This window comes from Neovison vison, chromosome 5, assembly GCF_020171115.1.
Source record: "Neovison vison isolate M4711 chromosome 5, ASM_NN_V1, whole genome shotgun sequence".
In the NCBI taxonomy this organism is placed as follows: Eukaryota; Metazoa; Chordata; class Mammalia; order Carnivora; family Mustelidae; genus Neogale; species Neogale vison.
Window position 1 is genome coordinate 82,922,883 of NC_058095.1, and position 72,089 is coordinate 82,994,971.

At 39.7% G+C, this 72,089-nt stretch overlaps 2 protein-coding genes across 7 annotated transcripts; both read right to left on the minus strand.

Moving 5' to 3' along the window:
* Positions 1-3,177: 3,177 nt before the first annotated feature.
* GJB2 (gap junction protein beta 2) lies at positions 3,178-9,021 on the minus strand. The gene is made up of 2 exons (XM_044249387.1): positions 8,839-9,021; positions 3,178-5,317 (listed from the first exon to the last, which is right to left on the minus strand). The coding sequence occupies exon 2, from the start codon at positions 5,293-5,295 to the stop codon at positions 4,615-4,617; it is 681 nt and encodes a 226-aa protein (XP_044105322.1). The 5' UTR covers positions 5,296-5,317; positions 8,839-9,021; the 3' UTR covers positions 3,178-4,614.
* Positions 9,022-37,835: 28,814 nt separating this feature from the next.
* GJB6 (gap junction protein beta 6) lies at positions 37,836-45,994 on the minus strand. 6 transcript variants are annotated; one of them, XM_044250641.1, is made up of 3 exons: positions 45,947-45,994; positions 43,310-43,459; positions 37,836-39,361 (listed from the first exon to the last, which is right to left on the minus strand). In XM_044250641.1, exon 3 carries the CDS (start codon positions 39,347-39,349, stop codon positions 38,564-38,566), a length of 786 nt encoding a protein of 261 aa, XP_044106576.1. In that variant the 5' UTR covers positions 39,350-39,361; positions 43,310-43,459; positions 45,947-45,994; the 3' UTR covers positions 37,836-38,563. The 6 variants fall into 6 exon arrangements, with proteins under 6 accessions (XP_044106576.1, XP_044106577.1, XP_044106578.1 ...); XM_044250642.1 differs by lacking the exon at positions 45,947-45,994 and adding an exon at positions 45,799-45,842; XM_044250643.1 differs by lacking the exon at positions 45,947-45,994 and adding an exon at positions 45,518-45,607.
* Positions 45,995-72,089: the final 26,095 nt, after the last annotated feature.

Consider the following 72,089-nt stretch of genomic DNA (forward strand, 5'->3'; position numbering starts at 1 on the left):
ACCCTGAGATCATGACCTGAGCCGAAGGCAGACGCTTTACCAGCTGAACTACCCAGGTGCCCCTGTTTTTTTCTTTCTTATTTACTGGTAACTAGTAGGTTGGTACACAGTAGTTGCTTAATATTGATGAACGAATGTATGACCAACAGGGAAATGTGGAGCTGGAAAAGAAAGTTGGGGTTGAACTGGGATCTGTTCTCAGCTATTTAAGGTTATTAAGTGGAAAATAGACTTACTTTGGGTCCACCAGAGGGCAGAACAGATGCTGGTGAACTGGTGTTATAAACAGGCAGATTTGAGCACAATGAGGAATTATTCTGATGAGCTCCAGCCCCAGGCGGTCTGTACTATCTGCAACCCGCCCCCACTCCCTGCCCCCACCTTATTTGGCCTCATCTCTTGCCATTCTGTCTCTGACTCTGGTGTCCAGGCCTTTCTCTCTCCCTGGATGACTCTTCCCTGAGATACCAGTTTGACTTGCTTCTCCATTTATTCTAGGCTCTTAGCAGAGAGGCATTCCCTGACCACCCTGTACTGAATAGCGATTCTCATTGCCTCTGGCCCTTCCTATTTCCGTTATGCACTTTTGTTTTTCTCTGTTGCACTTATCTGCAGCATATATAATCAACAGGGATTTGTTTGTAGACTGCCTCCTTCAACATGATGGCAGAGGTTTTCTTTTGTTTGCCGTCCCCGGGGCCCAGTAGTTCCTGGCACTCATTTGGTACTCTGTAAATATTGGCTGAGTAAATGAATAATTCAAGATGCACAGGAATGGAATGGAGTGCCTCAAGACTTCAGGACTCCTTCTTAACCCTATCAACACGGGGGAAGATGGGGAGTCTCTATGGTTTCCGCAACTAGCTTCCGGAATTAAGTGCATTGGGAGAGTTCGAGTAGTTCAACCCACCACACCCTTTGTGTGATAGGACTGTCTGCTATAGGCCTTTGAGTAGGATGTTACCTCCCAGAGGGGCGCTGTCCCTGTCCATTCAAAAGAATGAAAGACTGTTTTTGCCAGGGCAGCTGACAAAATGAGATCATATGCATAAAACATTTGGTTATAGAGACTCTAACTAGATGAATGGAAACCTTATGGCCCTGTGGACTTTTCTCTCAGTAGAGCAGCATTGCTGTTATCACCCTTTTTGTGCTATGACATTCGCACCCAGACCCTCCTCTCTCTTCTCCCTCTCTATTGTGCTTAGTTCAGGCTTTGTGTAAATATGCATTTTTTTCCAGTGGCCAGTTTATCAAGGTTTGCTGGAGTCCTTTCTATCTAAAATACCACCAATCATCTTCCCAGCTTGGGATCTATCTTATGGAAAAGAGATGGCAGTATTTTACCTAGTATTTTATGACATAGCAAGCTTTTAAATCTACTATCGTATTTGGTTGCCAGTAAACTTGGGAAGTATTCAGTAAGCCCATTTTTAGATGAGAAACCTGAGGTCCAGAGAAAATAAGTGAGCTCCAGCCTACTCCCCATAAACCCTTTTCAGCATGTTGCCTGTTGCTGTCTATTTGACCGCTGAGGTCAGTGGTAGCAGTGCTGGGCAGCTCAGGCCAGACCGCCCTGGAGAACAGTGACTTTGTCCTCCGAAGTTGGCCCTGATTCACTCATACTAATTGTAATTCACCTTTGACAGTTGTATATTTACAGAAGAGTTGAGACCACCAGTACCAGTTTACTGCAGGTAGAAGTAGCAGCTGGACTACACCTGGGGCTGCATAAGCTGCCAAGGTCACATACCTTGATGTTCTGCAGGTGCCGGGGCCCTCCTGGAGGCTGGCTTGTATGAGGCCAGTGAGGCTGTGGCCTTGATGTAGCTAACCAGACACAAGATCCTTTGGCAGAATCTTTAAAACCCCAACCAATCAACCAACAAGCAAAGTTTTCTCTTACCTAGCACAGATGATGAATTTGAGATGTATATTGAGGATTAAATTCAAGTTCAGAGTTCAAGCTCTAATTTTCAGGCATGTGGCCAGACTGCTCTATAAGTTCTTAAAAGTGGTCAGCAGTAATCTGTAATTACTTTGACCCAGTCTTTTAAAACCTTGAGAGTAATAATCTTCATAGCTTTCAAGAGTGAACATATCTATTTAAAAAATCATGTGCTGTTTTAACAGGCTGCATGCTGAGCACTGTGGAAGATGGCCAGGGACATTTTTTATCCCCTTTCTATTACTAGGATGAAAGTTGACTGTTTTTTGTCTGCCTTTTTTTTTTTTTTTAAAGATTTATTTATTTTAAAGAGAGAGAAAGAGAGATAGTGGTGGGGGGAGCATAGAGGGAAAAGGGAGAGGGAGAGAATCTCAAGCAGACCTCGCTGCTGAGCACAGAGCCAGATGCGGGGCTCCATCCCATGACCCAAGACTGTGACCTGAGCCAAAATCAAGAGTTGGCTGCCCAACTGACTGAGCCACCTAGGCACCCCTGTTTTTTTTGTCCTCTTAAATCCATTAAAAAAGTATATGGTATGTGGTTCTCCATAAAAATATTCTTAAGGATTAATGTGTAAAACACTTTGAGGTCCTTGGGCTGAAGTTTCCTTCTACTGAAAGGATGGAACCATTGTTGACTGACGGGGGAGAACACTTGAGGGCCAGGCAGGCCTTTCAGCAGGCACTCACACACACACAGGGACAGGCTGATCTGTTGGGCCTATTTCCCATAGAAGAGGGCACTAAGGAAGAAAAAGCAGTTTCGCAAGATGAGCTTTGATTAATATAAATATACAGAAATAAAATCCCTTAGAAAAGACACCTTATAGAATTTTTCTCATGCCTCAGCCATACTTTACCATAAATCACATTTTTAAGCATCAGCTTTCATGATTCTTCTAGGAGCAAAACGGGTCACATAAACCCATCTTGGCATTCTCCAGTTTACAAAGCCAGTCCACACATCAAACTGCACGTGTTTGTCAGAAACCTGTTTGAGGGCAGCATGTGGATGGGCAAAAATAATCTCTCCTTCTCCCTCCCCTGTCAAGCTTTCTATTAACAGAGGCTTTTCTGTAAGTGGGTAGAAGAATCTCAGAACGGTGGACAGATACCCTGGTAACTTAACCATTTGGGGTTACAAAATAGAAAATATTAACATACAAAACAGGCTATAGATAACACTAAAATTTGCTCTTCTATTAAAAACTGTAATTGATTTTAAATAGCTATTATGAATTAATTATATTTTAATATTTTAAGTGACATTTGAGATATTACAAAATTATTTTAGTTACAAGCATGTAATTAAAGCTATTTATTATTACAAAATGTTTTTACAATGCTATTCTTGGCAACAGGAAAATGTTTACCCTCATTAAAATATGTCGAGTACCATTTTTTGGAAACCATGTCAAGCACAATGATAATTTTAGGGTTCAACTTGTCCTATAGAACTGCTAAATATTTTTCTAAACTCTAGTTTCTATTTAAAAACAAAGGTCTATCAGTTCTATTTTCACTTAAGAAAGCTGGATGCTGAAATGGGAAGCAAACTTTTGAAGTAGATGAAACTCGTTTTTAGTCATCAGAATTTAGAGTCTAGTCTTTTCATCTGTTCTTTAAAATATAGTAACTACTCCTCTGGAGCTCCATTTTGTTCTGCACCATTAAATTGTACAGTGGCAATAAAATATTCCCAAGCAACCTCTTTAAATCAGTGTTCCTACCATTTACCACAGTAATGGAAAAGGCAAACACTGTAAAGGAAAGAAGGTGTTTTGTGCCAGACTGTAGTTGGGGTGGTTGGTAGTCCTTCTAGTCCACATTTCTCATGCAGAATTACACCTAAATTTTGGAAACGAGGCCTTTTGCTGTTATAAGCCATCAGTAAGTACTTCTAGGTGGTTTCACGTGTGAGAGGCTGAAATGCTTCCATGTGCTACATATCACAATAGAGCAAACAACTTCTCAGGCACTGCAAATTTTTCAAAACTGAAAGGCCATATTTTAAATTCAGTGATAGTGTCTAGTTGCACACATATCATAATCTGAGCCTTTGAAATATGAGGAACATCTAATGGCTTCAGAACATCTTGCAGATCAAAAGAACATACCCATTTTAAAGTTTTCACTTAAAAAAAAAAAAAAAGCATGAAAGAGTTTGAAGCATTAGATAACCCTGCCCATTGTTAGAGACTAAAACTTCCCAAGCGAATAAAAGAATCAAGGATCTCTATGTTCACCTTTAATTCAGGGAATGTGGCAAAGGGAGCCCTAAGGGAAGAAACCCAAACTTCTCAGCATCCTCTTTAGACCTCAGAGTTTCTCTCCTTTCCTCAAAGAAAGAGAAACAGATGCTGATGTCCTTTATTGAAAATTTGAAAGTACCTACACCCACAACCCCTTCCAGCATGGGGTTTTACTAGAACTAATTGTAGTACAAATCAGTATAGGCATAGAATTATGCCTTTGTTTTCAAGCTTCAGGACAGTAAAGCTCTGCTGGAGGCATCTGGAGTTTCACTGAGATCTAGAGCAGTTTCAAATGGTTGCGTTTAAGATAAGAATCTTGATCTTGGGAAATGCTGGTGACCGTGCCTGGACAGCAAAGCACCTGTGCCTCATCCTTTTCTCCCTATCTTTTATCCACTGGCTGGGTAATGTGTTAAACTGGTTTTTTTGACTTTCCGGAACAATATCTAATTAGTAAATAACACAATTCAGTGACATTTAACAGTATGCAAATTCCAGACACTGCAATCATAAAAACCGTGAAGACAGTCTTTTCTGTGGGCCTGGAAACAAAGCAGTCCACTGTATTGGGACAAGGCCACGCGTTGCATTTCACCAAACGCTGCATGGAGAACCCGTCATACATGATATAGAAGACATACATGAAGACTGCTTCAAAGATGACCCGGAAGAAGATGCTGCTAGTGTAGGTCCACCACAGTGACCCTTCGATGCGGACCTTCTGGGTTTTGATCTCTTCAATGTCTTTAAATTCACTCTTTATCTCTCCCTTAATGAACTTCCTTTTCTTCTCATGTCTCCGGTAGGCAACGTGCATGGCCACCAAGAGAGCTGGTGTGGACACGAAGATCAGCTGAAGGGCCCAGAGTCGGATGTGAGAGATGGGGAAATAGTGATCATAGCACACATTTTTGCACCCAGGTTGGAGAGTGTTGCAGATAAAATCGGCTTGCTCATCTCCCCACACTTCCTTTGCGGCTACTACCAAGATCATAATGCGAAAAATGAAGAGGACTGTGAGCCAGATCTTCCCAATACTGGTGGAGTGTTTATTGACACCCCCCAGAATAGTCTGTAGTGTGCTCCAATCCATCTTCTCCTCCGGGTGGTCTGCACTGGAAAAGACAAAGTGAACACAATATAGGAGTGACTAGTCAGGACAGAATTTGGGAGACTTCTCTGGGTCCCAGGTAAGGCATCAGTCTTAAATCTCTTCTTGAGCAAACACCAACTCTTACACAACCTCACCAAAAAAGGTCAAAACAAAACCAGCCTAGTTTGCTGTAGGATTAGATGTGTAGTTCTGAAATCACCTGAAACATGTTTGTATGCGTTCTCTAATAAAGAGTAGCTTATTCACCTGAATAATTCACCAGATGTTTAGCACATAATAAAGATTTGGGAGTTGGGGGAGGAGCACCACAAGCAAAAGTATTCACTAACTTAAAGGTACTAATTAGTGCTGACCCAACTCTCTGCAGACTCTGCTTGAGTTACTCAGCACTCCATCAGCACTTAGCTGTTCCATCTGCCTGCTAGTCCCAAGTTTTGGATGGTACCATGGGGACTGATACTAGCTGAGGCCAGCCTTTCCTTAAAGGCCAGTGGGACATCTTCCTGCAGAGTTCTTCCCTCTCTCACTCCTTCCTTTCCTCCCTCACTCCCTCCTTTCCTCCCTCCCACTCTCCCTTCTTTCCTCTCTCTCTTTTTTCTTTTTAGATTTTATTTATTTATCTGAGAGAGAGAGCACAAATAGGCAGAGGGAGAGAAGGAAGCAGGCTCTCCAGGGAGCTCGATAGGGAGCTCAATCCCTGGACCCTGGGATCATGATCTGAGCCAAAGGCAGATGATTAACCAACTGAGCCACCCAGGAGCCTTTGTGCTACTTTTCTTAAAAATATTTCAGTTTACTTTCATGGACTTGGGGTGCAGTAGTGAAATGACTGATACCAACGGTAAAGTTTATATTTAAGGCACTCCCAAGTTAAAATTTCACAAAAGGCTTCACTTCCTTTTTCTACATAGAAAGGAACAGGTTAGAACCAGTCTACCTATGGAGCAAAGTTACTCTGCATGGATTTTGGCAAACTTTTTTATGGATTGGTGGTCCTCACTGCTGTGCTGGGACTGACTGCTTGGTCAGTACTGAGGGATATCTGTTTGGTAATTGTTGTAATCGTATATTTTTATTGTGGGTTTTGATTTTAATTCAGAAGTGTTTCTAAAGAGGCACATTAAGAAAAATGACAGAATATTTAACTCAGTGATTTCCCCCCCATCACTGGCCCTACAGGGTGAGTCACTGTATTGAAGTGCAGAACCAAAGCCAGCGGGGGTAATGTATTACTCATTGAAAAGGGATTTGGAGAAGCCTGTGGATCAATGTTTCATGAGACAGAGGCTTTCTCTTCAGCCCAGAATAGGAGGTGTCTTCGTTTATTCATAGTTACACCCCGTCTGTCTCAATCAACCCCTCTTGTAAACAGGATTCCACCTCTCTACAATTCTGGTGAGTGATCTGTTTTCCACACCTTCTAAGCTGATAGTAAATCCTCCTTCTTCTCTTATGTTAAATACTCTCCTCATTATGAGCAAGTTAGGTCCTGTTTCCTGATGGACTTCCTAAGCAGGCATGGAATGAATACCTTTCATCACTGTGCCTCATCTTGGTCTCAGTTGTGGGGCATCAAGGTCTGGCCGAAGCCATCCAAAGTGACCTTGCCCAGAGGAGGCAGGAGAGAGGTGGAGAAGAGTCACAGCCAGGAAAACTATGTACAACTGAAATGTGCTCGAGAAACATTAGCCCTATTCAGCTCCACAACAGACACATCAACTGGAAGAAACCCGGGTTTAGTCCCCAGTTCAGCCCTGACTCTTCAGACACATACTGTCTGGGAGATCCTTAGGTGAACAAAAATTCACCTTTTAGCCAAACAATTTTATGAAATTTAGACAGTCCAGTTCCTCTCTGGCACTTACCAACTGGAAAGCAGAACATTCACTGAACTAAACTGTCCATGGTTTAAGTTAATACATCTGGCTAAAAACCTACGGGTGAGGCTTATGGCTTTGCCTCTTCCAGAGTACCAAAGATCACACATTCTTCTGTAAACCAGTCCAATCATCATCAGCTGAGAAAAATTCAGTTAGAAGCACACCCTGTATTATTATTGTTTTTTAAAGTTCTTGGTTGAGTTGCAACTACCTGTTTTAAAGGTCCTTTTAGGAAGAGGAGCAAATTAAAACTTGTTCCCCAAATGAGGTAGAGGTTAGAGCTCAAGATGGAATTTTCTCAATATTCAGATCATCCAGGGAGCTGCTCTCTTGCGTTTCTTGACCTGGCAGATGGGTCATGGGCAGGCTCCTATCTGGCCCACACCACCCTGTAATTGTTTGGAGTTCTGCCAGCAGGGAGTTGAGGAGCTGGTTCTGTTCTTCAGGGAAGGCACTGGGTGAATCACCGGGTTGCAGAAAAGGCAAAAGGAATTCTTTACCCCTTAACTTTTCAATCCCTACTTTCTGGATGGTTGACCTCCCCACAGAGCGCCCCACCCCCTCACAGGTGTCTGTAATCGCGCCTGACTGAGCATGCTAGTTTTGAAAGAGACTCAAAGGGCTAATGGGGACATGGCTATCACCAAACATTTCAAGACAGAGTCACAAGTAAATGGTCACGGTCATACGGGTCCGGCTGTCAGAAAACTGAAAGACACACACCATTTAGGCTTATTTCCCCCCTTCACTGAGGGAACACTGAAAGGTCAAAGCAGCCATCCTAAAGAGTACGTTTCTCAGCTGCACACTACCTCATTTGTAAACAACTGTCCTAAAGCTTTCCTTCCAGCTGGAAAAGCCATCTGGAGATAAACATTCTTGATTGTTTAGGAGAAAGAGAAGCAACCGAACTCTTAACTCAGATTAGGCTGCGGTCCGGGTCTCTGGGCTCACAGGGGCAGGGAGTTCTAGGTAATCTCTGCCGGACCTCGACCTGAGTGATTTTCTTTGCAAAGGCAGTGTGAGAAGGTAAAGGTCAGTTTCCTCCTGTGAAGGCTTCCTGCTTAACAAATGAAATTGATTTTTCTTCATGAACTAAGCCTGCAGCCAATTAAAAACTTCTAGTGGCTGCAGTTAGAGCAACCCGGCGGCGGTGCGAGAATTTCCTCGGAGGAATAGTATCGACAATCAATTACGCTGAGGTCAAACTGTCTACGACTGGCTGGCCTCCCCTCCCCCCGCTCGCGCGCCGAACCCGATCACTGCCTCTGGGGTTCTGTTACCACGTCCCCTTCCCCGGCGCGCCGCTGCAAATCCGGCTTGAACAGCCCGATTCAAATTTCAGAGCTCGGCTGAAGGAACTTCCTTTCCCGATGTTCGCACTCGCGCCCTGCCCTCCGCCCCGGGTCCGCTGTCGCGACTGCCCGGGACAAGGACGATGCAGGGGCCTCAGTGCACGCCGGGTCCAGCTGAGGGGATCCGGGTTTCCCAGCCGCGTCCAGGTCCCCCAGATGGCCGTCCCGGGGTCCCTCCCGGCGCCGGGTCCGCTAGCCCAGGCCGTCCCGGGGTCCCTCCCGAAGCGGGGGCCCCAGCCTAGGCCGTCCGGGGCGCTGAGGGTTGGGCGCCGGCGTTGCGGCCTCACCTGTGCGGGAGGGAGCGCTCCGCGAAATCGCGGGTGGCTACTGTGCGCTCCCGCGGAGTCTGGGCTGGCGCTGGCGGGGGCTGCCTAGGCGCTTGCTGTGCGCTGTGGCGCCGCCGACTGGCTGAGAGTCCGGGAGAGCGGAGCGCGCCGGGCGCGTCAGGTCTTCCACACCTGCCAGTCCTGCGACGCCTTTTAACTGCACGCCACACTCCGCCTCTTCCCTGAAGCTATTTAGAAAGTTACGGAGGGGGCGGCTCCTCGCTGTCCGGCCGCCCCCAGTGCTGCGGGCGGGGCGGGCAGGGCCTCCCCGGTAGCCAGAACTTCCCTGGGACCCGGTTCCCTCGATCGCCCCCCCCCCCCCAAGGTACTGGAGATCCTGGGCTCCGCAGTGCCCCAAGCACACCGGAGCGCCTGGAATCCCTTGGGTCCCCAAGCGCCACGGGCCCCGTCGCCACCCTAGCCCTTCTGCGCGGGGTCAGAGCTGGGGGAAGCTGAGCCTAGTGACCTGAACAGGATGCAAAACCCCAGGCCTCGGCTCCCTGAGTTCTGGGGATGGGTGGGGTTAAAGGATAGTTGTTGCCGTTATTGTTATTTCTACTTGGACTAGTTTGTATGTATGTATGTGTGTGTGTGTGTGTGTGTGTGTATGTGTATATATATATATATATATATATATATATAATTTTTTTTTTTTTTTTTAATTAGAAAAACAGACGTTCCCAACGATTTGAAGATTTTACTTCAGGCCGTGGAGGCTCCAGTTCCTTGTGAGGCTCTCCGGTGCACCAGGGTGGCGCAGGGTCTGTTTCCTCCTTGGAATTTGAGTTCAGAGAGGGCGAGCAGGTGGGGCCATCGAGACTGGTCAAGTTCCTGCTTCTTTCTTTCCTGCAAAGGCAAACTCAGCCAACGCCACCTTAAATTCCTTTTCTGAATCGACCATTTTCAAACAAGGGCTGTGGTTGGAGGTGGTGGGGGAGACAAATTTTGCTCTTGCCAAGGCTGGCATGAGGCTTTTCCGAGGGCCCTGGATGTGGGTGTCCAGCCATCTGCACTGCGGCAAAGGGTGCGGCACCTGGGCTCTGTCCGCTTCTTTCTCCCTTCCACAGGTGGGATATCACAAGGCGGTTACTCAATTTGGGGTGGGAGAGACCCAGATTATTCAGAAAGAAAGAAAGTATGAATGAAGTCTACAGCCCCCCCCACCTCCCCGCCCCGTGCACACACACCATGAAAGGGGACCACGAATAGGCTTTTTGGATAAGATCCCGGGCTGTTCAGTTCTTTTGGAAGCTTGATCTCGGCTTATGAGGTCTCACTGTCCACCTTCCTTTGGGTATTTTGACAGGCGGGGATACTCACCACTATACTAACGAGGAACTTTGGGTATTTTGATATCTGGAGATGCAGTAGATGGAGAATTAAAGCTGCCATAGCAGGCCCGTCCACGATGGGAAAGGAGTGTCAAGCCTCAGTGGCTATTACCTGCTCAGGTAACTTGGTTCATGATTCCTGCAAAGAGCAGCCAGTGTGGAAGTGCAGGCATGCTTGCTCTCATGCTCATCTTTCCTTAGGTGAGTTTTGTGTGAAGCAAAGATGATGATTCATCCTGACAGAGAAGATCTAGCCTCAGAAATGGATTTCCCATGATTGCCACCATTAGCGTGAAAGCATTGACTTTTCCTTATAAAATTGGCGTGCCATTGCTATGGGCCAGTTTAGGCCATTCTTGTATGGGCTAACATGAATTTTTTCCCGCAGTTACCACCCCACCTTCCAGCGCTTAAGTCTTAGTCTATGAGGGAGTGTCTGTTCATGAAAAGACAAAGCCCCAAGAGCTGACAAAAGCCCTTACATGGTCCATCTGAGAGATGTGCTGAATCGGCTTTTTAGAAATTACAAGGCAAAGATGGGTGGAGTAGAGAAACCTCCTGGGTTTGAGCACACATCAGAGTTGAGATAGGAGGTATCTTGGGACTGTGGGGAGCTGGCGGGTAGGCCCTCCCTTCATTTTTTTTCCCCCAGGGCAGCAGGGGCAGTGCCGTCTAGAACTCTGGGCTGGAATGAAGGAAGGGTCTAGAACCACCGTAAGCTTGCTGGTAAAGACAGTTTGGAGATTGAAAGTTGACTCACTTTCTTACATTGAAAAATTTCACCTTAGGTTTTAGTGTCGGTCTCCTGATTACAGGTTGTTGTTCAACTTCCTTTTCCGTGTTTTCCCAGACTTAGTCTCCCTATTTGCATAATTAGTGTGTGGCTAATTGTATATCAGAGCTACTGCTATCTGGGGCTATATAGCTAGACTTCCTATAGCTCTTAAGTTGTAACCTGAATTTGTTCTGTTTTGTGTGATTTGTGTTGTTTTTCTTTATGTTGGTGTTTTCTTCCTTACCAGACTTGGGTTCCTCTAAGACACAAAATCTTAAATATATGTTTTTGTGTCCTCCAGAGTTCAGGAGGAAAAGAAGAAGACATAAGATGGAAAAAGAATCTCAATTTTGGGTATTTGAATTCATTTCCACATGAGCTTAGATATATATACAATTAGCAAATCAAAGCACAAATTAGTATTTTTGTAAATCCTATAATCGTTTTGTGAATAGCATAATCTATTGCTGACTTTTTTCTTTTTGGTAAAAAGCATCATTTTGTTAAAGGGTTGCCCTGTTTTCACATATCTTCATCTTTGAACATACCAGTCCTTAGAGAAAGCTCTGCCCTCTTCCCAGCACCACAGCACATGGCAGAGGATCAGGGTGAGTCTGCTGACTCTATGAGGGAGGCTTGATTGGCCTACCTTTGTCTTATTAATTTATAGGCACTGAACAATATAGGGAATATTTTTTTACTTGGCCTTATGGAAAAAACACTGGTGTCTCCTGAATTGATCTTGAATGATGCAATTCCCAGGAAAAATTGGTCTTGAATGAAACAATTCCCAGGAATAATTGAACTCAAATGAAGCAATTCCCAGGAAGAAGCAGGCACTTATCGAGTAGCTATTGGTAGTTAACTGATGAAGAGCTGTGATAGTCACACCTTGTCACTTTGGAGTGTCAAAGATACATATGATGAATATTTTTATGTACATGCTTAGGAGCAAGGAGGCAAATCCCAGGTGTTTATAACTGAGTTGAGCTTTTTTGGCAGGTATTTAAAGTGATGCAGTTGTCAGGTTATAAGGTCAAATGCTAGTATTTAAAGCTATTTGGTATTTTAATTTGACATCTGTTTTAAATAAACCAGAAAGAAAAAAGTTGCTCCTCTGTAAGAAATCAGTGTGAGAAAAATGTCATTTCTTTACTTATTTTAATGGATGATTACTTGCCAGCTGCCCCTTGGATTCCCTCTGGGAATGATGATCTGAATCTACATAGAAATGTCTCAGTAAAGTTTCTGACTCACAAATCATATGTAAGATAGAGCAGAAAATATTTCAGGACAAGAAGAGTCTTGTGAAAGAATGGAGCCCCTGTCCTAACCCTTGACAGTTTTAGAGCAAGTTAGAATCATTGGATGTTTCTTAACTGTTAGTTATTAGAAACATTAGCTACTGGTCTAAACTTACTTTCTTGACTTTACTGTTGAAATATTAATCATATTAATAATTGACAAAAAATCCAGAAAGTTCAGCCTTCCTCAAAATTGCAGTTGGAAACTGAAGATATAATGAACCCTTGGCATATCGGGGTAATAACAACTCACATATGATAATATAATTTAAAAGAAGGAGTGGTCCCAGTGTGAGCCTTTTGAATTTTTGTGAATAATTATTACAGGAGAATACTGTTTCATTATGATTTCTCTTTGCATCATTGACTCATGCCCTCATTATGTACTCTGAAAATAGGTAATGTCAAATCACTTAGGGAAAAAATCAGTTGTTTACATCCAAAGAGTTAAAAAAAGAGGAAAGATCTCAGACTTCAATAATTTAATTGTTTTTCTCTTCACTTTCAAATTAAAGGTATCTCATAAAAATTCCAGCTTTTGAGTTGTGACTAAAACTGTTATAAACCCTTCCATTTTCCTCATTCTGTTCTTATATTCACACATAAAATATTTGGGAGAAAATTCATGTTGTTGGATGTGTCTCAGTGGCAAGGCAGTGGTTTTACTGGATGAGCATATACTCTTATTTGCAAAAATATCAGTGTAGCTTTTTAATGATTATTTAAGCAGACAGTGGAGCAATCACAAAGACACTTCCAAAGTTATTCATATCAAAAGCACATGCTGGTCAGAAATGAATTGAAAGCTATAACTCCCTAAGCAAAGAGGTAGAGAAAATTTACATATAGTGAATATAAAATTTATACTCTATAAACTATGGTGACTTGTCAAAATGAAAATTCTGCATCATTCCAAAGAAATAGAAGAGATTTCTACATTTTAGTTTGCATTACAACAACATTGTGTTATATATAATTTTAAAGAGCTTTTGGAACATTTAGGGTACAGTAAACACTCATGAGTTTCTTTAGTAAAAAAAAAAAATACAGACGTAAGTTTGACAAGGGACTATAGAGAGATTCCCTGCTTATATTGTATTTGATAGGCCACAGCAACTTTCTGTGAAATGCTAGTGTAGAATGTTATGAATTTAAGTTTGTCACTCTCAAAGTCGCTCATTGCATCGTCAGTTTTGCTCCTGAGGTCCCATCATATGGATATTCTCTGACTTGGAAAGCCATCTTCTGGAATTGGAGATGAAGTCTTTGTGTCTTAGAATTCAAAGCTGGATTTGCATGTTAGCTATTAACCTAAACTTCTTACACTGTTTCAGAGCCATTTCTACTTTGGGCAAAGAAGAACATATTGGTATGGACAGTTCTCTGATTTAATCTCATGCTTAAAAAAAATTCTGTCAGGAAAAAGAAAAGGCATTTGCAATACCCAGAGGGCACAGTAGATGGCACTGGGAAGACTTGCCGGGAAGTTTTTTTAAAATGCAAATACTTGGAAGATAGTGGGAGAAAAATGGATAATCTTTTTTTCCAGTTTAGTGTTATTTGTCCTGGGAAAGAAATTTCTTTCCTCCCTCTCCCCCCAAAATTAAATGAAATAGAACAGAATAGAAAATATCAGAATGAATTGCTCTTAGTAAGGGTTAAGTAACATTCTATGCAATGTTTTACAAAATATTTTCCTGTGTTTTGATACTCACATTGTCATGTGTGTACTGGACTCAATGTAAAATGTACTTCTTGTTGTAGATCCCTGTCACTAGTTGGACATTTGCTGTTCTATTCCCTCTCCAGGCAACAAAGAAATCACTGTGGCCTAGGTGAAGTGGTATTGGTACCTAGAGGAGCGATATCTAAGCCCTAAGAGCAGCCTCCTAGCTCTGTGGTGCCTTATTTGAGCTCATAGCCCAGTGGTCTCAGAAACTCCAAGCTGAGAATTACTGGTGGTTGGGTTGCTTGAGAACTTTAGTTCAAGCTGGTAAATGACCTCCTTCCATTAGACTTGTTTTTCTAGTGCTCTCCTCCCTATCTGAGTATGCTGTGTTAAGGACTCTTTCTAATCTGAGTGTGTATATATGTGTGTGTGTGTGTGTGTGTGTTTTTCCAATTTATTTATTTTCAGAAAAACAGTATTCATTATTTTTTCACCACACCCAGTGCTCCATGCAAGCCGTGCCCTCTATAATACCCACCACCTGGTACCCCAACCTCCCACCCCCCCCACTTCAAACCCCTCAGATTGTTTTTCAGAGTCCATAGTCTCTCATGGTTCACCACCCCTTCCAATTTACCCAAAAGCACATACCCTCCCCAATGTCCATAACCCTACCCCCCTTCTCCCAACCCCCCTCTCCCCAGCAACCCACAGTTTGTTTTGTGAGATTAAGAGTCACTTATGGTTTGTCTCCTCCCTATCCCATCTTGTTTCATGGATTCTTCTCCTACCCACTTAAGCCCCCATGTTGCATCACTACTTCCTCATATCAGGGAGATCATATGATGTTTGTCTTTCTCCGCTTGACTTATTTCGCTAAGCATGATACGCTCTAGTTCCATCCATGTTGTCGCAAATGGCAAGATTTCATTTCTTTTGATGGCTGCATAGTATTCCATTGTGTATATATACCGTGTGTGTGTGTTTTAATGTCCAGTATGCTCAAAAGTCATGGATCAGTCAAAAAAAAAGATTTATTTATTTTAGAGAGAAAGAGAGAGAAGGGAACCAGTTTCCCTGTTTAGTGGGGAGCCTCATCTCACGACCCTAAGATCATGACCTGAGCTGAAACCAAGAGTCCGATGCTTAACCGACTGAGCCACCCAGGTGCCCCATGGGATTAGTCTTTTTAATGGATTATGTATTTAAAGAACCAGATGGAGAAAAAGTACTACTGAACTATTGTGCTCTGGGAAAGAGGAGGCAATAAACATTATGTCTTTTATGATTTCTTTACTGTCTTTGAAATAAATCAGTGATGGTGAAGAATTTAGAGTACTAGGCTCCTCTATTTAGCGATATGTAGGCTCCTGTGTATACTCTGTATCATTAGCAGAGATGGTATTCGTCGATTTGGAGGTTCTTGATATCATCATCTCAATCACCATGTGATGGGAAACATTCATTTTTTTCTTCTAGGCTATATGATATTGCATACTAGGTTATTAGGTGGATAGGCCTTGGAAAGACAGTTGCTGCTTATAATCCGCCAAAGGAAAAAAATAGGCCGTTGCAAATGTAACATATTTGAATGACTAATTTAGAGTGTGTAATTGACATACAAAAACACATAAACATAAATGAAAGACTCTCTGGGAATAAGCCAATACAAAGGTCATTGTGTTAATCATTTATCCACAACTTGATATCCTGAAGTAAGCAAAATGTTTTATGTTTATTTTATTGCACAACTCTTTGAGGAGAGTATTTTAAATCTCATTCTACAGATGTGAAAACTGAGTCTTAAGAATCAAGACATTCAAAATACAATGAGGTAAACATTTTTACTCATTTCTTTTGTGTCTTTTCAGAATTTATATATATGAAGATGAAATGAATGTATATGTGACTTAAATCTATATGAATATAGATGGCTTTTCTTCCCTCTTTTATATAAAAGGTAGAGCATTGTATACCCTATTTTACACTTTGATTTTTTCACTTAATATACCATGGGAATATTATTATACAAATAAAGAGTTTCCTCATGCTTTCACATAGCTTCATACTGTTCCTTATATGATTACATAATAATTTAATAAAAAATCATTTAATAATAGCCATCTGAATTGTTTCCAATCTTTTGCTATTACAAACAGCATTATGGCTTCTGCTTCTAATTAAAATATAGCATACATAATACCATTAATCCTATGGTAGAAATAACAAAAAACCTGCTAAAATGAAAGTCTTTGGCAATTGTGGAAGAACAGCTGGGCAGATCAAACGTTATTGAACTGAGTTATAGGAAGTGATGGTGAGCAGAGAGCTGCAGCTGCTTTCATATCTGGAGGAAAGCTCTTGGTTTATGGTGAAGCAGGTCTCTCATAGAAGAAAATACTTTATAGACTTAAGGTAAAACAATCAAGACACTAATAACAGTATGGGTTTTCAGATAGACCGGAATTTAGAAGTGCCTCAAATGCAAACATAAATGACTTGGCTTAACAATCAACTTCCCCCATCCCCACCCCCTACACCAGTGTTACAGTAAAATGTCAGTGTAGGCAAGGCTGAAAAACAGAGAGTTACACAATTTCAGTGTTTGAATTTCAAAATGAGCCAAGGCTATATCACACCTGTGTCTCAACCTCCTCCTAGTTCAAACAATGACAAAATAGAAGAGACTAGCACTCCTCAGCGGATGTGTAGGAAACTGAGGTTGGACTGAATGGCAAAGTGAAATGTCCTTGTTTCCATCGGATATCAGAGGTACACTCAATGTAATTAACACTACAGCTCAGTCCCAGATCATTTTGATTCTTGATGTGATCTGAATGATCAAATCCTCATTCTGGTCATCTGTCAGAGAAAAAGACTTGCACTCAACTGGAAATACGAAAACAAAACACTCTGGAAATTCTTTTATATGAAAAATCAACATTGAAATATTACAAGGCATGTGAAGAAACAGGATAATGAGATCTATAATCAGGAGAAAAAAAAAAACAACAGTCAATAGAAGCAGACTCACAAGTAGGTTGAATGTTAAAGCATTGGGAAAAATATATAAAAAGCAGACCCAAATTGTAGGGAAGCTAGAGTGACTATACCATGCAGCGTACCCCTCAAAACAAGGAGATTACCAGAATTAAAGAGGCAAATTAAATGGCGAAGGGATCATTTCATCAAGAAGACATCAATCCCGGGGCACCTGGGTGTCTTAATTGTTAAGCATCTATCTTCTGCTCAGGTCATGATCCCAGGGTCTCCGGATTAAGCCCCGCATTTGGCTCCCTGTTCTGCAATAAGCCTGCTTCTCCTTCTCCCACTCCCCCTGCTTGTGCTCCCTCTCTCATTTGTGTCTCTTTCTGTCAAATAAATAATAATAACAAACAAAAAAGATATCGATCCTAAATGTATGCACTAAATAACAGAGCTCTAAAATACATAAGGCAAAACTGAAAGCACCATAGAGAGAAATGATCAAATCCATATTAATAGAATGACTGAGCAATTGATAGGACATTATACAAAAACCAACAAGGATATGGAAGATCAAAACAATACAATCAACCAACTTACTGCATTTACCTTTATAGAACACTAAGTCCAGCAATTGCACAATATACATTTTTTTAAAGTGCACATGAATGTTTGCTGAGAAAAAAAATACTGAACTATGAAACATGTCTCAATAAATTTTGAAGAATAGAAATCACACAGAGTATATTTTCTGATCTTCGCAGAATTAGTTACCTATCTACCATCTCTATATCTCTATATCTATCTACCTACTTAGCTACCTACCTACCTACCTATACATATTTGACTTACTATACCAAATATTTGGAAACTAAACAATACATAAATGGATAAAAGGAGGAATAATAAGAGACCTTTCAAATAAAATGAATGAAAATGAAAAACATCAACATTTGTAGGATGCACCTGGAGCAGTGCTAAGAGATAAATTTTTACTTTAAGAGTGTATATTAGAAAAAGAAGAAAAGTTTAAAATTGATTATTTACATTTCTACCTTAAGAAGCTTGAAAAAAAGAAAAAAATGAAACAATGTTAGAAGAGGAAGGAAAAAATAAGAAATCAATGATTAGAAAACAAATAATACAGGGACACCTCAGTAGCTCAGTCAGTTGGGCATCCACCTTCAGCTCAGGTTGTGGTCTCAGGGTCCTGGGATTGAGGGTAGAGTCGAACTCTTGGCTCAGTGGAGAGTCTGTCTCTTTCTTTCCCTCTGTGCTCTCTCTCACTCTCAAGCAAATAAATAAGATCATTTAAAAAAAGAAAACAAATAGAGAAAATCAAACAAAGTTAAAGTTTAGTTTTTTGAAACTATTAACAAAATAGATAAACTCCTTATCTTTATTAGTTTGGGCTGCCATAACGAAATAGCATAGACTGAGTAGCTTAAAAAACAAATCTCTTTTTCTCACAGTTTTGAAACTATGGAGGCTGAAAGTCCAAGATCAGGGTGCCAGCATAGTTGGGTTTTAGATTCATAAAAGTTACATTAAACATGCTATGTGAATTGCCTGATGGAGGATTTTTCTCAGCGATCAATTCCCAAGACATTTATTTTTAGAAAATGTGTTGTATCCGCTCTAATTCTTTGTCCTTTATGTTTTTCTTGTGAATTACTGGTCCAAAATACAAATTAAGGTGTCACAGAAGGGTGGGTGTATGAAGTCAGGGGAAAGAAGTACATGGTGGAGTAGCAGGAATTTTCTTGAAACCTAGGTTAGAACTCAGTACCGATCCCTTCCTCTAGATGTTTTCTAAAACCTTGTAACAAGTAGAAAAATTGGTAGTTTTGAGTTTTAGTTCATGTATCATAGAAATATTAGGAAATAACAAAATAGAAAAAAGGAAAGAAGAAGAGATAGGATGTATTTGATAGATATCTCTTCAGTATTTAGGGAAGACTTTTTAAGAAATTATGTATTTTGAGTTAAAGAGATTTGATAACTGAGGCAAAAGCTTTTTCCAGGTGATTTGGACTTCTGGCAACATGTCAGTAGGACCTATTCTAGAATATTCCTCTTCCCCCTTCAGACGTAATAATTCTCAGCAAAATGTTATTTAAAAATTGTGATAAATAACTAAGTGAAAGAAATGAAGACATAGAGGTTCCCAGGTGCCAGAAATGAAGAGAGGGTTCAAGATCAGCACTGTGAGTAGTAAGTGAACCTGTGGTGGAAGATAAGAAGATAAATCTGAATGCAGAATTTAGAACCTCAGACTGATGTTAATTCATCTGGAGAGCATTTATTTTTGCTTCTGAAAAGCAGTTATGGTAGGTACAACCATCAATCCAATCAAAGACTGAATTGATTCAAACTTGGCTTTAGTCACAGTGAGTTGTCTGATTTCAGGTTGCTATTACTCCTAGTAAGCCCTTTGGAGGTTCAGACTGAAAGGGTGGAATATTTACTAGAAACTGTCCTCTGGTGGGCCCCCAAATTCAAATTTCATTCTCTCACCCCATGCAATTGCCAGAAATTCTGTTCAGTCTTTGAACTTTGATTTTGCACTCTCTCTCTCTCTCTTTTTTTGCAAATTGGCAAATGCCTTGTGGATAAAATGGTTCATTTCTCAGCTCATCTTTTCTGGCCAGGATCGTGGCCCTTTAAGTCTTTGCTACTCTGGTAGCTCTCTGAGGTTTTTACACATGTTTTCTCACATGATTCAACTTCTCTATGTGTTCTCAGCAGTAAGGTTTGTCTTGGATAAACTAACCCACCATTACTAGAGCCAGAAATAACTTGCTTATTTGAAACTATATAATAGATAATGTTAAAAAATCTGGATCACACTTAAAAAATTTTTTTTTATAAATATCATTTGATAAAATTTTAGAAATTTTTATTACTTCAAATGATCTGTTATGCTAAACTTATTTGTGATAGTCACTAAAGAGTATAGGTTTTCTTTTTTAAAAATTATTTTTATTAACACATAATGTATAATTTGCCCAGGGGTACAGGTCTATGAATTACCGGGCTTACGCATTTCATAGCACTTACCATAGCATATACATTCCCCAATGTCCACAATCCAACCACTCCACAAATCCTACCCGCCACAAATCATAAGGTTTAAAAGAAATAATTGCTATTTTGATAAAATATAAGATTGTATATTCTATTTTTAGTGATAAAAGTCTTTTGAGCATTATTTTTATCCAGTGGTTATGTTACTAACAATAAAAAGTCATTGCTGTTGTCAAACTATGCAGGTCACTTTCAGTCTTGTATTGTGCACCTTCCTCCCACAAGGTCTTTGCCCTGGGATGTATAGTGTGTGAGATAGCGTCTTGGAAAATGCCTTCAGGAAGAACTGAGGTTTGGTGTCCCGTCTGTTTTAGTTTCTCCATCACTCCCAGCAGTGTGATGGAGGAATGGGTCAAAGACACCCAGGTTTGAGTCTTTGCCTTTTCCTGTATCAATTTCATGACTTGAGGTGAAATGCCTCAGCCCTCTGAGACTATTTCCTCTCTGTAAGATGGAAATTTACATCCCATCTTGTACAATGCCCAGTGTAGTGCCTGGCTTGCAGTAGACACTTGAGAAATTAGGATCTCCAATTTAAAGAGATTCATTTGCATCAAGGAGGAAGCAAGAGTTGAAGAAGAAACAACTGGAGCCAGAAGTCTACCTACTTCTATCATTAGAGGAACTATATGTTCTGAGCAACTACGTTCATTGAAATAATTGCACTCTGCCTCAGGTTTGTCTGGTATTTATATCCAAGGCATCTGCAAAGCCAAGATGTACAGCCACTCTGACACAGAGGAAACTGGGACACTGTGCTCTCACCTTGTGATGGGCTTGGCTTCTGACATTTTGTCTATATCAGAGAAGATAAGGGAGAACAGTTTGAAAGAAAGGAGAAAGAAGATAGCCACAGGAAAACAAAGCAAAGGAGCTGGCAGAAAAAGAAGTGAGGCCTGTGGCACCAAAAGAAGCAGAAAGTTAAGTAGGATAAAGACAGAAAGTAGATCCTGAAAAGAATTTATCAGAAGTCTTTAATGTGGTTTTATTTGTGAGGAGAATGATGGGTGACCACAGGGTATTTGAGAGAGCTTCTTAGTAGCCTGGAGAATAGACTGACTGACCAAGGGGGACATTGTCCACTGAAAAGCTGAGGCTCAGGGCTGGACAGAGCAAGACAACTGCTGACACAGGTGTGAATGCCTGAGCTTCTTCCCCTTCCCTGTGTGGAACAAGTTGCTGAACAGACAAACTCATGTTTTGAGTCCATAGGGGCCGAAAAGGAGCAAAACAATCTATAGTATTTATAAAACAGTTTTAATCATCCTGTGACTGAACACAGCACACTTTTTATAGATGCATTTCCGAAGTGGAAATATTTCAGGGAGAGCTATTTTCAAAAAGCCCGCTTGATATGCTGTGTGTCCATGTTTCTGAAGACCACTCGTATGAGGATAACCAAAGAAAATTTAGAATATTGATCCCCCTACTTCCCTAGGCTGACTAAATTAGACTCTGTAGACAAATATTCTAAATGACGTCAGGCAATTCTTGGGCCCACCAGCATTTGAAAGGTTTGTCTGCTCCATGGAACCTGGACTGAGGCTGCCTGTATAATAAGCAACTCAGAGATTTGTTAAAAATACAGATTCCTGGGCTGTGTGTTTGAGGACCCATGGTTTGTAGCCTATATTAATTTGGCCCTTATGATTTTGTAATTGGACTTTGCACTATTTTGACAGATGTGCTTCAGGGGAAACTTAAGATCTTGACCCTATATATGATAGCTCCAACTGATGAGGATATATCCATCTTCTGTTTGTGTTAGAATAGTCATGTTTGGGGAAGAGGCACAATTTAAAATTTCAAATCCCGAACATCTTGTAAGTAAATTGGAGATTGTGACACATTTTGAATGACGAACATCTCTTTGGTATTAGTACCGAACCTAAATGTTTGCTCCTGGTGAATGTTGGGCATCCCCCTTCTCTGAGCAGAATCTAGAAGACCACTCATGGGTCTCTTTTAGGGCTAATGTTTAACTTGAAATGATTAATTCTTCTCTGAACTTATGTCTTTTATTTTCTGAACATTGAAGATTTAGATACTGATTACCAGTAAAAAGGGACTGTCTCAGTTTTGTATACACTGTCTTGTATTATGTTCTGAATAGGAAACTAATCTCTTGTTAATAAGAGATAAATAAGAGAAACATGATATACAAAGAGTAGCTGAGTACTAATTATAATATAAAATACTGGGGTGCCTGGGTGGCTCAGTCAGTTAAGTGTCTGCTTTCAGCTCAGGTCATGATCCTGGGGTCCTGGGGTCCAGTTCTGCATTGGGATCCCCACTCAGTGGGATGTCTGCTTCTTTCTCTTCCTTAGCCCCTCCCCCTACTTGTGCTCTCACTCTCTCTCACTCTTAAATGAATAAATAAAAAGACCTTATAATCTAAAATACCACATTAACTATGAATACATAAATTGAAAAGTTATGTTAGTAGAAAAGCTAAAAATAAAGCATTTTATTGTCTGTCTAATGAATCATACCCAGAAATAATTTAGGTTAACAAGTATCTTTACATTTCTAAGGTTGGTTAATGTTGTTGGCTCTGGTTTCACAATTAATTTAATTTCTCATTTTGGTGAATTTTTCTCACTGTGCTCTGACATCTGAATGATTTCAAGGCATTCTGTTATTTTGCCAACTTTTTTCCCTCCTAAAATGACCTGAAAAGGCCTTGGCCAGCCTTGCTCTGTTCTTCAATCAGCATTCACCTAAGTACTCTTAGTGGGTGGGAGAAACCATAGCAACGGCAGTTCTGGCAGTTGGAGAAGTTGTTTTTAGGGCTTTGGAAAGCTACTGTTGGGTCTCCCTCAGGATGGCAAGCTAATGAGCTTTCTTTCCTTCCCAATTGCTATGCTACAAAGCCCAGAGAAGAGGTATTAGTAATCAAGACCCCAATTGATTCAATACATTTGGTGGCTCTCGCTGCTTGAAGGGACAAGTTTTGGGGATAAAGTGAATATGTTCTGCTCCTTCCAGAAGTCCCAAGAGGGGAAGCAATGAGAACACAGGAGTACAAACACCCCAGGCTGACCCTGGGGAGGAGAGTAAGGAGGGACTGGTTCTGCATGGGGGAAGGCAGGGGGAATCTTGGGAATGAAGACTTTGAACTAGTTTATAAGGAAAGGCTGGAGGAACGGACAGGCAGAAGGACATTCTAGGCAGGAGAAAGTTGATGTGATGCCCAGAGGTGAGGATAAATAAGCAGTCCTCAGGAAACAGTGGGCACTTGGGCAGCCTGAGGATGGGGAGCACTAAGACATCAGTAAGAGAAAGTTGGAAGTACACACTTATGTGAGAGAATTTGGGATTTTACTTTGTGTTCAGTGGTAACCTTTCCCCACTTTCAGGTTCAGTTGTCACTGTTTTCTACCTGGCAGTTCAGGAGCTAACCACACTAATTTGCTACTCCCTGCATATGCTATGCTGTTTCCTACCTGCCTGTCAGAAATATTCATTCCTTCCCTTTCTCCTGCCTAACTTCTAATTATCCTTTAAGATTCACCTTCTTCAGGACATTGCCCAGATGTATTGGCAGTCCCCCACCCAACAAATTCCAATGACTCCTGGTTTATTACTATCACTATTGTTGCACTGTCACATTATTTAGAATTTTCTGTTTGTAGTCCAACTCCGCCACTAAACTATAGAGAGTCAAGATATCTTAGTCATCAGTCTGTCCCCTGACACTCAACAAATGACCTGAGTCCTAGGAACCTCTTAGTACAAATGATAGTTTGAAACTATTAGAATAGTCCCTTTTACAACCTGTAAAAAATTGAAGGAGCTAAGCTATGTCCATGAATGGCTGATAGCACCATAAAGAGATAACCAGACATTATGTGTCTTCATGGTGGGAATATACAACATCAACTATCAAACACTCTTGCAAAAGAAAAAAGTCTGCTAAAGCCTTTAGATTTAATTATCAGTTTATAGAAAATACAAAAGATAGAAGAACATACTAAATACTTCAATCAGCAAAGTTCTTTATCATACCAACAAGATCTAAACTGACTAAAAAAAACAATAGATGCAGAAGACAAGATGACAGAAATGCTAGCATATCTGATAAAAATTTTTAAAGCAGTCATGATAAAAATACTCCAACAGGCAATAACAAACATGTTTGAAACAAGTGGAAAAAAAATAGAATGCCTCAGCAAGAAATAGAAGACCTCATTAAAAAAAAAAAGACATAAAGAAGAACCAAATGGAAATTTTAGAACTAAAAAACATAATAACCAAAATAAAAAGCTCAGTGGGTGACCTCAACAGCAGAGAGATCAAAAAGAGAAAAGAATCAGTGAACCAAAATAATAAAAATCACTTGATCAGAATAAGACCGATAATACAGAATGAAAAAAAAAAAAAAAAGAATGGAGTCTCAGAGATCTGTATCACTCTAAGAAAAGTCCTAACATTTGTGTCATTGGAGTACCAGAGAAGAGGAGAATGAGGGCAGGACTTAAAACACTGCTCAAAGAAATGATGACAGAAAACTTTCCAAATTTAGCAAGATATACCCACAGATTCGAGATGTTAGTCCTAAACAGGATAAATCCAAAGAAGTCATGGCAGAACACATCATAATTAAACTTCTGAAAACTAAAGACAAAGAAAAAGTCTTGAAAGCAGCTGGCGAAAAATGATACCTATTACTATAAGGAAAAACAATCCAAATTAAAGATTTTTAAAATGATTTTATTTATTTATTTGTCAGAGAGAGTGCACAAGCACAAGCTGGGGGAGCAGAAGGTAAAGAAAGAAGCAGTCTCCCTGCTTAGCAACGAGCCCAGTGCAGGACTCAGTCCCAGGATCCTGGGATCATGACTTGAACTGAAGGCAGCCACTTAACTGACTGAGCCACCCAGGCATCCTTACAGAGGATTTATCATCAGAAATCATGGATGCCAGAAGACACTGACATAATATTTTTTTTTCTGACACAATACTTTAAAAGTCAACCAAAAATTCTAATACAAGTAAAAAAATTCTTTATGAATAAAGAGGAAATCCAGGCATTCACAAATGAAAGAACACTCATAAAATTTGTCACCAACAGACGTATCTTAAGAGAATGGCTAAAGGAAGTTCTTTATATAGAAAAGAAATAAAAGAAGGAACTTGAGAACATCAGGAAGGAAGAAAGAATAGAATAAGCAAAAATATGGGTAAATACAATAGGATTTCCTTCTCTTGAGTTTGTCTTCTTTTTTTTATTAAGATTTATTTATTTAAGAGAGAGAAAGAGTGCCATGTGAGTTAGGGAGAGGGGCAGAGGGAGAGAATCCTCTAGTAGACCCCCACTGAGCATGGACCTCTGTATGGCACTTGATCCCATGACCCATGACATCAAGACCTGAGCCAAAACCTAGAGTCAGACACACCGACTGAGCCGCCCACACACACCCCTCTTGGGTTTTTTTATTTTTATTTTTAAAAAGATTATATATATTTATTTGACAGAGAGAGACACAGCAAGAGAGGGAATACAGCAGAGGAGTGAGAGAGGGAGAAGCAGGCCTCCCGCCAAGCAGGAAGCCCAGTTTGTGGGTGATCCCAGGACCCCAGGATCACGACCCAAGCCGAAGATAGACGACTAACGACTGAGCCATCCAGGCATCCCGGGTTTTTTAAAATTTAACAGTTGAAAGAAAAACTATAACACTGTCTGATGTGATTCTGGATGTATGTATGCAGAGGAAATATTTAAGACAATTATAGATGGAGAAGGATAAAGAAATGGGAAGGGAGTAACTTTTCTATATTTCACTTAAACTGGTAAAATGATGATGCAAGCAGACTGTGATGTTATCTATATGTAAGATAATACTTATAGCAGCTACTAAAAAAGCTATACGAAGATGCATGCAAAACCACTAGGTAAATAAATATGGAATTCTTAAAAAAAATATTTTACTTATTTATTTGACACAGAGACACACAGTGAGAGAGGGAACACAAGTAGGGGGAGTCGGAGAGGGAAAAGCAGGCTTCCTGCCGAGCAGGGAGCCTGATGCGGGGCTTGATCCCAGGACCCTGGGATCATGATCTGAGCCTAAGGCAGATGCTTAACAACTGGGCCACACAGGTGCCCCTAAATATGGAATTCTAAGAAACATTTTAGCAAACCACAAGAAGTCAGGAAAAAGAAAACCAAAATAGAAAATAGACATTAGAAAAAGAAAACAAAAATTAAGTGGCTTAAGTGGTGGACTTAAGCTTTAAACTACCAGCAATTAAATTAGATGTAAATGGTTTAACTATACCAATTAAGATACAGATTGACAGAAAGAATTATAAAACATGACCAGATCCTGTCTACAAGAAATTCACTTCAAATATAATGACATAGGTAAGCTGAAAATAAAAGGATGGAAAAAGACATATGCAAACAATCAAAGAGAGCAGTAATGGCTGTATTAATATCAGATACAGTAGGCTTTGGAGCAAAAAAAAAAATGTCATCAGACACAAAGGAGCAGCATATAATGATAAAAATGTCAACTGACGGGGCGCCTGGGTGGCTCAGTTGGTTAAGTGACTGCCTTCGGCTCAGGTCATGATCCTGGAGTCCTGGGATCGAGTCCCACATCAGACTCCCTGCTGATCTCTCTCCTCTCATGCTTGCGCTCTCTTTCTCTCAAATAAATAAATAAAATCATTTAAAAAATTTAAAAAAAATGTCAACTGACTAGGAAGACATAACAATCCTAAATATGTATGCACTAAGCACAGAACTGAATAATATACAAAGCTAAAACTGAGAGAGCTGAAAGGAGAAATAGACATATCCACAATTAAATTTGGAAACTACAATACCTCTCAACAATTGATACAACAACTATACAGAAAACTAGCAAGGACATAGAAAAACTCAACACCGCCATCAGCCAATAGGTTCTAATTGACATTTCACTGGAGAAGAGAATATACATTTTTTTCAAGTGCTCTTGGAACATACGCCAAAAGAGACTGTGATATTTTTAAGTGTATGCAGGATTTGTTTTTATCAGGTAAGCTAAGACATACAGACTTGGAAATGACTGGCATGAAGGAAGAAGTGTTAACTCACAGCTCTCTAGAAACAGGAGGTGCAGCATGCCATGCAGGGCCACATGGGGAAACAGCAATGTCAGTCAGGAGACAGTGGGGGTGCAAAGAAAATATGGGCAAAACTCTTCATTATTGTTTCAGTGGGAAAGGCAAGGCAGGGTAAACAGTCTTAGGATTGGCTAGTTTGAAAAAATTTCAGCCAGTTGTCTGGTGTCTGGCCCTGGGGTGATTAGGGCAGGTGGATAGTGGCCCAGCCCTTTGAAAACCTGCTAAAAAATGTAGTTGAGGTTATTGGTTTTAGATTGGTTTGTTTGATTATGAAAGATGGGGAGTTGTTTGCTATCTTTAGGAATTAGCTGGCCATGGGAGGGGCAGTCTTCCCAGAGTTAGTAAGGCCACAGATGTCAAAACATCAGAATAAAAAGACATTCTTAATAAATGGATCATAAAACAAACCTCAATACATTTAAAATGGTTGAAATAATAAAGAGAATGTTCTCTGATCATATTGGAATCAAAGTAGAAATCAATGACGGAAAGATAACAGGAAAATCTCTAAACACTTGGAAACTAAAACATACTTCTAAATAAATAAGTTAATACATTTTATTGAATGAAAAAAAAACACAGCATATCTTAAATTCCACATATGAGTGAAGTCATATGTGGAATTTTCTCTGACTGACTTATTATTTTTAAATTTATTTATTTGACAGACAGAAATCCGAAGTAGGCAGAGAGGCAGGCAAAGAGAGAGGGGGAAGCAGGTTCCCTGCCGAGCAGAGAGCCCAATGCGGGGCCCGATCCCAGGACCCTGAGATCATGACCTGAGCGGAAGGCAAAGGCCCAACCCACTGAGCCACCCAGGCGCCCCCTCTGACTGACTTATTAACCTCTAGATCCATCCATGTTGTTGCAAATGGCAAGATTTTATTATTTTTTATGATCTAGTAATATTCTATTGTATATATATACCACATCTTCCTTACCCATTCATCTATTGATGGACACTTGGGTTGCTTCCACATCTTGAGTATTGTAAATAATACTACAATAAACATAGGAGTGCATATATTTTTTCAAGTTAGTGTTTTCATATTCTTTGGGTAAATACCCAGTAGTGGGATTACTGGATATTATGGTAATCCTATTTTTAATTCTTTGAGGAAATTTGTACTGTTTTCCACAGTGGTAGCACCAGTTTGCAGTATGTCTGAAACTAAAATAACACTATATGTTAGTTATACTGAAAAACTAAAAAAAGAAGAATATATTGAATCTTCAAAACAATACTCAAAACTCAATAAAAAGAATGTCATTAAAAAATGCAACATATCAAAATATGTGGAACACAGCTAAAAGTGTGATGAGAGGGAATAGTATAGCACTGAATGCATATATGAAAAGAAGAAGAGGCTCGAATTGATAACCTAAGCTCCCCCTTCAGGAATCTAGAAGAGAAAATGTGAAATGAACCTAAAGCAAACAGAAGGAAAGAAATGATAAAGATAAGATCAGAAATTGATTAAATTGAAAACAGAAAAAGAATAGAAGAAATTAACTAAACAAAGAGCTGGTTCTTTGAAAAGATCAATAAAATTGACAAAAATTCTAGCAAGACTAACAAAGGGGGAAAAAAGAGAGAGGACAAAAATTACCAATATTAGAGTCCAACAGGGCATATCACCTATATATCACCATCAAAAGGATAATAAGAGAATACTATGAACAATTCTATACTTATAAATTTTACAACTTGGACAAAAGGGATCACTTACTCAAAAAATGCAAACTATTGACATTCATCCAGTAGGAAACAGATACCTTGAAAAGCCTTACAACTGTTAAGGAAATTGAATTTGTAAAAAACAAAAAACTAAAACCCTGAAGAAATGTCCAGATAGTTTCAGTGGGGAATTCTACAAAATATTTAAGGAAGGATTACCTCCTATTCTACATGATCTCTTCTAGAGAATAAAAGAGGCAAAAACACTTCCCAATTAACTTTGTGATGCTAGTATTATCTTGATACCAAAACCAGACAAAGACAATACCAACAAAATAAAACAAATCAATCCCCCCCAAAACCAACAAAACAACAAAGAACCAACATCCCCAGGAATATAGATGTAAAAATTCTTTTTTTCCCTGCATTGTATTTTTCTTTTTTTTTTTGGAGGGTTTCAAGTTTTTATTTAAATTCTAGTTAGTTAACTTATAGTGTAATATTGGTTTCAGGGGTAGAATTTAGGTGATTCATCACTTACATATAACACCCAGTGCTCATCACAATAAGTGCCCTTCTTTTTTTTTTTTTTGAAAAAAATTGATAAGTCAAATTTTATTAACATTAAAAACTTCTCTGTGAACAACATTAAGAATAGTCAAGCCACAGAATGGCAGAAAATATTGGCAAACACATACCTGATCAAGTTCTTGTGTCTACAATATACAAAGAGTTCTAAAACTCAACAATGAGAATACAAACAACTCATAGAAGGAGGCAAAGATCTGAACAAACACCTAACCAAAAAAGATATGCAGATGGAAAATAAACATTTGAAAATTTTCATGACATTATTTGTTTTTTTATATTGATAAGTGATATATTTTAATGGCATTATTTATTATTGTTAGTTATATTGATAGAATTCCAATCAATTTCTCAATTTATTGCTGAAAACATGACTTTTTTGTTTTTGTTTTTGTTTTTTTTCCAATTTATTTATTTTCAGAAAAACAGTATTCATTATTTTTTCACCACACCCAGTGCTCCATGCAAGCCGTGCCCTCTGTAATACCCACCACCTGGTACCCCTACCTCCCACCCACCCGCCACTTCAAACCCCTCAGATTGTTTTTCAGAGTCCATAGTCTCTCATGGTTCACCTCCCCTTCCAATTTACCCAAATTCCCTTCTCCTCTCTAACACCCCTTGTCCTCCATGCTATTTGTTATGCTCCACAAATAAGTGAAACCATATGATAATTGACTCTCTCTGCTTGACTTATTTCACTCAGCATAATCGCTTCCAGTCCTGTCCATGTTGCTACAAAAGTTGGGTATTCATCCTTTCTAATGGAGGCATAATACTCCATAGTGTATATGGACCACATCTTCCTTATCCATTCATCCGTTGAAGGGCATCTTGGTTCTTTCCATAGTTTGGCGACCGTGGCCATTCCTGCTATAAACATTGGGGTACAGATGGCCCTTCTTTTCACGACATCTGTGTCTTTGGGGTAAATACCCAATAAGTGCCCTTCTTAATACCCATCACCCATTTAGCCCATCCTCCTTCCACCTCCTCTTAAACAACCCTGTTTGTTCTCTATAGTTAAGTCTCTTAGTTTGCTTCCCTCTCTCTCTCTCTTTTTTTTTCTGTCTCCTATACTCATCCACATATGAGTGAAGTCATGGTATTTGTCTTTCTCTGATTTATATAGCTTAGAATAATATATTCCATTTCCATCTACATCATTGCAAATGGTAAAATTTCATTCTTTTTGATGGCTGAGTAACATTCCTCTGTGTGTGTGTGTGTGTGTGTGTGTGTGTGTGTGTACCACATCTTCTTTATCCATTCATCACCCGATGAACATTTAGGCTCTTTCTGTAATTTGGCTATTGCTGAAGCCCAATGGACGTTTAGGCTCTTTCCATAGTTTGGCTATTGCAACAGCTAATGCTGCTGTAGATACTGAGGTGCATGTACCCCTTCAAATTTGTATTTTGTATCCTTTAGGTAAATACCTAGTGGTGCAGTTGTGGAGTCACAAGGTAGTTCTATTTTTGATTTTTTGGGGAAACTCCATACTGTTTTCCAGAGTGGCTGTTATCAGTTTGCATTCCTACCAACAATGTAAGAGGTTTGGCCTTTCTCTGCATATTTGCCAATATTTATTATTTCCCATGTTGTTAATTTCAGCCTTCCTGACAGGTGGAATCTCAAGTGAGGTGGAATCTCATCATAGTTTTAATTTGTATTTTCTGGATGATGAGTGATGTTGATCATCTTTCCATGTCTGTTAGCCATCTGTATGTCTTCTTTGGAAAAATGTCTATCCATGTCTTCTGCCCATTTCATTAACTGGATTGTTTTTGGGGTTTTGGGTTTATAAGTTCTTTATAGATTTTGGACAATAACCCCTTATCAGGTATGTCATTTACAAATATCTTTTCCCATTTTGCAGGTTGCTTTTTAGTTTTATTGTTTCCTTCACTGTGCAGAAACTTTTTGTCTTGATGAAATCCCAATTATTCTTTTTTGCTTTTGTTTCCCTTGTAGATATAAACACTTTTAATAAAATATTAGCAAATGGAATTAGTAATATATGAAAGGAATTAGATATTGTGATGAAGTGAGGTTCATTCCAGGGATGCAAGACTGATTCCATATTTGAAAATCAGTTAATATAATCCACCATATTAACTGGCTTAGAAAGAGAAGTCACGTGATTATGTCACTTAATGCAAAGATTTTTTTCCACAAAATGTAACACCCATTCATGATAAAAACTCTCAGAAAAATAAAAATAGAGGGGAAACTTCCTCAATTTCATAAAGACCATTTATAAAAACCTACAGTTAATATTACACGCAGTGGTAAAAGATTGAATTTCCCTGCACCTCTTAAGATTGGGAAAAAAGATTTCTATTTTTATCATTCAGATTCAACATAGGATTGGAAGTTCTAGACAGTGCACTATGGCAAGAAAAGGAAATAAAAAACACATAGAACAGAAAGGAAGATATAAAATTATCCTTATTTGCAGATGATATGGTTGTCTATGCAGAAAATCCCAAGGAATCTCCTAGAACTAATAAATGAGTTCAGCAAGATCACAAAATACAAAAAACAAAACCAAACCCCCAAACTCAAATCATTTATTTCTTTTTATAAAATTTTATTTTTTCAGTGTTCCAAGATTCATTGTTTATGCACCACACCCAGTCCTCCATGCAATACGTGCTCTCCTTAATACCCACCACTAGGCTCACCCAACCTCCCACCCTCCTCCCTTCCAAAACCCTCAGTCTGTTTCTCAGAGTCCACAGTCTCTCATGGTTAATCTCCCCCTCTGATTTCCCCCAATTCATGTTTCCTTTCCTTCTCCTAATGTCCTCCATTTTATTCATTATGCTCCACAAGTAAGTGAAACCATATGATAATTGACTTTCTCTTTCTTATTTCACTTAGTGTATTCTCCTCCAGTCTGGTCCATGTTGATACAAAAGTTGGGTTTTCATCTTTTCTGATGGAGTCATAATACTCCATTGTATATATGGACCATATCTTCTTTATCCATTTATCTGTTGAAGAGCATTTTGGTTCTTTCCACAGTTTGACGATTATGGCCATTGCTGCTATGAACATTGGGGTAGAGATGGCCCTTCTTTTCACTACATCTGTATTTATGGGGTAAATAACCAGTAGTGCAAATGTAGGGTCATATGGTAGCTCTATTTTTAATTTCTTAAGGAATCGCCACACTGTTGTCTAAAGTAGTTGCACCAACTTGCATTCCCACCAATAGTGTAAGAAGGTTCCCCTTTCTCCACATCCTCTCCAATACTTGTTGTTTACTTTCTTGTTGATTATGGCCATTCTAACTGGTGTAAGGTGGTATCTCAATGTGGTTTTGATTTGAATCTCCCTGATAGCTAATGATGCTGAACATATTTTCATATGTCTGTTAGCCATTTGTATGTCTTCTTTGTAGAAGTGTCTGCTTATGTCTTCTGCCCATTTTTTGATGTGATTATCTGTTTTGTGTGTGTTGAGTTTGAGGAGTTCTTTATAGATCCTGGATATCAGACCTTTGTCTGTAGTGTCATTTGTGAATATCTTCTCCCATTCCATGTGTTGCCTCTTTGTCTTGTTGACTGTTCCTTTGCTGTGCAGCAGTATTTGATCTTGATGAAGTCCCAAAAACTCATTTTCACTTTTGTTTCTTTTGCCTTGGAGACATGTCTTGAAAGAAGTTGTTGTGGCTGATGTTGAAGAGGTTATTGCCTATGTTCTCCCCTAGGATTTTGATAGATTCCTGCCTCATGTTGAGGTCTTTTGTCCATTTTGAGTTTATCTTTGTGTATGGTGTAAGAGAATGGTCAAGCTTCAGTCTTCTATACATAGATATACAATTTTCCCAGCACCATTTATTGAAGAGACTTTTTTCCACTAGATATTTTTCCTACTTTATTGAAGATTATTTGACCATAGAGTTGCAGGTCCCTGTCTGGGCTCTCTACTCTGTTCCACTGGTCTATGTGTCTGTTTTTGTGCTAGTACCATGCTGTCTTAATAACCACAGCTTTGTAGTAAAGCTTGAAATCAGGTAACACGATGCCTCCAGTTTTGCTTTTCTTTTTCAACATTTCCTTAGTAATTCAGGGTCTTTTCTGGTTCATAGAAACTTTAGGATTGTTTGTTCCAGCACTTTGAAAAATGCTGGTAGAATTTTGATTGGGATGGCATTGAAAGTATAGATTTCTCTGGACATTATAGACATTTTAACAATGTTTATTCTGATCCATGAGCATGGAATGCTTTTCCATCTTTTTGTGTCTTCTTCAATTTCTTTCATGATTGTTCTGTAGTTCCTCAAGTATTGATCCTTTACCTCTTTGGTTAAGTTTATTCCCAGGTATCTTATGATTCTTGGTGTTATAGTAAATGGAATCTATTCTCTAATTTCCCTTTCTATATTTTCCTTGTTAGTGTATAAGAAAGAAACTGATTTCTGTCAATTGATTTTGTATCCTGTCACATTACTGAATTGCTGTAGATTGGGGGTGGAGTGTTTTGGGTTTTCCATATAAAGTATCATGTCATTTCTTTATACTACCAGTGAAGAGGTGGACTTTGAAATTAAAATAAAAAAAATTATTTACAATAAAAGAAAATGAAATAAAAGTAAGTCTAATGAAACATTTACATGCTGAAAATTACACAATGCTGATGAAAGAAATCAAAGAAGATATACATAGTGAGACATACTGTGTATGTGGATAGGAGGATTTGACATAGTGAAGGTGTTGATTCACCATAAATTGATATACAGGTTTAATGCTATTTCTACCAAAAATCCAGCAAGATTTTTTGTAAACATTTGTAAATATAGACATGATAATTCTAAAATTTATGTGAAAAGACAAAGGAATTAGAGTAGCCATAAGCAATTTGAAAAGGAAGAACAAAGTGAAAGGAATCTCTTTAGCAGGTTTCAAGGGTTATTTATATAGTATAATAATAAAGACTATCTGGTATTGGTGGAAGGATAGACATTCAGATCTATGGAACAGAACAGAGAATCTAAAAATAGCTTCACACCAATATGCTTAATAGATTTTTAACAAAAACACAAAAACAGCTCAATAGACGAAAGATAGCATTTTCATCACAGGATGCTGGAGCAACTGGACATCTGTCTACAGGCAAATAAATGAACCTCAACTTAAGTCTCAGACCTTATATAAAACTTAACACATAATGGACCACAAACTTAAATGTAAAGTGTTAAACTATACAGCTTTTAGGAAAAAAATATAAAATATTTGAGATTTTGGATTAGGCAAAGACTTCTTAGACTTGACACCAAAACCACAATCCACACAAGAAAAAAAACTGGTAAATTGGATGTCATTAAAATGAAAAACTATTGCTCTGCAAAAGACCCTGTTAAGAAGATGAAAAGAAAAGCTAGAGTGGAAAAAAAAATTATGAATTACTATCTGTCCAAAGCCTAGTATCTACATATATAAAGAATTTTCAAAGCTCTATAGTTAGAAAAAAAATCTAGTTAGAAAATTAAGATGATGTAGAGATCGCTAATAATCACATAAGAAGGTGTTCAACTTCATTAGCCATTACAGAAATGCAAATTAAACACATCTATCAGAATGGCTAAAATAAAAATAAAAAATAGTGACAACACCAAATGATGACAAGGATGAGGAAGAACTGAATCACCTATACATTGCTGGTGAGAATGTAGAATGGTGCAGCTACTCTGGAAAACGGTCTGGTAGTTTCTTAAAAAATGAAATGTACAGCTACCATATACCCAGCAATTAGATTCTTGAATATTTGTCACAAGAAATGAAAATGTGTTCACAGAAAAACCTGTATATGAAAGTTCATATTTTTCATATAAGCCCCAGACTGGAAACAGCCCAGATGTCCTTCAGTGAGTGAATGGTTAAATATATTGTGCATATCCATACCATGGAACATTACTTAGCAGTAAAAAAAAAAAAAACCACACACAAACCAGATTATTGGTGCACAAAACGACCTAGTTGAGTCTTCAGAGAATTACACTGAGGGGAAAAAGTCCAATCTCAAAAGGTTGCATACTATATTATTTCTTTTATAAAAACGTTCTTGAAAGGAAAAAAAAACTATAGAAATAATGAGCAGATCAGTGGTTGCTAGAAATCAGAAAGGCATGTGGTAGGTGGAGATGGGATAGGAAAGGATTGGGTGTAGGTATAAAAGGACCACATGGGGGATTCTTGTGGTGATGGAAATATTCTGTCTTTACTGTATCAGTCAATGCAGTGGTTGAGATCTTGTAGTATAGTTTTGCAAGATATTACTATTGAGAGAAACTGTGCAAGGTTAACATAGTCCTCTGCATTATTTGTTATGCTTACGGGTGATTCACAATTATCTCAAAATAACAAGAAAAAAAGAGAGGGGTCTGCATAAGACAACTGGGGAATTATGAGCCATGACTGGATTTTGTAATGTGATGGTGGCACTATATTTTAATTTTAAAAGATTGGTCTACTCTTATAAGACCCATGTTGAAGTATCTACTGATGAAATGATGTGTCTGGAATTTGCTTCAGAGCAATCCAGAGTGGGGGATAAGGAGATGAGAGTCTCCTGGGAAAGTGAAAAAGCATGAATACATTATTGTTGGAGCTAGGTGAGAAGTGCGTGGGATTTTTTATCATGTTATATGTGGTCATCCAGCATGGAGCTGTGGGAACTAGTGCAACTTGGTGGTTAAGCCATTGTCTTTAGAGACAGTTGGACTTGTTTTGAACTTTGGTTCTGCTACATATTACCTCTGTGACTTTGAGCAAGTTATTTAACCTCTCTGTAAAATAGGATACTATCTCAGGGAAACTGCACAGATAAATGAGATTGCCAAAGATAGGGTGAGAAAAAGAAAGGTCTTCTCTCAAGGGATAGGAGAGGGAGGGAAGTCAATGCAGGAAATAGAGGAGCTGTTGGAGGTAGAGACCCAAGTTTAGGTTGGGCAGTTTCTTGTGCCTTGGGATCCAAAAAAGAGGTATCAAAAAGAGTTTTAAGAAGATGAAAACTGATAAAGAGCCATGAGATTTGGTGTTCAGCAAGTCATGGTGCTGACAGTGGCTTGGGTTCGGTGGTGAGAATGAGCACAGAAGATGCTGAGAAGTGGATGGGGAAAGAAAGTATGGCCCACCACTCCTGACCTTGGTGCAATGGTATGGAGAGAAAGTTCCAGAGGGAAGGAGCATTAGGGGCTTTAAAGAGCAGAAAACAACTGAAGAGAAAGAGTTGGAAAATAAGAAAGGAGGGACCAATTAGGTGGCGTTGTCAAAAGGGGTAACAGGAGTCCCAAAATCATGGTGGGAACACAGTTCCTTTCTGATACAGATTGGTATTGCTACTAAGGCTATTTTAGGTGCCCCTGGTATTTCACCTTGTCCTTCATTTGATCCTCATTTGATTAGATATTTAGAAAGAAAAGAACATTATAGGACTTGGGAATTATGACTCCTAACTAGATTTTTTAATAGGATGGTAGGATTATAGTTTTGTTTTGAAAAGTTATTCTTTGGTTTTTATAGATTGATACTGAGGCATTTATGAGTGAAATGATATGTCTAGAATTTGCTTTGGATTCTGAAGAAAATGAGAATACTTTGTTTTTCTGGAGAGATGTTTTGGAATCACAGAGCCATATGATGTGATCACAGAGCTACATGACACATGTCAATGTGTCAACAAGCTCTTGTGGACACTTATTATTCATTAGGATTCCTCATGCAGAATATGCCATACCAATGTTGCCCCTTTACATGGCAGTTTCATGCGTTGGTGTGTGTGTGTGTCTTACCACTCCAGAGTTACCAGTCTGACTCACCAGCACCCACCATCCAGGCATCTGTGTTCAATCTGGAAATCTCTGGAGAGAAAGGTTTCCTCATCTGTGGGTGTGAAGCTGTGTGTACATATCTCAGTCATCATAGTCTGAAGGATTCAGGTAATGAATGCTTCCTTTGAGGCAAGCTTTGTGTGAGAGCTGCATCTGACTTCCTTAACCTCCTCTCTATAAGGGCTGAACTGACCCTGTGTCCTAAAGCACACAAATCCTCTCCAAGCTAAGAACTGGGTGGGCTGCAAGCTCAGCTTCTGCTCATTTGATGAGGATAGAAGAATCGGGGTTGAACTGCTGGACAACTCTACCCACACAACCAGCAGCCTGCCCACCAAAATAACCCAAACAATCTGAGGGTTTTGAAGGGGTGGGCGGTGGGAGGTTGTGGTACCAGGTGGTGGGTATTATAGAGGGCATGGATTGCATGGAGCACTGGGTGTGGTGTAAAAATAATGAATACTGTTATGCTGAAAATAAAAAATAAATTAAAAAAAAAGTAACCCAACCAACTCATATTACCACATGAGGAATGACCACATTGAGGCCAAGACTGAACAGAAACCTATAATGCAGATGAAGGCATAAGCAATGGGGCTAATCTTTATTGAGGTTAGCACATTCATGTCAGCTGTTCACAATGATTGCAAATTGTCTAGTTTTAAAAAGCTTCCTACTTCCATACAGTTCTGTCTACATTCAGGAAGCAATAAAAATATTTTATACAATGAACAATTTCCACCTTAAGAGTATCATGATAGTTCATAAGTTTGTCAACAGACAATGCAAAACACTATTTACAACAAGATAGACTCTTTGTAAGTTCAAATTTTAGATACTTATGGCATAATTATAAAACTAACATCGTATGTTTTCCCATGTAAGAAAGACCAGTCATTATAAAAATACTTTATATAAATTCAAAGTCAGAACTAAAACATTCAATCCTATAAAAATATCTTTTACTAATCAAAGTATCAATTTCTATGTAAATGTTTTTTTATCAACAACAGTTACACGTTTAAATTTTCAGGAAATACCTAGTATGTCGGACAGTCCACATAATATGTTAAAGTTACTTCAAGGCACAGTTGTAATCCTGTCTTAGTTTTCAGAGATAGACCACATATTTGATTTTGCTACATATTAATGGAACAATTATTCTACAAAATGTTAATTAAAGTATCTATGTATTATGAAAGCATTTATAAAGACAAAGTCTTCAGCCTATGGGAGGAATTTTTAGATAGGCATTGCCTTCAGGAGAAGGCACCACTTTTGTTATGAGTCAGCTACGTTATGCTTTGAAATGTTTAACTGGGAAAGCCTGTGATGGCATTTTGACCACTATCTGAAATCAGCTCATTCATTTCATTTTGCTTACTCTCTTTTAGGGTGTGATTGGGATGATTTCTTTGTGTTTGTGTTCTTTTTGATCTCCTAAAACATACTTTCAGCAGCAGGTAACACAATTCAGCCACGTTAAGCAGCATGCAAATCACAGATGCAGAAATCATAAAAATGGTAAACACGGTTTTCTCAGTAGGTCTAGAGATAAAGCAGTCGACAAGGTTGGGGCAAGGGTCAATCCCACATTTCAACACCCAAGGCAGATGGTACCCATTGTAAAGGAAGTAAAACACGTACATAAAGGATGCTTCAAAGATGATTCGGAAGAAGATACTGCTGGTGTACGTCCACCACAGGGACCCCTCTATCCGAACCTTCTGCTTTTTAATGTCTTCTAAGTCTTTGAATTCATTTCTTTTCTCTCCTCGCCTAAATTTGCGGGCAGTCTCATGTCTGTAGTAGGCAACATGCATCGCTACCAACAGGGCCGGGGTGGAGACAAAGATGAGTTGCAGGGCCCACAGCCGGATGTGGGACACAGGAAAAAAGTGGTCATAGCATACATTTTTGCATCCTGGTTGCAGAGTGTTGCAAACAAAATCTTCCTGCTCATCACCCCACACTTCTTGAGCAGCCACTACAAGGATCATGACACGGAAGATGAAGATTACGGTGATCCATACCTTCCCGATGCTGGTGGAGTGTTTGTTTACACCCCCAATGAAAGTGTGTAGGGTACCCCAGTCCATGCTGGCTTATTCCTAAACAGACAAAAATTAGCCAAGGTTAATTAATGGAAAGTTCCTTTGATTTTATAAAATAGTATAGTTATATTAGAGACCAGAGCAAATTTCTCTTAAAGTATGCTGCGGTGGGTACTTGGGTGGCTTAGTCAGTTAATTGGTTAAGCGTCTGCCTTCAGCTCAGGTCATGATCCCAGTGTCCTAGGATGGAGCCCCATGAAGGGCTCCCTGCTCAGTGGGGAGCCTGCTTCTCCTTCTCCCTCTGATCCCCACTACCCCATTCCTGCTTCTCTCTTTCTCTCTAAAATAAATAAAGTCTTTTAAAAAAGTATGCTGTGATATTTTATAACTTCAACCTCCTAGGTTGCTAGTAGGTTTTCTGGTAGGGAAGGCACTTAACAAACCAGCACCCTCAGACTGTTCAGGGCTCCCAGATGCTGCAGACCTTCACCAAAGCCAAGGAAGTGGAGCCGGGAAGAAGGAACCAGAGAAATAGTTTTGAAGGATTTAGTGCATACCAGTCTGTTCCAACTTTACTGGCCAGAAAGCAATAAAGGACTTTGAAATATTTATAGATCTTAAAACTTGTTCATATGCCATGGAGTAGGAAAAGTTTTAACACAGAATATGAAAAGAACATTTAAATTCTTAAGTCCAAACTAAAATTGAACCAAACACTTACATTGTGGCAGAAATGAGAAAATGCAAATTATGGTTTTAATTTAGCCTAGACTTTAGGGAAGCATATTAATTTTTTCAATGAAAATGAAAAGATAGGCAGAATTCCATAGCTAAAGACCTGAAAAGGGTTGTTGGGGCTGGGGAAGGGTGCAGACAATTCATTAGTGTGTCATACAGTTCTGAGGGAGTCAGCTAAGGGAGGGAGAAACTTCCAGCAGCATTGAGGAGCTCAGATTTTCAAGCAACAATAAGATGGAAGACAACCCAGATCACTATACACAAGAGGAGGGGCCCAGACTTGTAACAACAATGTAAAAAAATTTAATCAGTAATTGAGCCTAAAAGAAAAAAGAGTAAAATTAAAAAAGAACATGAAAAAGAAAGAAAAATAAGATACTTGAGTCAAAAGAAAAGAAAGGGGTTGGAACAATAGAGCACAACGCAAAATTTTACCTGATAACAGAGAAAATGCAGACTATTCCCTACTTTATCAAAGAGAAATTATTTAAATAATTATTTCTAAAAACATGAAACAAGAGAGGTATAGAGCTAGTACCTACCTTCTGAAAAAGAGATTTTCAATGCCCACGGTAAATATGTGTTTGATCTTAAAAACTCATCTTTGGGGGCACGTGGGTATATTAAGTGATCGACTCTTGGTTTTGGCTCAGGTCTGATCTCAGGGTCGTGAGATCGAGCTTGCCACAGAGTCTTCTTGAGTTTCTCTCTCCCTCTTCCCCTGCACCGCAGCTCCCACACTCTCTCTCCCTCAAATAAATAAATAAATCTTTAAGACATTTAAAAAAGTAAAAACTCATCTTGGATAATATGAATTATAAAATTAATTTTTAATTTATAATGAAAGTCATTATAATAAATTTTCCTAATTGTTGCTAATCGTTTTCTATCCTGGAAACATTTCGGGAAGTAGAAACACATTTTGATGTTTAAACATCAAGCTATTCACCTATCCTATTTGTTAATAAAATGAAGATGTTCTGTAATTAACCAATAAACATCCCCCATTGCAATTTGGTTTAATTAAGTACCCAATCGACAAGTTTTTGATTTATCAAATAAAAGTTCACATTTTCTTACACCCTCCAAAGTGCAAAGAATTTAAATTCCTCCACAGGTAAGAATGCTGTTTTTCCCTGAGTTCTTTATCAACAGGCTTGTGAACAACAGCACACCTGTGGCCACCTATTACCTGCCCTTCTAGCAAGCAAACCAATCAAGGTGCAAAAGGACAACTCAGTCTGAATGAATCTGGAGAGGCTGAAGCCATGGGAGAGGTCAGGAGGTCAGAATTTCTTCAGAAGAATATGGTCCCAGCTTTCTAGAAGCAGGATCGTTGGCATCCATGCCTTAGGGCTTCTCCTTCTTAAAAAAACAGGGACAATTATGGCAGTAGTTTTATTTCTTTTGGCTTTTCTGGGTGCCCAAATTACACATTCTGAAGTTCTATCCAAGTAGCAAAACTGAACAGAAAATAATCTATTTTATAATACTTTTGACTTCCACTAAAAATCAGTAATTTCCCCTGGGCCTTTAAAGGGAGAAAAAGAGATGCCTAGGTCACTAAGAAAAATGAGTGACTATGCCCAAATACAAGTGTGTCTAGCCTGCTGGTCACTCAAGACAATCAGGCTAAAGACAAACCACCTGACCTGCAGTATCTTCCTGCAGGAGCAACAAAGGCCCTATTACTTCTCACAGTAGAAATGACAGGAAGAGCTGCTCTCCATATTCTCTGTCCCACCCTTGCTCTAAGTGCGCTGCCCAGAAGCCATACAGTGAATGCGACCCCATGTTTCCTACAGTAAGAAATTCTCTTTCATTCTTCTGTCTAGTCCATATCATTCCTGAGGGTCTTGTGTATATGGGTCCTGTGTATCATTGTTTGTGTGCTAAGAGCAGAAGGACAGCTTGCCTCACAACTGTCAGGAGCCAGTCAGGGAAAGGGACTGCCCCAGACTTCCTGATACTTTGCTCCAATCACAGGAAATGCCTGGCTACCCCCAGGACACTCTTCCCACTGGAGGAGCCCACGAGAGGAAGAAGCTGACTAGAAGATTCAGCTCCACTCTTCCTCCTGAACTGAACTTTCAGTGGGTTGAAGCCACTTCTGGCTTGAGGGGGAGGAGACTGCCCACTGGGCCCAACCCACCCCTGCCTCTCCCTGTAGAAACACAACTCCTGGGGTAGCTTTCCATCAATATTTGGGTTGTAGAAGATTTGAAGGGTGAACGCTCTTTGAAAATTACTTTCCAAAATAACTGCATCCGTTGGAACCCTTTGCAATTAGTATTAGTAAACAAAATACCTCCTTCCTTTCATGCTTTAGAAGGCTACAGCCAATGGGAGGAGCCTTTTCAATAAAAAGTAAAATATTAACTCTTGGTGAACAGAGAAGTTTATCTTAACTGGTGCCTCTCTCTTTCAAGGGAAGAATACATCTGTCTAGCTTCCCTAGTCTTGTCTCCATACAAGACTGTGGTTATACTTCATGGCGCCTGGGTGGCTCAGTGGGTTAAGCGCGCAACTGGATTTTGGCTCAGGTCATGATCTTAGGCTCATGATCTGAGTCCTGAGATGGGGCCCTGCCTCCAGCCCCCACGTCTGGTCTGTGCTACTGATCTGGGAGCCTGCTTAAGATTCTCTCTCTTCTCTTTCTGACCCTCCCCTGCTTATGTATTCTCTCTTTTTCTCTGTCTCAAAAAAAAATGTGGTTACACTTCAAGTTACAAAGATAAACTGTCTTTGGTTTCGTAGTATATCTAAATCACGGTGAATAACTCCATGTTGCATTCTTGATACTAAAGCTCCAGTCTGGATACCTAGTTTTAAGAATAAGTAAACCATTAATCTTACCTCAGATGTAAACACAACATTATGAAGATAGATGGTTCCTTCCCTTTTACAATTCAAATAAATTAAGTAATAAAATTTCTTGATTGTTTTAAAACTTAAGAATTTAATCATAACCAGTTTGCTTAACAATGCTATTTTAGTTTCACTGATGACAGAACCAAAACTAAAGCTTTAAAATTATAGTCTTACCACTTAGCAGACACAAAAAGGGGAAAAGTGTCTTTCTAGAAAGTTCTATTTCCCTTTGGATGACCTTTTCAAAGTTATTCATTGAATATTTAATAGACTTGAGAACAGAACACATTTCTCATGATTTCGACATTAGCTTTGGGTACTTGAGGGGTTTTATATTGAGAAAAAACAATGTCAATGCATAACAAGCACATCTGGGCCTTACTTCCAAGGACTCACAGCTTATTGGCCTGGAGAAGAATTAGATAAGGATCCCTCCTCAAGGGCTTCAGGCTTTCTTCTACACCATTTGATTGGCTAAAAGCCAATGTTGACAGTAATGATATGAATATAAATCTTTGCACAGTTTCAGTTCAGTGATGATGTCACCTGTGGATGGAAAAATCGTAGATGTGGCCATATTTCTTTAACTACTTCCCATGTGTCTATCGCATGACCTTTGTGGGTAGTTTTTCTTTATCCCCAGAACTGTTATGAGGAAAGTCTAGAGACTGCCAGTTTCCTGAGGCTTCATACTTTGAATATCAATAAAATAAAAATAAAATCTTTAGTGTAGATTCTTTTCCTTATCAAAAGAGTAATAATACCCAATCCCAAACCTCAAGCCCATTCCCTGAGCAATTGAGAAAAAGAGTAAGGGAGTTTGAGAAATTGGATATGCTTCTTTATCCCTGAAATTGGCAGTCCAAAAAAATAAAAAGAATCTCAAATTCTCTTTTTAATCAAGAAGAATCTATGTCTGTTGTCTCTTGAAAGCTCAGGTCATTCAAGGGACAACCTTATCTCTGATTTTAAAATTTAATGACTCAAAATTTCATCAGCTGTCCTTTTAGAGTAACAGCTAGTGATAAAATAAATTTAGGATCTATGTACTTCTTCAAAATTAACTCAATAAGAAGGAAATAACTTTTTCTGTGTATGGAGTCTAAATATAAACATGGACAATTCATAAAATTACATGCGTTTCTTAATCCATTTGAGGAGTCCAAGAGTTAAAACATTTTCCATTAAGCAATCTCTGTTCATTCAAGCAAACCTGTGTCCTTTCCAAAGATTTAAGTCTAACTTGAGTTGAATGACCATGAAAATAAAAAAGGAAAAGGTGCTCCATGGACTCAGTTCCATTCTCACGGTTCAAGCAAGTAAAACAGAAATCCTAATAAATTACAATGCAGCCACTGGAAATTATGGCCTCATGGCCAAGACGCTTGTATTGAAAATTATTTTCCCACAGTTTAATTCTATTTAACATTTTAACTAATGTCTACAAACCACTCATAACTCCTGGATTATTCAGATTGAATCAAAGGTGCATGGTGAGGGTCTGCAAGTAAGAATTTTCCTTTCACTCTACTCAATTGTTTAGTCAGACTTCTGCAGTTCTTTTCTTTCTTAAAGCTGTTATAATTCAGAACATAAAAAGTAAGAAAAAGAAAATGAAGTCACTGTTACTCACTGTTACCAGTACAAGAGTTGGTTTTAAAATAAAAACATGAGTGAAGCTGCTGGACTGATTCGTGTCTTCCCAGTTAGGGTCACTGTCCCCACTGGCCCAGTGGGGGTCCCAACTCCCACCTCAGTTATGTCACAAGCTAGAGAGTGTTGAGGTTCTCTCTTCATAACTTCCTTCTTTCCTCTTTGGCAGGGTTCAAACAACACCCCCAAAGACTCCGCCTGATCCAAACAACAGACAAAGCTCTCCACAGGAGCAGTTTTGAGCAGCATCCTGCAATTCTAAGGAAACTGCATTGGGGCAGGACATTTTCTTCTAGAACACTGGTTAGATTCTGGTTAGATTCTACTAGAACTGGGGCAAGAAAGAACTTCTATGGCATAAAGTCTACTGAAGGGAAAGAACAATGATACATGATAACATTCAGTCCAGGCACTACACTGACAGTGAGACCTAGGGGACACTGCAGTCACTGCTGTACCAGGTGGCCCTGCAGTGGCTGCACGCCTATACCCCCTACAAGCTTTCATAACTGCATTCAGGCCACACTCACCTGAAGTTCAATCCAGAAAGTGAGGCCAGGCCCGTCAAAACACGCGATGCAAGGGAACACCTGGGACTCCTCTCCTTCACTAGACAGGAAGTACCTTCTGGTGCCTCCACCTTTTAACTAACATGTGTCACCTGTGACTCGTAATTATTGTTGTCCAGTAATTGTCCAGTAATTGCATTATTGTCATCTGCGTTTCCCAAGTTCCTTGGGCATACATCACGCAGCCAAAAGGGTCAGTTCTACCTGGGACTTATCCACTAGCCCGGTTGAACCGGCTTTCCTTTTCCCCAGATCCAATCAGGACTTCGTCAGGGTTGCACGAAAGCAAAGAAAACCCAAAATGCAGCAAAGGAAGTGGGGGAAAGGGGCACGGGTCCACACCCTGGCCACTGACACACACGAGGTAGGGTATTTATCAAACCTGTTGTGCAGGTTGAAGGGGGACCATCTAGGGTAAAAGTCAAACCCGTCCATCCTCTTTCCTCCGGGTGCGCAGAGGACTCCAGGAATCCGGTCGGGGCCCCAACAAACGCTCTATGATGCGAATCCACAGCAGATAAGGTTGCCCTGGGCAACCTCAACACGCGGACACCCACCCCTGCCCGCCGCCCAGCGATCGGAGGGCAACTATGCCCTGCGGCCACAGGGTCCACCATGGAGCGATCGCCCCCAAGATCGCCAGAGAGGTGACAGGCTTCCTACCTCACCTGCTCGGGGTTCTCCGGGGCAACTACCGGCGAAGGGCCGAGATGGCGCCGCACGCCCACCGCCTTCCTCACCGCGCCCCCAAGCCCGCCGCCAGCATTCAGGGGGCGTCGTCCCGGTCGCAGCGTGCCTGGCTCCCGCTTACCTGCTCGGCTGGACTGAGGCCGGGGGTCCAGAATCCGGGGGCGCGGGGTTCTCCGCGCAGGGCGGCGCCCTCCGCCCCAACCCGGCAGCAGGTCCGGTTGGGGCGCCGCGGACTCTTCGGCCGGTGTCGGGAATGCGCAGTCGGTGCTCCCGCTCAGCCTCGGGTGCAGGCCAGGCTCCCACCTGCAGCGCCTTTTAACTTCGCCCCACCCCGCCTCTGCCCTGACGCTTCCCGGCTGGCTGCGAGGCGCGAGAGCGCGGAGTTCCGACGCGTGCCCGCCCGCCCCGGGGCGCCGGGGGCAAGAGGGCCCTCCCTCAGGGGCGCGGAGAGCTAGGGTTGAGTGCGGGAAGCTGGGGGTGTAGAACTGGCCCTCCCTCAAGGGTGCGGGGGAGCTGGGGGCATGGGTTGCAGAACGGGACCTCCCTCGGGGGCGCCGGGCTCTGGGGGCTGGCCCGACCAGTCTTGAAAGGGTGGGGGCGGCTCACGTCTCCTGGCGGATCAGGGGGTTCGCTGGCAGAGCCCGTGCTCCGGGTGGGAGGCCACTAAGCCCGAAAGCCAGGATGTACTGGCCAGGCGCCCTAGGGAAAAGGACTGGGCGATTGGGTCTGTAGCCCTTAGCGAGGTTTTAGAAGGAGGACTCGCTGGAATCAGTGTTAGGGACAGGTTGTGTTTTTAACAGGACACATCCTCCTTTTTTTCGTGGACACTTGCACTCTCTTATAGCCGTCCAGGTACTTGTGCAGGGCCTTCTCCTAGAGAGCAGCCTGGAGGCACAGTGACTACTGTTCTTTATTAATTAATGACCATTTATAGGAGTTGAAGAGGTTATTTTTATTAGTTACCTCCATCCTTTGACACCTCCTCCAGGAGAAGCAGAGCAGGCTTCCACTGCTAGCCTAGCGCTCCACGTAAACACCCACTTGGCGCCCTCCTTTCACAGACAGGGCTCAGAATGCCCAGGGTAGGCACAGGGTCTGGTGCTGGGACTGCTGGGGTGGAAATGGTGGGAGCTGTTTAGGGACCCGGCTTCACAGGTTCAAACCTGTTCTGCATCAGACAAGAGGTGTATGACTTGCTTATTTCACAAAATTGGTTGGTAATTAAATGTCCGCACCTAACCATCCACAGTTGTTGGGTCATCTCTCATGCAACAGGACTAGTGGTGGTTCTTAAGATGCCTCTTTAAGGTCCTGAAAAATGAACCAAGGCTATTAAGGTCTACCTCCCGAAATATATATATGTTTTAAAGATTTTATTTATTTATTTGACAGACCGAGATCACAAGTAGGCAGAGAGGGAGGCAGAGAGAGAGGGGGTGCTCTCTGCTGAGTAGAGAGCCAGATGTGTGGCTCTATCCCAGGACCCTGGGATCATGACCTGAGCTGAAGGCATAGGCTTTAACCTACTGAGCCATCCAGGTGCTCCCGCCACCCTGAAATATTTTGAGGAGAACAAGATTCTCACAAAATTGCCCTGCCTCAGATAAGTTTAAAACACTTTGGGGGTGGGCCCTGGAATGTCCTTGAACGTAAGGTTGGTGACACACAAAAACCAGCTTTAGGCTTTTTCATTAGACAGAGTTTCTTTCTTAATGTACCCTGTGCCTTGAACGTTCCCTCAGTCTTAAGGGTTTGGCTGGTTCTCTCCTGCCCTCCTTTCTAGTCTCTCCATCATTCCCCCCAAACAAATGCACCAGCAGGGCACATCTGTTTGCATAGTAACATAACTCAATTATAAAAGCATACTGTAAACCACTTTGGGAATTACTAACAGTTTAAGCCTTTTTTTGCATTCCCACTACACTAAAGTACTTTGCACATAGTAGATGCTGCTCCACGAGTATATGCATATTGACTGGCAAAGCCCCAGCAACATAGCAGATAATCCTAGAAATGGCTTTTGTTCCTAAAGCATGACTGCCTACATTCCCACTCCTTAGAGCTGCTTCTGTGTAGCATTGTGTTTGAACACTTATCTTCTGGACCAAGGGAAGTTGTACCATGACCCTTCCAGGAACGAACTTTTGAACTGAAGTAGTAACAAAGAATGTGTTAGATTTGCTCGGGTGCCCAAAAAGGGAACTATCTCAACACTGCAAAAGTATCTCTTTTCCTATTCGGTTTATCTATGGCTTTTCACTTTGCCTTTTAATGTTTAATCCCATCCAGTTTTAACTTATCAGATGATCCTGTTCCAGTAGAAATTTAATATTGATTATATAAATGTACAGACTTGTTGAGATGTTTCTTGAAAACTTCAAGTTAAGGATTTTATACTAATGAGAAAGTCACCTAGAGTGTTGACTGGTTTGTTGACCTGTGTGACAAACATGGAAAAAATCTGTGACCTGATTGCAACCTTACTGTTCACTAAACAGTATCACACAATTCTGAAGGCAAGGTTTTTGGAGTTCTGGTTGTAATCAGTGACACGAAACTCATTTGATTGATATCTTCCCTCTGCGTCTTAAAGATTATTTCCAGAGGCCATAAATTTAATCCGCACAGAATATGTGGAGTGTCGATCTTCCTTTGCAATACCAGGAGGTTTGAAAGGATGATGGTGAGGTAGTCTCTTGAAATTCTCTAAATTCTCTGGGTGACCTCTATTGCCTTTACATAGAGAACAAGGGAGACTTCAGCCCCCCACTCCCCACCAGTGTCCCGCATCCCATATTCCTCCCTTTTGGCCGCTGGTGCAGACTAACAGTCTAAGGTGGAAATACAGCACAGGGACTCTTCTTTGTAACTGACACAGTCCCAGACACCTGGAAGGGAGAGAACTGTAAATAAAAATGAACAAATAAAAATGAACAAAAGCCTATATTGAGCAGGCCTATATTAGGCGGAGGACATGGAGGAGACAGTTTCCGTCTTAAGAGTTTTCTAGTTTGATTTTTCAAATCCATGTGCAGAAATATTGTAAAATGCTGTTAAAAGATAGTATGATATTTTACAGGTTTCTGGGAATCTACTTTTGTGGGTCTCGGGTGAGCCCAGGAACTTTCGTTTTTATTGATTATCTTGAGTACTGCTGATAGAGGTGGTCTGAGAGCCATACTTGGAAACGTGCTAGTTATGGATTTTCTTTGCCTTTTGATATTTTTGAAAGATTTTTTTCCCTTGTATTTCTTTTCATTTCATTTCAATCCCAATATAGTTAATACACAGTGTTATATTAGTTTCAGGTATACAATATGGTGATTCCACACTTTTATGCATCAAACCTAGAAACAGGCTCTTTTAAAAAAATTATTTATTTATTTGAGAGAGAGAGAAAGAGAATGATAGCAGGGGCGAGGCAGAGGGGCAAGCAGTCTCCCTGCTGAGCACAGAGCCTGCGGTAGGCCTAGACATGGGAATTGATCTCATGACCCTGACATCATAACCTCAGCCAAAACTGAGAGTCAGACCCTTCACGGACTGAGCCATCCAGACACCCCTAAAAACAGACTCTTAACTACAGAGAACAAACTGTTGGATATCAGAGGAGAGGAGGGTAGGCGGATGAGTAAAATAGGTGATGGGATTAGGGAGGGCACTTGTGGTTTTTAATTATGGTAAAATACGTATAAACTCACCATTTTAACCATCCTTAATTGTACAATGCATGGAGACAGGTAGTTCATTCAGAGTGTTGTGCAACCATCACCACTGTTTAGTTCTAGAACATTTTCATCACCCAAAAGGAAACCCAGTACCCACTGAACAGTCATTCCCCGCTTCCCAGCCCCTGGTTAATTACTAATCTACTTTCTTTTGTCTCTATGGATTTGTCTGTTCTGGATATTTCATGTAAAGGGGGTCATACAATATATGTTTTTTTGTGTGTGTCTGGCTTCTTTCATTTACATTAATGTTTTCAAAGTCCATCCATGTGTCAGTGCTTCATTCTTTTTAATGGGTATAGATACCACATTTTATTTATCCATTCATTTGTTGACAGGTACCTTTTGATTATTGCGAATAAAGCTGCTATGAACATTCATGAGCAAATTTTTGCATGAACACTTATTTTCAAATCTTTTGAGTATAAGCCGAAAAACGAGAGGGACCTCTGGGTCATGTGGTCACTCTATGTTTAACTTGTTGAGAAACTGCCCATTTCCCATTGCAGCTGCACCATTTTACAATCCCACCACCAGTGTCTGAGGGTTTCACTTTCTCCACATCCTCACCCATACCTGTTATTTTCCTTTTTCGTTTTTTGTTACAGGCAGCTTATGGGTGTTATGGGTTTATCTCATTGTGGTTTTGCCTGCCTTTTCTTTGATGTCTAATTACACTGAGCATCCTTTCATATGCTTATTGGCCATTTGTATATCATTGGAGAAATGTCTGTTCGATTATGGATATTATAATGTGACAATGTGATTTCCAGATATGCTCTCAACAAATACAGAGTTCCTATGATGGGCAAAATGTAGGTTGTTGCCCAACTCTAGCAGTTCTGTGTTCCCTGTGGATTTTGCTGTGATGAGGCAAGTTTTTTTTTTTTTGAAGATAAAATATATGCCTGTGATGGCTAGTGAAATTGGGAAGGGGTGCAGCAATGGTCTCACCCTGAAGCAGTCATCAAAAAGAATGTCTACCTGCCATTATTCTTTCTGGCTGTCGGCATCAGAAGCTCTGCGGCTTGCCTGAGATACAGGATACTACTCTACAATTGTTCTCTAGTCTTCCATGTTGCCCTTCAAGTAGATGAATTGAAAGGGCGCCTTGTGGTTTTGGTCCTTTTTTAAAAAAAAATGATAAACTTTTATTTTAAAACAGTTTTGGATTTATAGAAAAATTGCAAAGATAGTACAGAGAGTTACCACATAACCTCCCTGAATTTCATGGCCTGGGTGGGGTGGTAGAGCACAGAGCACTTGGGACAGTCTGCAGGCTGGCATGAGTATGTGGCAGCAGGGATGAATGTGGTGTGTTCATGTGATGGCAGGTGGGGGTCAGGGACTGGCTGGCCTGGGTGGAGCGGAGTGCTTGTGTTGGGAATACGTGATCAGACAGAGCCAAAGTGTATGCCAGAGGATATCAGTCAGGGAGAATTTAAACTAGCTATGAAATGAGGAAGAGGGAGCCCAATGACACTTGGAGTGAACTGAATCTGGCAATTTTAATGAGTGCATTCATCATGAGTTAGTGCGGTGTGACTGCCCAACAGCCATTGTAGTTTTGGGCACCATCAATACGAGTTTGGTGTCTCAGTGAGGTGGATGCTTCTTCCCTCTTTTCTAAGCTGTTGATCTCACCCAGTGGGAGTTGACACATTTCTTTACAGGGGAAACTAAACAGAATGGGCAGGCAGTGGGTTTCTATTAGAGGAGAAGTCAACCAGAGGCCAAAGGACTCTTAGCCAGATGCCATCTGGATGGGGGACATACTGGAGGTCTGCAAGGTAGAGAAACATTGGTAACATAATCACCCTTGCGGAGGAAAAAAAGCTGAGTCCAGAGGTTCAGTTTTGAGCTTGAATGATCTAGAGAATCATATTTCTCTTCCATTGACAAAAAGAGATATTGGCAAAGGAAGCTGCCTTGGGAGTGAGTGATGTCTGGTGAGGCTAACTGTGTGGTGTTGGTGAAACATTGTTGAGGAAGTGTGGCTGAATGTCGGGAGTGAAACGCTAGGTCTGGGAATTCAGTCTTGTTTCTTTTTTATTTTTCTTTTTTAAAGATTTTATTTATTTGACAGACAGAGATCACAAGTAGGCAGAGAGGCAGGCAGAGAGAGAGGAAGGGAAGCAGGCCCCCCGCGAGCAGAGAACCTGAAGCAGGGCTTGATCCCAAGGCCCTGGGATCATGACCTGAGCCGAAGGTAGAGGCTTTAACCCACTGAGCCACCCAGGCGCCCCTTCACTCTTGTTTCTGACTCCCTGCTTACCATTCACTCCTGTCTACCCAGTATTTTCCAAACTGTCCTGCATTTTTCCCAACTGAGGTTAAAATCCTATCCATCTTCCATGAACTTGTTTTTCTGCAATTGTTCTTTGAACCTTGTTTCTCCCCATTTACTCCTGGACAGGGATCTTCCCTCATGGACTCTCCCCAGCCCCTCGGTCCTGCACCTATGCTCCATGTGCAGCCGTCCCTCTGCTGCAGTTGTATATGCACCTGTTACGTCTCTTGCAATGAATTCCTTAACTGTTAACACATTTCAGGACAGAATCCACGCCTTACTTATCTTTGTATCATTGCCCCTTCCCCACCCTTAGTACCACCCACCTAAGGCACAAACCATATCTGCTGCCTCTCTATAATTGATTGGAATAAATCAATCGCATTAAAGTGGAATTGAGTCAGTATATGATCACCACTTGAAAGCCTGAATTCTATAGAAGGAGTTGGGTGGGAGAGAAGGTGGAGGTGTAAACATTGAGACTGCAGGAAAGAGGAATTGGAGCCAGTAACAGGAGAGAAAATACGGAAATAGAGAGGCAGAAGGCTAGCCCAAGGAGGGGAAGAGTGCAGTAGTATGGCTGACTGGGTGGGGACAGAGTATTCAGGAGGCGTTGTATTAATCAGTATTCTCCAAGGAAACAGAACCAATAGTGTATATATATTATACATATACATATATGTATATATGTGTATATATATTTATTTATTTTAGGAATTGGTTCACATGACTGTGGGGACTGGCAAGTCCAAAATCTTCAAGGCAGTCCAGCAGGCTGGAGACCCAGGGGAGAGTTAATATTGCAGCTTGAGTCTGAAGACAGTCTGGAGGCAGATTTCTCTCTTCTTTGGGGAATACTGGTCTTTTTAAGAAGATCTTCAACTGATTGGATTAGGAGACCCAGCCACATTATGGAGGGTAATCTGATTTACTCAGTCTATGGTTTAACTCTTAATCACATCTAAAAAATATGTTAACAGAGCATTTAAATTCGTGTTTGGGGCAACTCATTGGCTCAGTTAGTTAAGCATCTGATTTCGGCTCAGGTCACGATTTCAGGATCCTAGGATGGAGCACTGTGTCAGGCTCCCCGTTCAGTGGGAAATCTGCTTGTCCCTCTGCCCCTCCCCCTGCTTGTGCTCTCTCTCTAATAGATGAATAAAGTCTTGAAAAACAAAAACCAAAACAAAATTTAGATTCATGTTTGCCCAAATACCTGGGCTCTGTAATCTTGCCCAGATTATGGATAAAATTAACTAACACAAGTGGTTTGTTCAGTCTTTTTCCCAGCAGATGAATCCTACCAAAGGGAACAAAGCTTTAGGGCCACCACAGTAGACAAGTTTACTTCTCCTTCAGGGATTAACAGTGGAGCTGAGGAGCCAGCCAGTAGACAAGCAAGTGAAGTACAGCACTGAGGGCTGTGATAAGAGTGGTCAAAGGCAACAAGCACCATAAATAGTACAAGACTATGGGAGCAAAGCAGAGGCTTCTGAATACAGAGGAGACTGGTTAAGACCTTAATTTAATGTCTGCCATGCAAGTCAAAAGAAACCACCACAAAAAGTTAACAATTATTTGTTATCCTGTCTGAGGTGATTTTACAAGTAACATTAATCCTCCCCAATGAATATGTGATATATTAATAGTAAGAAAAATAAAGATTAAAAAATAAACTAGAAGGGACTAGGGATATTGGAGGGTATGCCTTTCTTCCTTCTTTCTGTAAAAATAATGAAGACTATATTGGAGGCATTTTTCTAGGAATGTTCCCATTGGGAAAGAAGAAATCGCCTGCTGATAAGGTGTTGAATTAATTACAAATGTATCCTTCAGGAGCAATGAACTTCTTATATGGAGCTTTGTTTGTTTGCTTTTTTCCATGACCATTCTGCAAAATATGTCTCCTGACATGACACATAACCACTGCAGTCCAGGTATGTTACCAGCTGAAGGATTCTGGGCAGGTTTCTGAGGTGAACATAGCATACCACCAGTTTTTTTTAAATTGAGGGCATGGAGATAGGAGTTAAGGAATTTACCATGGAATATTAGAAGGCAACATGAGTAAATTCACATTAACTGTGATAGTGAAATAAAAGCAGACAATTTAGGTCTACTCCCAACTCTACTTAGTAGTTTCCAAGTGGGCTTTTTCAATGACAATTTTTCTAACTTCTGTGGCGGATGATCAAGATCAGTGAGCCTTCTCTGAGAAAGGCACTTGAGATCTCAAGTTTTTGTAATGTGGTTTGTCTACATGGGTTTCATCACTTGGGGACAGAAGTACCTGGCTCTGGGGTTCCGAACTCAGCTCACAGCAAATCGGAACACATTTTCAGCTGAGCTTGAGTATTTCTTCAGAGAAGGCATTCTGAGTCCTGGGTGGGATTAGAGGAAATGCAAGAGGATGGGAAAGAAGGCCCCATGATCCCTCTGCTTCCCTGCACCCTAAAAATTCCAGCAATAGCAATGCGGTCCTTCTTTCTGCTTCCCAACCAAGTGCAGCCATACTCCAAGGATTATATAATAATGTTTTTGTCACTTGTTAATAAATACCAAGGAACAGGCATTATCTCTACCTTCCAGCAGTCCCACAAAGCAGTAATACTGTCCCTAGGGAGGCACTTGTGACTTAAGACACATCCTAGCTAGGTGCCAGAATTAAGATTCAGACTGAGTATCACTCAGTCTCCAACTATATAATTGTTCCCTACAGGCTGCTACCTTTGAACGTGCCCTCCTGGAAGCTCCCCTTAGCCTCCACTCATCTGCTCTCTCTTGCCCCTAATTATACCTCTCCCTCAATGCTATATTTCACTACTTCTCTAATGGTGATTTTCACTACCCTTCTGCTTTTCAGTGTGGGGTGAGATGTCAGCTGGCTAATCAGGCTTCTGAGTGCTCTCTATGCTATTCTGGCTTTGGAAGACCTAATTACAGCTCCAATCCGGGTGCTCATTGAAAGCAGATTTCTCCCCTTCCTCTCTTTCTCCTTCTCTGTCTTATTCTTACTCTTTCTTCCTCAGTAGAGTGGGGATATTTTAGCATCTCAGAATTGTTGGGATCTTAAATGGGACCATGTGTATGAAAGGGCAAGCACAGTGCCTGAAATATAATAACAGCTCAATCTTTGCCCCATGCCATTTCGATACATTTCTTACTCAACAAAAAAATGTCAACAATTGACAATCTGCTTTCATGTCACCTTCCCCCACCCTTGCCTGGTTCTCTCTTGTCTTGCCAGGTTGTAATTTGATGGTGTTCTTGCAACGTGAGTTTGGGGAAACAGCTTCTAATCTCAGCTGGGATGGTGCTTGTTTGAGGTTTGGTGGCCCCATTTGTTTCTGGGCTCCCTGTTGTGTCAGTTAGTGCCTTGGCTCTTTGGAATTGGCTTTCTGGGGGTGCTCCTGCCTCTTGTTCTTATAAGTGTCCAGGTTGTCTGTTTGAACCTGAAGACATTGCAGGGAGACTTTAGAATGTCCAGAGGAAAAAAAAAAAAAAAAAAAAAGAATGTCTAGAGGAGGATTTGAAGAAAAGCTGGGGGGGAAAAACTTGTGGCTCAAAGCTGCTCCATGGGTTTATTTTGCCCTCATTTTTTGAAACATATTTCTCAGAATCTCTGTATTCCTTCTATTTCATTTAGATCTGGCTGATTTAAAGCTGCATATCTGTCACTGTAATATTTAGGAGGCTTAATATTCTAGAGAACTTCTCCTGTTACAGTTAATCTTGCCTAGCTCATCCCACTTTTTTCCTAGTTACTTCTACTACTTAGGATGAAATAAATCAATTTGAGAAATGAAATGTGAAAAAAGCAGCTTTTAGGGAAAATAAAGAATAAAGGGCAGCTCCTGGGTAGAAGTAAGGTAGAAAGTTGGCCCATTCTTACTTGGGTCTTTGCTGTATCATTTTATTTATTTGGAAATATTATAAATTCTTATAAATGACCCTTATTTCCTAATGTCAATATATAGAAAAGCTTTACCAATTGACCCTAATCTCTTTCTTCCCATCCTGAATTATTTGAAAGTTTCTAAAGTACTTAGAAAGAGAAACAGCTATTGCTTTTAAGAATATATTGAGGGGTGCCTGGGTTGCTCAGTGGTTAGGCCGCTGTCTTCGGCTCAGGTCATGATCTCAGGGTCCTGCGATCGAGTCCCACATTGGGCTCTCTGCTCAGCAGGGAGCCTGCTTCCCTCTCTCTCTCTCTCTCTCTGCCTGCCTCTCTGCCTACTTGTGATCTCTCTCTGTCAAATAAATAAATAAAATCTTAAGAAAAGAATATCTTATATAAAAAAGAATATATTGAGAAATAGCACTAAACAAAAATGTATTGCCTAATAGAAATTATTACGGAATTGATGCAAACATTTATATCACCATCATTTTTATGCACATGGATGCTTTTTAAAAGATTTTAGGTTTGTTCCCTAGTTTAATACTTTTCCAAAGAGAAGTTTTACACTGTTAATTTATTAGCAAATCTCTTCTCCAAAGTAGTAAAAAAGTAAAATTTTAATTAATTTTGAATCTTTATGAGTTAAATTATCTTCAATTAGTGCAAAGTTTCTCCCCACAGCTTGTGTTCCATCTCTGCACTGGATGACCCATTATTTTGTATTCTATTCTAATATGTATGTTCTTCCATTCATGCTAATAACTGGGAGGTGACAATACTTTTGTGTCTGATATTGTGCAGCATTGAACTGTCTTTCCAACTCAGGCTGTGGGACTACACCTCTTCTTGGATCTGGTTAGTAGCTCATCCCTCTCTTCTCAGATGCAACTACCAGGAAAGAAAATCTTCTAATTGACTTGATACTAGAATATTAAAACAAGTACAGACTCACATGATGTTGTATCTCTCTTTTTCTCTGTGGGAAAGTTGGGAAGAATAAACTTTGGGAAGAGTAAGATACAAGGAAGCTGGAAAAGGTTTATTGTTGGATAGCCAGTTTTCCATAACCATGAGGCTGGCTATAATTTTATGAAAGGATTAGGCTAAAACTTTAAATAGTGTTGATTCTCTTCAACAGTAAAAGCTCTTCCTTCTGTTTTCTCCTTTCCTACCATTCTCACGTACCTGATCTCTAGAAATTGGAGGTCTCACATGGGCAAATCTCTTGGGTGTCCAAGAGGCTGTACATTTAGGTATGGGGTGCAGATTGGGTATGGTATCTCACCCCATAGTGCTTCATAAATGTTCATTGAATGTATGAAATATATAAAAGTTCCAATGGCATTCCAAAAGACTCAAATTAATAAAATGAATGAAAAGGGAGAGATCACAACTAACACCAAGGAAATAGAAACAATCATCAGAAATTATTATCAACAGTTATATGCCAACAAGTTAAGCAACCAAGATGAAATGGATGCATTCCTGGAAACTTATAAACTTCCAAAACTCAATCAGGAAGAAACTGACAACCTGAATAGACCAATATCTAGTAACAAGATTGAAGCAGTGATCAAAAACCTCCCAAAAACAAAAAACAAGAGCCCAGGATCTGATGGATTCCCTGGGGAATTCATCAAAACATTCAAAGAAGAAATAATACCTATTATCCTGAAGCTGTTTCAAAAAATTGAAGCAGAAGGAAAACTTCCACACTCTTTTTATGAAGCCAGCATTACCCTGATCCTCAAACCAGGCAAAGACCCCACCAAAAAGGAGAATTTCAGACCACTATCTCTGATGAATATGGATGCTAAGATTCTCAAGAAGATCCTAGCTAATAGGATCCAACAGTACTTTAAAGATTATCCACCATGACCAGGTGGGGTTTATCCATGGGATGCAGGGATGGTTCGACATCACAAATCAATCAATGTGATAGAACAAATTAATAAGAGAAGAGAGAAAAACCACATGGTCTTCTCAATTTTTGCAGAAAAAGCATTTGACAAGATATGGCATCTGTTTCTGATTAAAACGATTCAAGGTATAGGGACAGGGGGAACAGTCCTCAACTTCATAAAATCTATTTATGAAAAACCCACAGTGAATATCATCCTCAATGGGGAGAAGTTGACAGCCTTCCCTTTGAGATCAGGAACACAACAAGGATGTCCACTCTCACCACTCTTGTTCAACATAGTATTAGAAGTCCTAGTAACAGCACTCAGACAACAAAGAGAAATAAAAGGTATTCAAATTGGCAGTTGAAGAAGTCAAACTCACTCTCTTTGCAGACGACATGATACTTTATATGGAAAACCCAAAAAAACCCACCCCCAAACTACTAGAACTCATATAGCAACTCAATGTGGATTGATACAAATCAATTACATAGCAAGGAAAGGGGGTCAGTTCCATTTACTACAGCACAAAGAACCATAAGATACCTGGGACTATACCTAACCAAAGAAGTAAAGGATCTGTACTTAGGAACTACAGAACATTCATGAAATAAATTGAAGAAGACACAAAAAGATGGAAAAGCATTCCACGCTCATGGATCAGAAGAATAAACATTGTTAAAATGTCTATACTGTCTAAAAGTCCTTTGGAGACTTCTGGTTTCTGGTCCAACAAGTAGGAATCTTAGAAGTCATCACTCTTGTTCTGACAAAAAGAAAAAAGTTAAACAAACTGAAAATCAGCAACTCCTCTTAGATCCATCAGAGAGTTGAGGTCACAGAGAAACCACTGCTCCCAAACTGGAGAGGGAAGCAGACACAGAGAATCATAGCTTTCCAAGAGCAGAGCCACTACTGTTCCTTTTACCCAATACATCATGTCTGCTTTTCAACAAAAAAATTGTAAGGTATGCTAAAAGGCACAAAAGAAAATCTTAGATTCAAAATAACTATCAGAACCAGACTCAGATATGGCAGAGATTTGGAATTACCCAACTAAGAATTTAAAATAACTGGTTAATATTCTAAGGGTTCTGCTGGAAAATGGACAACATGCAAGAACAGATGGGTAATGTGAGCAAAGAAATGGAAACTCTGGGGAACCTGGGTGGCTCAGTGGTTTAAGCCTCTGCCTTCAGCTCAGGTCATGATCTCAGGGTCCTGGGATCGAGCCCCACATCGGGTTCTCTGCTCGGAGGGGGAGCCTGCTTCCCCTTCTCTCTCTGCCTGCCTCTCTGCCTACTTGTGATCTCTCTCTGTCTATCAAATAAATAAATAAAAACATTTAAAAAAATAAAAAAAGAAATGGAAACTCTAAGAAAGAAATAAAATATAATTCTAGTGATCTAAAGCACTGCAAGAGAAATGGAGAATGCCTTTGATGGGTGCATAATTAGACTGGTCATGATTCAGGAAGAAATCAGGAATCTTAAAAAATATGTCAGTAGAAACCTCCTAAACAAACAAACAAAAAAAAAAACAAACAAAAACAAAAACAAGGAGGAAAAAAAAAGAAACTAAAAGGAAAGAACAGAATATTCAATAACCATAGAATAATTGCAAAAATTGTACCATCTGTGTAACTGGAATGCTAGAAGGAGAAGAAAGAGAAAGGAAAAGAAGAAATATTTGAAGTAATAATAACTGAGAATTTCTCAAAATTAATGATAGAGACTAAACCACAGATGTAGGAGCCTTAGGGAATACAAAGCAGGATAAGTATTTAAAAATCTACATCTAGGCATATTGTATTCAAATTGCAGAAAATCAATGAAAAGAGAAAATTTTTATTGAAGTAAGAGGAAATATACCCTCTTCATTTATAGAGGAACAAGGATAAGAATTACATCAGACATCTCTTGTGAAACTATGCAGGCAAGAAGAGGGTGGATGGAATGAAATAAAGTGTTGAAAGAAAAAACCTGACCAACTTGTGATTCTCTATCAGTGAAATTCTTGAAAAGCAAAGGAAAAATACAAACACTTTCTGATTCCATTTTATGAAGCATCTAGATTAGTCAGATTAATAGAGATAGAAAGTGGAATGGTGGTTGTAAGGAGGTGGGTGGAAGAAGACTGGGGAGTTATTATTTAATGGTTATGGGAGTTTCAGTTTGGGAAGATGAAATGATTTATGAATATGGATGGGGAGAAGAGAATGACTGAGCTACAATATGAATATTCTCAATTCTACTGAAATGTACACTTAAAATGCTTAAATTATAAATTTCATATCATGTATATGTATATCACTGCATAAATGTATATTTATATCATGTATAATTTATCACAAAAATAAAAATATTTTAAAGTTGAGGAAAAAGAACAAAAACAAAATAAAAGAAATAAAGACTTCCTCAGACAAAACAAAAATGGAGAAAATTTGTCAACAGTAGATTTTCTTTGCAAGAAATATTAAAAGAAATTTTTCACAGAGAAGGAAGATAATATAGACTAGAACCTGGATCTACATAAAGAATGAAAGAGCAGAGGCACCTGGATGGCTCAGTGGGTTAAAGCCTCTGCCTTCAGCTCAGGTCATGATCCCAGGGTCCTGGAATCCAGCCCAGCATTGGGCTCTCTGCTCAGCAGGAGTCTGCTTCCTCCTCTCTCTCTCTGCCTGCCTCTCTGCCTACTTGTGATCTCTGTCTGTCAAATAAATAAATAAAATCTTAAAAAAAAAAAGAAAAAATGGAAGAGCATTACAGGAGACATAAATGAGGGTAAAAAGCAAAAATGAGAGTAAAATATGATCTTTTATTTTGATTACTCTTAACAAAAGAGTTTGTTCAAAATAATAATTGCAAAAATTGTTCAGTTATACATAAGTGGAATGTGAAACAACTCTGTGATATGATGATCTGATGATGTGTAATACTCTGATATGAGGTATGTGAACTATCCATGAAGTAGATAGTTGAAATGGTTATTTGAAAGTTTACTTATAGTAGTTGAAAATTTGCACATCTAAGAGCAATCACTAAAAAAAAACAAAAAAAAGTATAACTATATGCTGAAGAGAAAAAGTGCAATCATGCAAAATACTCAATCAAAACAGGAGAAGAGAAGAGTGGAAGATCAAAAACAAAAACAAAAGGCAATAAATAAAAACAGTTACAAATATTTTATATTAAATCCACTATACCATAATATCAACTTGAATGTGAATGGCCTAAATAAACCAATTAAAAGACAGCGACTATCAGAGTGGATAAAAATATATAAAACCTACTTACTTTTGAGGATGCTTGGCTGGCTCAGTAGGTAGAGCATGTGACTCTTAATCTTGGCATTGTGAGTTTGAGACCCGCATTGGGTGTAAAGATTAATAAAAAAATAAGATAATGTAGGAGATTATCTAGACGAAATCTTGGGTTTGATGATGACTTTTTAGATACAATCCCGAAAGCACAATCCATGAAAGAAAAAAAAATTGGTAAGTTAAATTTCATTAAAATAAAAAACTGAAAGGCAAAGATTGAAAGAAAATATTTGCAAAGCACATATCTATCTGATAAAGGACTGGTACACAAAACATGCACAGATTCTTAAACTCAACAATAAGAAAATAAACAACTCAATATTTAAAATGGGCAAAAGATATGAACATTACACCTCACCAAAGAAGATATATACATGGCAAATAAGCATACAAAACAATGCTCCACACCATATGTCATCAGGAAATGCAAATTATAATAACAATGAGGTACCACTATACACTTCCTAAAATGGCTAAAATTCACAATAATGAAAGGACCAAACACTGGCAAGGATATGGGGCTACAGGAACACTCACTCCTCACTGATGGGAGCGCAGAATGGTGCAGCCACTTTGGAAGACAGTTTGGCAGGTTCTTATAGAACTAAACATTGTATTACCATATGATCTAGCAATTGCACTCCTTGGTATTTACCCAAAAGAGCTAAAAACTTATGTCCACACAAAAACCTATGTGCAGATGTTTATAGCATTTTTATTTGTAAGTATCAAAGCTTGGAAGCAACCAAGATGTCTTTCAGTAGGTGAATGAATAAACAAACATGATGTCTCCAGACAAGGGAATATTATTTAGTGCTAAAATAGACGAAATATCATGAAAAGACATGGAGGAAGCTTAAATGCATATTACAAAGTGAAAGAAGCCAATTTGAAAAGGCTACATACTATATGATTCTTAACTATACGACATTTTGGAAAAGACAAAACTATGGAGACAGCTAAAAGGTCAGTGGTTGCCAGGAGTTTGAGAAGAAGAAAGGGAAACAGGTAAAGTTTAGGGGATTTTTAGGGCAGTGAAATAATTCTATATGGTACTATAATGGTGAATACATGTCATTATATATTTGTCAAAACCCACCCAATGTACAATACCAAGAGTGAACCCTAATGTAAACTGTGGACTTTGGGTGGTAATGATATGTCAGTTTAGGTTCTCTGATTTTAACCAACATACCATACTAAAGCAAGATGTTAATAATAAGAGAAACTATATATAGGTAGACAGGGGGCATATAGGAATTCTACTTCCTGCTCAATTTTTCTGTAAACCTAAAACTGCCCTAAAAAAGGGATCTATTAATTTTTTAAAAAACCCTTTGTTTCTTTAGCTTAAGATCTTACATTAACTCACAGAATCATATTCTGTAATTAATAATATTTACATACAAATAAAACATTTAATATTTAAATACTTAATTATATTCATAAATGTGTTCTTTATTACATTCTTTCCTTAGTAATTTTCTTTTTCGTTCATTCAGCAAATAAATGAACACTCACTGTGTTCCAGACCTGACATGGTACCTGGGTCACAGTGCATGAATAAGTGAGTGAGTGAGTGGATGGGACCAGCCCTGCTGGAACACATTAAACTGTAGCTCTTTGACTTTTGGTCTCCCTCATCTTTGTTTGATCTACATATCTTTACATCAAAAGCTGTTCTGTCTTCCACAAACAGGGTTACTCACTTATAATTTCTATGTTGTGGTCAGGTAGAAGGTTTAGGGGTTTCATATATTTTTAAATGATTTTATTTATTTATTTGACACACACAGAGAGAGAGAGAGAAAGAGAGAGAGAGAGAGAGAGAGAGAGAGTGAGCACAAGCAAGGAGAGCTGCAAGCAGTGGGGAGAAGGCTCCCCACTGAAAAGGAGTCAGATGCAGTACTCCATCCCAGGACCCTAGGATCATGACCTTAACTGAAGGCAGATGCTTAACCTACTGAGCCACCTAGGCCCCAGGGTTTCATATTTTTATGGCAAATCAACAAAGAAAGGGAATCAAGTGGACCTGGAGAGTTCGTTCTAGAACTTCTCTTTCAGCTCTCATTCTCCACATCTGCATGTCTAGGTTTCTCAAAGCATTGTTTTTATGAGGACCAAAGAGGACTTGGACACAGTTATTCATCTACTAAGCAGTTATACCCTTATTCAAGAAAAGAGCTGAGAGACAAGCCATGTTATTTGTAGACTCTAACCTACCTTCAGCCTTTGGTTTAATGGACTGGCCCTATCTGTGTCTAGTGGTCAAACTTTGACCCAAAGTCTAAGCTATTTTATCTTTGTAGGCACCTGTGTCAAAGTTCCATAGCTGATTATCCAGGCAGACAGAATCCTCTATCTTAATTGATGAAACAAGATAGTGTCCCACTATTTCTCTTTTTAATTTTTAACAAGAAACTTTGCACAGTTACCAAAATCAACCACATAATCTTAGTCGACTGGAAGGATCAACATCCCTCTTAGTCTTAAGGGAGGTGACACGGATTATGTCTTTGACCTGTTTCTGTCCCAGCTAGTGTAAGAAAAACAGCTTAGCATCAATCATCCATAACTAAAACCCTTGTATTTGGCTGGCATCAAACTATAATATCCTTTTTAACAGGTCATTACAAGCGTGGAAGCCATCATTTGCTTATTTGAACAGAGGAAATAATATCCTGTGAAAAATGGATAACAAAGGGTTTGACTCAGTCTGTCCCTAATGTGCTAGTTTTCCAGTAAAGTAGGGAATAAGGAAGTATTATTTATAATGCTAAATTTCATTACATAGCAAGGAAAGGGGGAAAGGGAGAAAAGAACAATCATGGTGATGAGTAAATACTGTAAGAAACGTTGTCCAAAAACTACCCCCTTCCCCCCTTCCTTTTGAGTTCTCTCTTTCAGGTAATGGCCAAGACAATCTTCCAGTCACTGGCGTGAAACCTCATTATCTTCAGTCAGACCTCCCAACCCCCATCAGCCACTATCTTGATTATTTCTTCTGATTTCTCTCCTCTTCTCTGTCTTTTCAATGCCTTTATTCAGGCCCTTTTCACCTTTTCATCGGATGACTCATTCATTGCATTCACTCAACCAACATTTGTTGAGTATCCATAGATGTGAGGCACCAGAGACATGCCAGATATGGCTGCTGTAGGACCCGCACAGGATCTTGGCAGAGAAGAGAGACATTAAACACACAATCACAAAGAAGGTCTGAAACTGGGTGAACAGCAGGTAAACCAGGCCGTAGGGTTCAAGAACCACATTGAGGCTGTGATGTTTCAGTGAAACCTGAAAGGAAGGGCTTTGAATTGTGAAGATACTCAGTCAGGAAAAGTCTGATGAATAGACTGGAGTTCCAACTTAGCTCTGCCATGTTCTTCCACTCTTGACATTCCACAGTGCTTCTGTTGTCAATAGAATACTCCACACCTCTTAGCATGCTACCCAAACTGTAAACTCACTTTCTACCTTTACCTCCCACACATTCTGATACAGAGTTTATATTATTATCACACACTGTTTCACTAGCACAAGGTGCCCTTTTATATCCCCAAGTCTTTGTGGGTGTTGTTTCTTTTGGGTTTTGTTTTCTTCGGCTTGAAAATTTATTCTTATTCTTCAAGGCTCAGCTCAGAGGTAGCTTTCCTTGATTCTCATTAATAATAGTGATTTTCAGAGTCCATAGTCTCTCATGATTCACCTCCCCTTCCAATTTACCCCAACACCCTTCTCTCTAACTCCCCATGTCCTCCATGCTTTTTATGGACTCTGAAAAACAATCTGAGGGGTTTGAAGTGGCGGGGGGGTGGGAGGTCGGGGTACCAGGTGGTGGATATTATAGAGGGCACAGATTGCATGGAGCACTGGGTGTGGTGAAAAAATAATGAATACTGTTTTTCTGAAAATAAATAAATTGGAAAAAAAATCATAGTGATTTTCCCTCACCTTTCTGTGTTATTCATACAATTACTTTTTATCAACATCATTCTGCCATATGTCATATTGATAGGTTATTTGAATATTTTTAGGGTAAAAGATTCTTGAGGATAGAAGCATCACTGTTGCCTTTCCTAGTACCCAGTACCAGTACCAGTACCTAGTACCCAGCATCAGCTTCTGGCACCTAGTATAGCACCAACATCTGCTACCTAGCAGCAGCACCCAGCACCAACACCCAAAACTCAGGAAAGTGCCATATATACAGATAGTTTTCAGTAAATTTTTGTTAAATTGAATGGGCACTCATTTCCCTAACCCAAATAATGATTTGAAAGAAGACTTTTCTTATTTATTTATTTATTTATTTATTTATTTGACAGAGAGAGAGATCATAAGTAGACAGAGAGGCAGGCAGAGATAGAGGGAAGCAGGCTCCCTGCTGAGCAGAGAGCCCTACGCGGGACTCGATCCCAGGACCCCGAGATCATGACCTGAGCTGAAGGCAGCGGCTTAACCCACTGAGCCACCCAGGTGCCCCAAGAAGACTTTTCTTTAATAAGAAATCTCTAGAAAATGACAACCTTATGCATATGACATTACTATAAAAATTTTTTGCATGTAATTAAAAATTAATATCCTATTATAGGTAATACATAAGTCCATGTAGTTTAGTGTGTTGTAAGGAGTGACATTGAAATATTTTCTAAATTTGTGCTGAATGAACAAGGTGAAGCCTTATAGAGGTATCACAGATGTAATTTGGAAGATGAAGGTGGAACATAAACCTACTCAAGTTTCATGTACTCAGTAGGCAAAAATGGCAATAAGACAAAGAATAATTTGTATTAAGACCAGATCTCCACTATGCTTGTGCATTAGCTCTTTCCCACCAGAGAACTATGTGGGTTGTTAGTGCCTCAAGATGCACCTTTCTTATATTACTCAGTGATGAAGGGAGGCAGTTCAAAAATGTCTTTATACTATTAAGTGTTCAGTGCTCTACAGTTTATGAAGAGATTTCACATACATTATCTCATCTGAAAACAATTTTTCAAAATAGATGAGTTAGATATTTTCATTTTATGGAGGAAGGAACTGAGGGTTCAGAAAAGCTTGTTCATTTCTTCATTTAGCAAGTATTTATTGGATGTGGTTCTGCCAGACACCTAATGTAAGGTGCTTGCTGGGGCAGGTCTTCTGATTTCTCATCCAAGCTCTTTATACCACCTCATGTGACTAAAATGAAACATCAGCAGAAATGAAATGTAGGGAGTGGGCCAGAATAACTGAATTCTGCAATTTCTAGGTGTTGGAGATGACTTATCTGGGATATGTTTCATACCTGGCTTCTCCACTTGGATTGGATGTTGAGCCTCAAATAAAGAGGCTGACTTTTCTGCTTTGGAATATCCTTTGACACTCCTGGAGCATGTTGAATCTTCAGCATGATCCCATGGAATATTTGAGCTGAAAAAAAATTTTTTTTGAGCAGTCATGCCTAGACACCTATTTAAGCTACTTGGGAACTTAGTTGCTTAGATGTTTTTGATCTATGTTCACTGGGCAGTTGCTTTTAAAATGGATAGACACCTGGGTGGCTCAGTGGGTTAAGGCCTCCGCCTTCAGCTCAGGTCATGATCCCAGGGTCATGGAATCGAGCCCCACATCAGGCTCTCTGCTCAGCGGGGAGCTTGCTTCTCCTCTATCTCTGCCTGCTTCTCTGCCTCCTTGTGATCTCTGTCAAATAAATACATAAAATCTTTTAAAAAAATGGATAGATAACTTGGAAACCATCACCATGTCTATGTGAATTCCTGCTTGGTATAAACTGGATACTTCAGTGCCTTGATACAAAACCACTAGGGTGTCTTCATGGAGCCAAATAAACACTTAGTCTTGCAAAGATTAGCCTGCTCAGAAGTGCATAGTGGAAGAGACAGAGGTTGCTTGCTGGGCAGTTTCAGACCTCCGTCTTGATGGGCAGCCAGAGGTCTACCCAGTGACCAAAAGGAGCTAGTCTCTCTGCCCCAAGTAATGGCTCAGGTGCAAAAAGACAAACCTCATTGGCAGGTGTAGGGGTGCCACAACTCTGGAGCCTCATTCTTCATAGAAGCCACTCATGTAGCTTTCAGGGTTCTCACAAAAGCATGCACCAGCAAGATCTTTGCACTGAGGGAAGCCCAAGGATGTGCCTTTCTGTCAGGTGTTCAAATGTTCCAACTTCTGATGCAGTTATAAATCAGGTTGTTTCTACCATCAATAATGCTGCTTAGTGACAGCGACATAGTCCATCTTTTACTTTCTTTTTAAAGTAGGCTTTATGTCCAGCATGGAGCCCAATGTAGGGCTTGAACTCATGACCCTGAGATCAAGACCAAGGCTGAGATCTAGAGGCAGATGCTTAACTGACTGAGCCATTTAGTCATCCTACATGTTTTATCTTTATCTGTTTCTAAGAAAACAGAGTCCAGAAGTTAACCACAGGTCGAATTCTTATACAGAAGGGAAGGATTTTGTTAATCTTTTGTCTGCATCCCCATCCAGACCTGGATATTATCATTTACCTTCTTTTCTTCATATGTCAGCAATATTACAAGGACATATAAAGGCACTTGAAACATTTCAAAGGAAAGTTCAGGACATTGCTATGATTTTTACCATCCAGTTATTAAGTTCGACTTAGGAGGTATTGCCCATATCCCCAAGGTAAAACCTCTTTTCTTCAGATTGATGTAAACAATAGTGCTTGATGACACAGAGGTGCCAAGTAATGATGGGACTCTCTGCTGTGGTTTTATGGACAGCATTGTCCATCATTCCTGAGTTACTGCTGCTGGTATAGGCTTACACACCTGTCTTGCCAGAGTATGCATGTAGTTCTGCAGAGTCGACAGAGAGTGCATTGCCGATCAGTTGATGATGGCATGCCTGTGTCAGAGGAGCACACCCAGAAAAGATGCTGCTTGCCTGCACTTACTCAAGTTTAGCACGCAGGTACAAATTGCAAACTCTGGTTGGGTTTACCCTGGTCTTTAATCTTGAGCACTGCCTGATTATAACTCAAGTCTATATAAGGATCAGTGAGAAGAATGGAACCGTGTAGTTATCAGACAGCTACCTGCAGCATACACAAACACTGTAAGTCATAACTAATTAACAGGTACGACTGTGATTCTAGCATTGCCCTTTCTTCTCAGTAGGGTAGTGGTGGGAGTGGCTGGGAGAGTGGATCAGTACATTTGGCTACAATCTATTTCATCTAATGTCTTGTTTGGGACCCCTGATCTCCCTTATCCACTTCTACATGTCTTCTTGTCTGTGTTCACCTGTTTGCTTCTGAGTAGAGTGAGCTGTTCATCTCCCTGACTGTGTCTCCTGGCCAACCAGTGGCCTTTATTTCAGCAAGTGAGAGAAACCACACTAGCAGAGGCCTTGACTGTAGTCCAGGAGACTGTGGGGCAGGTGTCAGCAATGGCTTTAGTTCTATGCACCAGGCCTTTGAGGAGTTGCCAGATGGCTGCAGCAGGGTTGTGTAGATGCTTGGTTTCTGTTACCCACATCCCTCTAAAGCAGAAGCTATTGTACTGTTTCCTAAAAGGTGTCTCAGCAGAGGGTAGGATAACAAAAGAGGGGGCAAAGACCTCATAGCTTTGTATACAAATTGTGGTTTACAAAGTGTATGTGGATTCTCACATTTAATGACCTCCCGTGGCTCTGCTCTATTACCCCATTTACCCATTACAACATTGTGCAGTCTTCTTTGGCAGCAGTCTGAGATCCTTTCCTGTTTATCCAGATGATATTTTAGTCCATAGATCTTCCAGCTTACACATACAGTTTATCAGATTTATCATTCAGGATTAGATAGTAGTAGTGGAATCAAGGTATACATTATCTTTTTGTTTACTTGTATTATAAAATTTACTATCAATTGACTATCAACTTGCCTTCTAATTGGATCTTCTGTTTGAGTTTTGAGCTTATCATCCCTATCTGGAATGTGACTATGTTTTACATTTTCATGTAGGCAAAACCATGAAGCCTGTGAAGTTTATCACTCATCTTCCCTGTTCTCTCACTATCTCCATCTTTGATATTCATTTCTCCACCTATGCTTCTTTGCTTTTTCCAGAGACATATAACCTGTGTTCCATTGCACTAGATCTTTATTTTTCCAATTTATTTATTTTCAGAAAAACATTATTCACTATTTTTTCACCACACCCAGTGCTCCATGCAAGCCGTGCCCTCTATAATACCCACCACCTGGTACCCCAACCTCCCACCCCCCCGCCACTTCAAACATTGCACTAGATCTTGTTCTTGTGTCACATTTGTTTTAAGAATTGAGGACATAAAAGTTCAAGGTGTTGTTTTTTCTAATTATTTAAATCTGGTAACATTTCCAGGTATTCTGAAAAATGTTGAAGGAGCTATTTTGAAGCAGAGAATGCTACTGATTGTTTCCTATTCCAAAGGCCGGTCCAGGTGGTGGTAGAGGGTGCCATGGTGCATGTTCTGGATTTTAAGCACTCTTCCTTTCTCATATACATATTTAAAGCCATAAATTCCTTTCTAAGCACTGTCTTATTTGCCTTCTACAAATTTTGATCTTAGGTTAAAAATTCTTTTTCTAGGAGCGCCTGGGTGGCTCAGTGGGTTAAGCCGCTGCCTTTGGCTCAGGTCATGATCTCAGGGTCCTGGGAGCCGAGTCCCGCATCGGGCTCTCAGCTCAGCAGGGAGCCTGCTTCCCGCTCCCTCTCTCTCTGACTGCCTTTCTGCCTACTTGTGATCTCTGTCTGTCAAATAAATAAATAAAATCTTTAAAAAGAATTCTTTTTCTAATTTACCTGGTAATATCTTCTTTGACCAGTGAGTTAATTAGTTGTGTTTATTGTTTAATTTATACATACATGGAGTTTTTCTATATATCTTATTATTAATTGATTTTTTAAAATTTAAATTCAATTAGCCAACATATAGCAGTACAGCATTATCTTCAGGTATAGAGTTCAGTAATTCATCAGTTGTGTATAACACACAGTCTCTGTTTTGTTTCTTAAATTCCACATATGAATGAAACCATGTGATAATTGTCTTTCTCTAACTGACTTATTTTGCTCAGCATAAAACTCTCCAGTTGCATCCAAGTCAATGTAAATGGTAAGATTTCATCCTTTTAAATGGCTCAGTTAAAGAAAACTGAGTTATGTTTAACAGAGCCATTTAAAAGGAGATATATATATATATATATGTACATATATATATATATATATATATACATATATATATATTCAACTTGCCTTCTACTTGGACCTTCTGTTTGAGGTTTGAGTTTATCATCCCTATCTGGAATGTGACTATTTTTTACATTTTCATGTAGGCAAAACCATGAAGCATGTGAAGTGAAGTTTATCACTCATCTTCCCTATTCTCCCACTATCTGGGAGAATATTTATCATTCGTGTGTGTGTGTGTATTATATATATAAATTTATATATTATAAATATATTTATTTATTTATATTTATATTATAAATATATATAAATATATATAAATTTATGTTATAAATATATATAAAATATATTTATTTATTATAAATATATAATTTATTTATATATAAATATATATTTTATATATATATGTATATAGTCTTTATCCATCCATCTATCGATGGACATCTGAGCTCTTTCCATAGTTTGGCTATTGTGGACATTGCTGCTATAAACATTGGGGTACAGGTGCCCCTTCGGATCATAAGTTTGTATTCTTTGGATAAACACTTAGTAGTATAATTACTGGGTCATAGGGTAGCTCTGTTTTGAACTTCTTAAGGAACCTCCATAGTTGGAAACCTCCAACTTTCCCAGAGTGGCTGTACCAGCTTGCATTCCCACCAGCAGTGTAAGAGGTTTCCCTTTCTTCTCATCCTCGCCAACACTTGTTATTTCCTGACTTGTTAATTTTAGGCATTCTGACTGGTGTGAGGTGGTAACTTGTTGTGGTTTTGACTTATGTTTCCCTGATATTAGTATGGAGCACTTTTTCATGTGTCTCTTAGCCATTCGTATGTCTTCTTTGGAAAAATGTATGCTCATGTCCTCTGTCCATTTTTGACTTGATAATTTGTTTTTTTTTATGTGTGTTGAGTTTGATAAGTTCTTTATTGTTCTTGGATACTAGCCCTTTTTCTGGTAGGACATTTGCAAATATCTACTCTCATTCTGTAGGTTGTCTTTTGGTTTTGTCAACTGTTTCCTTTGCTGTGCAAAAGATTTTTATCTTGATGAAGTTCCAATAGTCATTTTTGCTTTTGTTTCCCTTGCCTCAGGGGACGTGTCTAGCAAGAAGTTGCTGTGGCTGAGGTTGAAGAGGTTTCTGCCTGTATTCTCCTCTAGGATTTTGATGGATTCCTGTTTCATTTAGGTCTTTCATCCATTTTGAGTTTATCTTTGTGTATGGGGTAACAATGTGGTCCAGTTTCATTCTTTACATGTGGCTGACCAATTTTCCCAACACCATTTGTTGAAGAGACTGCCTTTTTTCCATTGGATATTCTTTCCTACTTTGTTAAAGATTAGTTAACCATAGAGTTGAGGGCCCATTTCTGGATTCTCTATTCTGTTCCATTGTACTATGTGTCTGTTTTTGTACCATACTGTCTTGATGATTACAGCTTTGTAATAGAGCTTGAAGTCCAACATTGTGAAGCCATCAGCTTTGGTTTTCTTTTTCAGCATTCATTTGGCTATTTGGGGTCTTTTCTGGTTCCATAAAGATTTTAGGATTATTTGTTCCAGTTCTGTGAAAACTGTTGATGGTGTTTTGATAGGGATTTCATTGAGTGTGTGGATTGTTCTGGGTGGCATAGATATTTTAGTAATATTTGTTTTTCCCATTCATGAACATGGAATGTTTTTCCATTTCTTTGTGCCTTCCTCACTTTTTCTTCTTTTTTCCCCTTCTTTTTCTTAAATTATTTTTATTAACATATAATGTAGTATTTGCCCCAGAGGTACAGGTCTATAAATCATCAGGCTTACACATTTCACAGCACTCACCATAGCACATAGGCTCCCCAATGTCCATAACCCAGCTACCATCTCCCTCCCCAACCATCCCCAGCAATCCTGTTTGTTTTGTGAAATTGAGTCTCTTAGGTTTTGTCTCC

What these genes read in the sequence shown, in the direction of transcription:
- GJB6 (XM_044250641.1), bottom strand. Translation starts at nt 39,349, where the DNA reads ATGGACTGGGGTACCCTACACACTTTCATTGGGGGTGTAAACAAACAC.
- GJB2 (XM_044249387.1), bottom strand. Translation starts at nt 5,295, where the DNA reads ATGGATTGGAGCACACTACAGACTATTCTGGGGGGTGTCAATAAACAC.